This window comes from Cottoperca gobio, chromosome 2 (assembly GCF_900634415.1).
Source record: "Cottoperca gobio chromosome 2, fCotGob3.1, whole genome shotgun sequence".
In the NCBI taxonomy this organism is placed as follows: domain Eukaryota; kingdom Metazoa; phylum Chordata; class Actinopteri; order Perciformes; family Bovichtidae; genus Cottoperca; species Cottoperca gobio.
Genome location: NC_041356.1, coordinates 4070796 through 4122933, shown reverse-complemented (window position 1 = coordinate 4122933; position 52138 = coordinate 4070796). Strand labels below are relative to the sequence as shown.

Below are 52138 nucleotides of genomic sequence, written 5' to 3'. Positions count from 1 at the left end.
GTTCCTTGACAAAAAATAATAAAATAAAAAATCTTACATTTTTATTTTATTTGGTAAATTTACTTATTTAATCCCGGAGAATACATTTTATGATTTAAATATCGGAATATTATCCCATTATTATCATTTTACCTACAATGCCCCGAATACACCCTCGTACATTTCGCTGTTAATTTGAGAAAGATTTTACAACATAAGCAGACTTGTTCTTCTCTGAACGATACGATAAAGATTGTTTGTAAACATCCCTCCTGCGCAGGCGTTCCTGGAGAGCTACCTGAGCGCAGGTCCCACCCTGCAGTACAGCCGGGACCACTGGCTGGCCCGTCAGTGGACGCTGATCAGCGAGGTGTCTGTCACCAGTGGCCTGAAAGACGGCTCCATCTTCCAGCTCAAGTGTGCGGACTTCAGCCTGGTGGTGACCACAAAGAAGATCCCGTACATCCAGATGTCGGAAGAATACATCGACCCCAAGTCGCACAAGTTTGTCCTGCGGCTACAGTCCGAAACCTCCGTGTAGGGCTTCAAACTTTCTTTCTTTTTTATTCCTCACCCTGTCTCAAATGTTTTCATTTTGGGTTTGCCGTTTTTATTTGTACTTTTTTTGGAATTTTTATATATTATATATGAATCTATATATTACACTCATGTTTGAATATATTGATCTTTTTATGTTTTGATTTGGATGAAATCAAAAGAAAGAATCCGGGCGGGATTACGCTCATGGTGGATTGACTCGGGACGCCTCAGACATGGTTGTGTGTGTGCGTGTGTACGTGTGTGTGCACGTGTGTGTACGTGTGTCATTTTTTGTCAACACAATCACTCGGAGGAACAACAGAGACTCTGTTGTCTCGGCCACCGACAGACAAACCACTAAGGACTCTAATGGAGTGACTTTAGATATTTGAAGCCTCATGGAAACTCATGACAAATATCGAGCCTGTGTTGCAGTCTCGTCTGCAACATGTGAAAGTATTCGGATGCGGCAGATTGAGAATTAAATGCATTTCTTTCTCTCGAAGAAACAAGTTAAATGCATTTGACAAAGAAATGTCAGACTTACTGAAGTCTGATGTGTAAAAGCACATTTCTGTTTGTTTATACATTAAAAGATAAAAGGATGGAACGTGTGACCTCAGCCTGCTCAGACAGGATGTCAGACTGTTTTCCTCGTCACTACTTCTACATCTGCAGAGCTCCACACAAACCAAAGTGTGAAGCTTTGAAGCCGCTTTGGTGCACGATTCCTCTCCAAGTGCAATGGAGCAAAATCAAAAAAATGTTTCCACTCCCGTTGGGAACAACACACACATGCCATGTTGAACACGGGGGTGAAGTCACGATGATCCGGATCATTAGACACGCTGGACGCATGCCCAACATTTGCCCGACATCATCGGTTCACTAACCTTCTCAGGGCTTCATGTCTGACATGATGGAAAGGGAAGGCAGCGAGGAGGAGGGACACGATGTCACAAATAAAAAGTACTACTGAAGACTCCCTCTGTGGGTTACACGGCACCAAATCTGATCTAATGCTGTAAATTCTCCAATAAAAGCCGGTAAATAAGTTAGCTTAGCCTGCTCGCTAATCTTACAGCAGCGCACATGGTAGATGTAGTATAATGTTAATTTCCACTGCCCTAATTCTATCCATACATGTTAACAGAAATAATGGTTTCGTACCCTAACTCTCAGAGTTTCGTCTTTGTACGACTGGATGTTAAGCTGCCAGCGACAATACTGCAAGACTTCTATTTGCCTTCAGTCAACAGTATAGAGACGGGAAACATGGAGAGAGATATGACAGCGAAGCTCCTCTGTAATGTAACTAAGTACTTTTTTCATGCCACTACTTCTACTTCCCTTCCACAGCTTTACAAATCATGTCTTTTTTTTACACGCAATATGATTCAATGCACAATAGAAAACAATTAGAATCAATATAACGGTTTATTATATAAGAGTATAACAGTCACAGGGAAACATTTGTCTGCATTGATTACTTTTAATTGTCATACTTGATGCCTGATTACACTTTACACTTTTACTGAAGCCACATGTTCAATGCAGGACTTTTTACGTGTACCGATACGTGCACCGATAGAATTATTGCTGTGGAAATGGACATTATACAGAATTCCTCAACACAACAGGGCTAAGTAAAGGCCACTATTTGAGAACTGTATTTATGATCTCATCTTTCAGGGTTTGCTTGTATCACTAGAATACATGCAGTACTAGATGACAAAGCGTGTGTATCGTAGTGTGATCTGCAGCAGCAGGGCGGAACCTCCCTCCCAACTGGACCGTCAGGTTTTCCTTCACTACTCCGTCTCACCTCTGTTGTCTGACAAACGTGCTCACAGTGAGTCCCTCGAGGTCAGAGGGGATCTCTTTCTTTCACCTGGTGAATCAGAATCTTGTGAAGCCAGAAACATGCAGTTAAATGAAGCTAATGACACTACAATGATTTCAATCCGTCATAACTGATCTGGCAAATTCACGTAAGTGTTAAAAGAGTCACAATGTGTCTCAAGACGCAGAAATCTGTCGTACTGATAATATCCTCTGTGTGCAGGTTGTCCCCTACTGCCCTCTGGCTGGTAAACATAATACTGTCGGTGTGTGTGCCGGAGAGCAACGTACTGGTCGTTTTAGCAAAAACTTTGTTCCACTGTAAACTTGTAACTTAAACCACCTGGGGAGAACTTAAAAAATAACACTTTTGCGGTTTCCTCTTTTTGAAACGCCTGCCACTGGTCCCCTTTTGTACTTTGTATGATCCCAATGTGACTGTGCCTCCTGTTTTTACACTGTATCTATTTATGTAAACAAGCATGTCTGTATGTATGTACGTCATTCCAGTTCACACGACCATCCCCCCCCCCCTCCCCTCCTCTACATCTCCATCTGTCACGCTGTTGCCAGGTTACAGTCCTCTGTCAGGGTTTGGTTTTTGTTGGACAGCTCTGTGACGACGATGTAAGACGTGTTTCAGTTTCACAGCATTAGCATTTGTAAAAAAAAAAACAATAAACATTTTTTATGAACATTTGTAAAACTTGGATATTCCTCCTCGTGAGTTGTGAGATTCACTGCTCTTCTCCTTTTACCTGCTTTTGTCATTTCCCAGAATGCCTCAGGGTGTTTTCACTTTGTTACAGGTGGCTGCTTAGCGTATGAATATTTTTAGCTACCAACCAAAAACGATCCAAACAAGCATTGCATTCTGGTCTATGGTCTCAGGTGTTTGTAACATCATTTTAAAGGTATATTTAATTCATCAGTTAATGGATTATAATATATTATGGTATTTATAATGGATTATATTTTCAATTTTTGTTATTTTAATCGATAAAGGAGATTAACAAAAGCCATGAACCATTTTATGGAGTTCTTATTTGTCTTTCGACCCCTTTAAACCCCTTAAACCATGCATATAATCCATAAAAGATATCTTCACATGTTACAATTTCTATTAATTGATCCATTAATCCTTCATGTTTGGGACGCACCCCTCAATTTGCACCTGAATTGAAAGCTCACACTCATTTTGAGTACAAATTAAAGGGTACATCACATTATTTTGTAAATTTAAGGTTGTTTGAACCCTTTTTAAAACATCTTAAAATGACGCTTTTATAACTAGATAACAAATTAATCCGATTTTTGTGACCATTCTGTGCAAAACAACAATTACTGCTGATTATTTAGATTTGTCCCATTCTCCCTGCAATCAAACTGCACAGCAATGTTTGTGCTACTGCAGTTTCAGATGTACAGTGTCTTTCATTACCTCTCCCAGACTCGCTCCTCAGCTTCTCCATATGCAGCAGTTTCATTGCCCCGGCTGCAGGTTTGCCAACACTCTGCTCTGTCGCTGCCCATTAAGCGTCTGGCCCTGCTGTGTGACATGCCGGAGCAACATTTCAGCTTTTTTGGCCTTGATTTGGTGGCTTTTTGTTGTCATGAAGCTCAATGGTAATTGGCTTGCCATCAGCCTGTCAGAGCTGCGCAGCCGGGCCTTGTGGGTAAATGAATGTCAGTGTCTGTGTCCGGTGCTGAAAACAAACAACCTCATACCTCTGTGAGCCTGAGGCGCGAGGCCGCCTGTCGGAACTCATCTGTCCCCGTCTTAATCCTCCCGTACCCGCCTGCTCTGTGCAGGACCGGGGCAAGGAGGAGATGGAGAGAGAGGAAAATGAGCAGCATTTGCATCTAAATGGAATGTTTTTCTTCCCCTCATTCCTCCCCCTCTATTTCTTTGGTAATGACTTATGTGCAGATCGAGGCGTGAGAGAAAATCCTCCCAGCGGCTTCAGTCTTGAACAGAAATCTACAACATAACACATCGTCCGCCTATATGTTGCTGTCATTGTTCCTCTCTTGGGAGTGAGGAGGTGTGTGTGTGTGTGTGATGTGAATTTAATCCTCCTGCCTTCCTTTTTGTCAACGTTCATGTAAAACACCATCACACTTGACATTCACAGGATTATGTAACCTGCAGAACATCATGACACTGTCTGCTTCCTTTCCCTCAGGAGAGCGTGTCACGTCTTCTCGCCTCGGGTCACGTTTAAATGCACACAGACACACACACTTTAATGTTCTCATCTCAGCTATGGCTGCAAGGATTATGTGTAAATCCCACACTATGATACAAACATCCTGTGTACCCACTGTATCACATCCTCCAGGGGAATAATGATTGTTGCATGGCACTGTATTATTAATTCATGTCCAGCAGGAGTGTGTCCGCTCCTCGTGCAGTTTGTTGGGCCCCGGTGGGCAGACTTTTAGCTTGTCCCACCCCAACTGCCCCAGCCTCACTGGCCTGGTCCCTTCTCCCATTAAGGGGCATAATGATGCTGAATTATTCACTGATGTTTGAATAATTCAAAGTGAAAACACTCATTGGCTGAGGGAGAAAATGTGCCAATCTGCTGTCTTGAGCATCAGTCTGGACCTTCCTAATGAGGGAGGGAACTGTGTGTTATCACATACACACCTTTAAAACAGCACGTCGTGGTATACTTTTATTATGTCCTGAATTAATCACAAGAAAACAATTCAAGCACAATTGTACTTGGAAGAACAATAAACGCACACACAAAATCATTTATGTCATCCTAAAAGCTGCTATAATCAATTTTCATATTAGCACGTGTGTAATGTGACTCACAGAGAATTATCAGTTACTCTCAGCTTTACGAAGCGTTTTAGCGTCTTTTATCTCATTGTTTTGGTTTCATGTCACCTTTTTAATGTTTAGATTCACTCACACGGCTCTCATCAGCATCGTTTCACCGCACGCTACCTGCTCAGCACCAGCAGTCAGCTAGCTGCTGAACACAGTGGAGCATTTAGCAGCTAAAGAGCCAGATGTTTCAGTTAGTGACGGGAGTGCAACAGTATGGAACATGGCCGAATCCGTCCTTATCCAAATCAGTATTTTCTTCTGAATTGACCCAATTCAGGGTAATATCTCTTCAAAGTCTGACTACTTATGATGATATGTATCGGCTAAAATCACAAGTATTTCCTTATTGCTAAATCTGATTGTGAAGTGTCATTTGATTAGGTCATTCACTGAAGGAATAGCGGCGGCATCTGTGGTGTGATGAGGTTGATCCAACCGTGCAAAGTGAAGTCATGTGACTTTAATTTAAGTTTAAGTTTTTATTCAAATTCATATTATTATTTATTTTCTAACCTACAATGGCCGTTATACGCTGTCTGCTGGATGCATGAATGGAAAACTGTTTGCTAACAAGTTAGCCGTAGCAACTCAAAGGTGATAATATTTCAGTTTATAGTTTGTTGCCCCCAAATGGCCAAAATCTAACAATGGAGCTTGAACGTACATATATGTGTATGCGACGCAGAAGCTTCAACATGCTGATATCTTAATCCTTGGTGAGTACAGGACAGTTACTGCTTCAGGCACTGTGCTAACTTTGTTATAAACTGGGCCACACATTTCACATGATGACCTTTAATCAGGTCCGTTTTATCTGCCTAACTATTTAAACCACAGTCTAGAGTCTCTTTCTTGGGAGACCTTACATTTCCTTACAAGAGAGAATTTATGAGTGATGTGATTCTAATGTCCCAAGCGAGTTCAGTATTGTGACCCAGGTCTGAACTGCCAGGACACCAACCCTCGACAGTCGTGTTAGTCATCGCTGTCGTCTTCCTCATCCGGGTCGTGACTTTCGTAGCTGTCCTCCGGGACGTAGCTGTCGGGGCTGTCCTGGTCGTCGGCAGACTCGTCGTCATCCTCCGTGTTCACCCTCCCTGACAGGACGTCCTCTATCCAGTCCTCCAGCTCCTCGGGGGTGGGCAGGTCCTCGTCGTTGGACATGTCCAGCCACACGCTGTCCGCCTGGAACACAGAGCAACAAGAACATCACGGTAAGGGTTAATTCACTATGCAACGGCCCGAGAGATTAACCAATATTTACATCTGTGACGTTGACGACACCAATCTGAGGTCGAAATAGGTCCAACTTGAAGGTTTTTTCCCAGTATGTGGTCAACTGGAGGGGCGAGACAGAGTGAACTATCAGTGACACATTCTTTGATACTCTTGTTATAAATACAAAGCTAATGATGAGGCCGAACCAGAGGGAAGTCATCAGGGGTCGATCCAGACGATGCTGAGCTCTGGGTTGTTGGTGTTGTCTCTGGCCACGTCTTTCAGGATCTCCAGGAACTCGTAGCCGTCTGGGGACGACAGAAAAGAGGAACGTGAGTTCACCTTTAGGGGCTGAAGAAAATAAAAACGGAAAAATGAAACGACAAAAGGCTCAGACCAGGATCTTCCTCCTCTGCAAACGCAACAATATGTATTCCATCCATGTCGTCCTCCTAGAAATTTAAAAGAAGTTCAGTATTCAAAAGTTCAGTAAGACAATTCTATGAAAATGTATGCGTACGAAATATTTTGGGGAGCCAACTGTCCTTTGGTAAGACGGACCTACTCACCCATGTTTCAAACATATTCTCTGCCCGGAGTTTCCTCAAAGTAGCCCTGTAAAAAGCATATTTTCATTAAACGCTCAACCAGGTTTGAAATACCCCTGAAGAAAGATAGAAATCTAATCAACCTCCTGTGTTGGTTGACAAACTCGACAATGTCCATCTCTGAAAGAGGTCTGCCAGGCAGGATGGCCGGCTCCTCCATGAACGGCTCATAAAAATTCACCTCGTTCATCTTGAGGGACAGATGTTTGGCTACCTAAAACACACAATGTGCCAGGACTTCATTATGATGAGCAGGTGGAGGACATCATTATGGGGTTTTGTTTAATGACTGGAGGAAGTTCATTAGACAAACAGAAAAGCTGAAGGGTTTCATTAAAACAAATCATTTTTTGATCAATGCATTTTACATTTAAAGGTTGAACTTGAAAATAACGAGGGTTGTCCTATTATTTCACTGTGTTGCTATTCATTTAAAAACAAATAGTATGGGCGAGGAATTAAAAGTGGGTTCAATAGTGGTCCTTAGATTTGGACACTATAAATGCAGATTATTTACACACTTACAGATTTATCAAATGTAGCGAAGAATTTGATGTAAGGTTGAAATCGCTCTGAGGCCTCCTGGAAAGCTTTGTAGTCTGAGAAAAAGGGAGAGGGAGAGGGAGAGAGGGAGAGGGAGAGAGGGAGAGGGAGAGGGAGAGAGAGGGAGAGGGAGAGGAGAGAGAGAGAGAGAGAGAGAGAGAGAGAGAGAGAGAGAGAGAGAGAGAGAGAGAGAGAGAGAGAGAGAGAGAGAGAGAAAACGGGTTTAAGTGTAGAACATCATTCACATGCTGCTCACCTCCCTCACCCAAACCTACAGTATGTGATTAGAAAGGTGAGCAGTGAAACACACTCGCTTCATTCAATTTCCCATCATGATTCTACTGTCTTCACCACCAAGTAACAAAGTCTCCTTAATACAGTTTTATACGCTCGCAACTCACTCCTGGCTCTGTTCCCAACAAGGTCACAACCAAGGACCAACCTATCTCTGGAAGGAAATAGGCTCCATAATGAAACTTCATGCTACTGTCATATCGCACCAGATAGCATCTTCCCTGTCTCATATTTCTACCTTTTTTTTAAGGGAACAATAATTGCAGTTTGACCTATTAGAAAGAGAACTAGAAGCTATTTAAAGGCTCTCGTGGGACTGAGTGAGTGCCACAGTCTGGAATCAGGTTTCCCTTTAGCATGGTGATGTAGCTCCATTAGCCACTAGATCCCATTAGCGTCTGGGGAAGGCAACTTTAGGGAACAGAGAAACTGTGTAGATGTATTTTTAACCCACCACACACTTGTTAATGCAAACACTAATGCATTCATAGACACTTCACTTTGGTTGTAAACTAACATGAATCTTCTCCCTTGAAGTAGCCAATGAGGCGGATGTCTTCCTCCATCCTCTCGAAGGCTCGCAGCTCCATGGCGTTATTGAGCATTTCCACTGGGTCCTCCAGCACCTAGGGGGCAGTATAATACAGGTAAGTGGTTTTTCAAGAAAAGTAAATCTTGCCGAGAATTAGATGAGAAGACTGATACCGCTTTGTCTGTTAAACATGATGCTACAGCTAGCAGCCGTTTAGCTTAGCTTAGCCTGGACTGGAGAGAGCTAGCCTAGCTCTGTCCAACTGTAACAACATCTGTCTGCCAACACCTCTGAAGCTCATTTTGTTCAAAAACCAAATGGTAAAAACAACACGTTGTGGTTTACCAGGAGCAGAGCATGAAAGCATTCTTCACTTTGAAGAGTCTGAACTAAACAGTGCAGCACAATACTGTTGAGAGTAGACTATATTAGAACTTTGTTGTTCTGGTAGAGCCAGGCTGGAGGTTTCTCCATGATTTCACTCTTTATGCTAAGCTAAGCTAATTGGAAGTGAAACTCTCATTAATTTGTACTAATCATCTGTACAAAACAACTGCATAAAAAAATATCTTCTATAAAGAGTCAAAGGTACTATCCTGTGTAGGCCTACATAACTGCGTTGAGGTGGAAGGTAACTGCGACTCCAAAGGTGCGTTTTGTTAAGAAACATCCAAACACAGAGCTAATGATGCAACAGAAAACAGAAATCACAATCTGCAGCTTAAATCAATTCAATTTTAAAAACTGTGCCAATTTTTGATGAATGTAGATGCTGTGGCAGAGGCTCATGGGTATTGTAGTTTGTGTGAGTCGTCCGCCAAAATGAAGTTAAAATATTCCAAAATTGTGTCCAAAACATGAATTTATAAGATCATTACATTATCCTAGAGAGTTCTAATATTTCTATTAAAATGGGAATGGGGGGAAAACATCATCCCCTCCCACTATTTCCCAAAATGTCAAACCTCTAAATATATTCATATGAAAATGTCACAGATTATGAATTTAATAAGAAATACCTTCAGGGGAAAGTGACATGAAAGCTACTCCTGGTGAATGTTCTTTCGCTATGAAATACATCATTTACACATATTCTAATGAGACTTGAGGATGTCTTCTCCCATGGCTGCCATGATTACACCTTTAAAATATATCAGAGACAGATTTTCCACTCACATCCAACAGAAACTCCACCAGTGTGTCTGCTGAGAGCTCCCCATCAAACTCAATGACACGGTCGTCCTTGAAGACGTACAAGCTGCCCACCTCCTCCAGACCTAATTAAACAGCCGGTGTATACGCTTAAAGAAAGCTCATTTTCGTGCTTCACGTTAAAAACAAAAGACAGCATTGCCATAATAGTTCAGGTGTATTACAGGAATGTACGGGGAAAGCAAAGTCGTGCAAAGAAACGTTATCTGATCTAGGATACAATACTGTGGTGTGCAAATGTGGAATGATTAAGACAAAAGAGTCTTACCCAGTTTTCTGGCTACTTTGGCGTCCTTCTGGGAGTCCACCATGCCAAAGCCGATGTCTTTGTTCTCCAGGACCTGAGCTGTGAGCTGGGTGTTCACACAGACAAAGGTCAGTCAGAATAAGGCCTTTTTTTGACAGTGCATTGAACACATCATTAACTGGATGTGTCAGGATTCTTTTATTAGCCAAATACAGACAGAAAATCATGGAACACCTAAACCTAACCCTAACCTTAACTCCATATCTGGAAAGAACCAGGCCAGAATTGACTTTAGACTCAGATCTCATTTTAGAAGCATATTCAATAAGTTTATCATCTAAAATAAGAGAACTTATGTTTAAACAGGGTCTCGAAACTCTGGTCCACACATTTAAACCTTCAAGAGAACTTCTTAGGCTTCTAGGATCAACGATGCATTTAGTCTGTATGCTACACATCCTCTGAACAACCTTTGTAATGGTCTTAAACTGTCCAAATTATACCACATTTAAATCTAAACTGTGTTTATGATCATTATCAAGCTAAAATGATTTCTGGAAATATAATGCTTTGGGTTAAAATAAGTATGTTTGTTACGTAACTTAAGTTGCGTACGAAAGTTAAGTACGTTACGTACAATAACGTGTGTGTGTGTGTGTGTGTGTGTGTGTGTGTGTGTGTGTGTGTGTGTGTGTGTGTGTGTGTGTGTGTGTGTGTGTGTGTGTGGGGCATCATAATTACTACGGCCACTAGAGGTCGCCGCCTAACAATTTGGAACCTCCATGTGGAGATCCAGCTTGCTAATAGATCAGTGTTTCTCAAACTTTTTCAGACCAAGGACGACTTAACCAATAAAAAAAAAAAACACTCACGGACCACCTAACTCCCCAAATATCCAAAAACAATAGGGGGGAGGGGTGTGCGTGCGTGCGTGCTGAGAGTCCCCAGTGGAGATTTCTCGTTAGAAGGAAGCTGTGAGTCAGGATTGCTTGCCTTTCAGCTCGAGGAAGGAAAACGATTAGAAAAACCACTGAAGAGACTTTGGTTCTGTTTAGGTGAATGTGTTTTTGCTTTCAGTGCATGAAACATGACAGGAATGCAAAAGCGATTACTGAAAAGATAAAAAAAACCATGGGTCCCATTTTAGCTCATAAATAAGAAAAAAAGGGACCGGAGAGTAAATCTACTTATTTCTAGTTCACAGCCAGATAGTAAAGAGTTTTGGGAACAAGCTATAATTAACAGACTGACCTAGAAACAATCCCTGGATACATGTGACCCACAGAGGAAGGCACATAATGGGATTAAAATCACTGCCTGCCAGTTAAGAGAGTGGAGGTGAAACATGTGACAGCTGAGAATCTTCCTTCACTTTATGGTTAAGCTGAGACATCAAGCAGAGAGGAAGAATGAAGGCATTCAGTGTCTGGTTCTTTCCAACCAGGAGGATCACTGACTATATAATGACTTGTTATGACAGGTTAGAGTCAAATAAGCCTGGTGGTGAGGCTGCAAGTCTACCCCGCGGGGGAAACAAACTCTGGCTGAGCCGTCAGATATATCATATATATACAGTATGTCACAACACACACATCTTTGATCAGTAATGATGTCTTCTTGGTAGGAGTCGGGCGCACACCTGCAGAAGTCCGTGGCAGTGGAACATTACACATCTGCGGGATGTAGACTGTTGAAACAGTTAGTGTTTTTTGGATTATATTAATTGTTTAATTCATGAGCTGAGTGACGGAGAATGAATTGCCATTTACCAAGGAAGAAGACTGAATGCTAACATTAGCATGCTAATATGCTTATTTGCTACTAAACGCACAGTACAGTTGAGGCTGAAGGTATTTCATAAATCAAAGTCAACCTGAATCGACTGAACATAAATCAGAAACTATTTTGATCATTGATTAATAAAAATGCCAACATTATTCTGGTTTCACTTCAATATGAGTTGTTCTGCTTTTCTCCATTTTATATCATTTTAATCTTGTAAATTGTTGTTTTTCTATCATGTTACTGAATTTAATATCGTTGGATTTTTAGACGGTTAATGAAAAAAAGCAAGACATTTGAATACATCCGAGAACATGTTAATAAAAACTGTGCCCGTCCATGTTGAGATGTTTTACTGGATAAGTAAAAACCTGGATCTGGATCTAAATTCAAATTTCATGGCAGTCGATCAAATACTTTTTGAGATCATTTCTAATGAGACTAATGGGTCTCCAGGTTGTGAGAAATCCCTTTGACAGGTTGGATTGTTTGAACACTTCACCTGGACCAAAGCCATTTCTTAATACTAACATTGACAGCTGCAGACTTGATCGCATTTGAAGAATTGAGCAACAGTTGAGTATTTATTTATGGATTACTTCCATTTATAACTGTATTATTACTAAATAGAAGGACTTGTCACAGCCTGGCAACCCAAAAGCATTAACACATGATTAACCAACCATTAATAAAGATATAAGAGGTATCTCTGAAATGTAGAAAGCTGCCCAGTCCTTAGCAGCATTGAAGCACATTACACTTATTTCAGAATGCAATTAACTCAAATTCCATAATAAAGAAAGAATGTCAGCACTAATGTCCATGTCCTCTACTTTAACTCCACTTTTGTGATTTTCTGCCTCTTCACTAACTCCTCTTCCTCACCTCCAGCACCAGCTCTGTCATCTGGAACCGCTTCTGCAGACCTTTGTTGGCCGGCAGTGGCTCGTGGTAGAACAGGCACAGCAGGTCGTATCTCTTCAGTGCCTTCTTGTAGTTGCGCTCGTTGACATCCAGCACTCTGTCCTTCCCGTCAAAATTGGGGAACTCAAGACCTTCTTCAGCACAACAAAAGAAAAACAAGCGAAGGCAAAGGCCAGATAGCAGAGAAAGCCAGATTTGGTGCATTGTTGTTCAGTTGTGGGAGTGTTTGCCGGCCAGAATGAAGTTAGCAGAGAAATCAAATAACTGTTCAAGGCCAAACTTGAAGAGTACAATACCATACAAAAGAAAATTCACTGAAATTTAACAACATATTTCATCTCAATTAGCTTGCAAATGTGAAAGATTATCACAAATATGTCATCCCTATTTTCTCTCTCTCTGCTTCTCTCTATATTGCTCTGTCTCCACCTGTTTTCTGTCTCCTCCTCTCTCTGTCACTCAGTCTTACTCGTCTCTTTCTTTCCTCCTTTTATCTTTAGACAATCATCCATGTGATAGTCATCCATGCCCTTGACATCAATTCTGAAATTAGATCAGAGGAACTGTAGGGATTTCATCAGCCATCTAATCAGCAATGATTATAACAATATATGCATTGGAAAAATAGATCTCATGCTATGAAATGAATAAATCATTCATTTACCAATTGTTTTATTTGGACAGGCAGAATGTGTATATGAAAAGACAGATTTTGTGAGGAGTATCCCTTTAATGACAATTTGGGCTCGTCTTTCAAACGTTACGGTAGAGAATGAATTTCGTTGTGCGCATTACCGTAATAACGGCCCTCAGGCCGAAGTAACAGATCCCAGATCCCCGCTTTGTCCCTCGTCTTCAGACGTAGCTGGAGGATAGAGAGAAAAATGGAGCGCTTTTGGCTGTGGAGGATTTTAATACTGTTGCAAGTTTGTGTTTTGTGTTTGGTTCCCTGCGTCAGGTAATTCACATTGAAACAAATACGAGTCCTGAAAACATATTTAATAAGTGGTAGTCAGACTTCGCTGCCTTTAGTTTTGGCTGTACCTACTTGAGGTAACTTTTGATGTTGGGAGTCATTCATCACTTCACGAGCTAGCTAACTAGCCTACGAGCTAACTCGACTAAGCTAACTGTGCTAACTTTAAGGTTTGCATTAATTGTGGTTAAAAGTTTCGCTTATACTAACATTGTAAAATGAGATCTTATTACTAAAGATGGATATATTCATTGAGACTGGTGTGGTTTTGGCAACCGGTCAGCTAAGGCTACTTAGCACTGACAAATGTTCTGGCTGGCTGCCCTGGCAGATAAAAGCAGAGTAAAGTGTTTGCTGTCATGATATACTGTGTGCAACATTGATTAAAAACAGGATAATTTAGGTAATTTTTAGGTAAATTAAACTCCTTGCTGTCTGTTTTTTATTTCTTTGTAAAAATCAACACTTATAACATGTGACATTCAACAGACAAAACAGAAAACATTTAGGCATCATAATACAATGAGGATAGCAGACATAACTGTGTGGTAGCAGGACATAGGATAACTGTTATATAGTTTAAAAATATAAAAAGAGAGTGAAGAAAATAATATAAAATACAGAAAAGGTAGGCAAATAAAATCACATTTCTTTCAAAACAACCTGTAGCATAATAACTATATGAGCACATTTATTATTGTTTATCATTTTGTTGGTTACATTCAGTCCTAAAAGGTTCAACAATGAGCCAAACTTCGAGAACTTGGCTTTGTGAATTTCCCCCATGAAGTAATTCCTCATATGTTTATTAGCACATTTGTGACTTAGTATTTATTTTGTTAGCAAAGAGGGTAGGTTCCAGTTCCTGTACCTCTTGCTTTAGAGTAGGATTCCTCTAGGAAAAGCATTTATTACCGTGATCTATCGAAGAATTCTAGGATTTTATCTCCAATATGAAAATCCATGCTCACACCATTTGCCATTATTTGTAGGCCAACAGTGGAAAACAATCAGAGAGAAGATTACTGATGCTGTGAAAGGCCACACGCCGTGCGACCCTATCAACTGCAGCTGCCATCTAAGGTGGGTGAAGGACGACGTGTCTTTGCTTTTCCTCCGCTTTCTCTCATCTAACAGGAGTTACAGCACGTGGTTAGATTAGTGAAGGGGATCATGCTGCAATACACTTTGAGTCTTGTTTATGTATCTCATATGCAGATATTCTTTCTAAAGATATAGACGAGTAGTTGCTGCAGGTTTTCATTTTTGAATTACTACAAGTGGACTTGATCATTTTTCATCTTGCTTCCCATCTCAGTGTCCTGCAAGATGACTTGCGGCCCTTTGAAAGGAGAATATCTGAGGATGTCATGGCTGCGACCGTTCAGAGAGGGGTGGGCACCCACTACCAGATCATCGGACACAAGCTGTACAGAGAACACAACTGCATGTTTCCTGCCAGGTAAGGAGAAGACATTTTTAATGTTTGATCACTTCACAAGTCGTTAAGGTTTAAATTAAACGCATTTACTTATTTACTCCCAATCAGGCAAAGCAGACTAAAAGAGAGTATGTATACAGTATATACATCTGTCTTCTGTCTCCAGGTGCAGTGGGGTGGAGCATTTCATCCTGGAGGTGATTGACAGGTTACCTGATTTAGAGATGGTGGTGAATGTCCGGGATTACCCTCAAGTCCCCACGTGGGTGCAGCCAACCCTGCCTGTCTTCTCTTTCAGTAAGGTCAGACTCTAGGCATTAGATTTATGCAAACTTAAAAACACACGCATGTTTAATAAATGCAATGGCTGGTTTTGACATATGTGTGTTTGATTCGAGTAGACTGCAGATTACCAGGACATCATGTACCCTGCATGGACGTTTTGGGAGGGAGGGCCGGCTGTGTGGCCCATATACCCCACTGGACTGGGACGATGGGATCTGATGATGGACGACCTTAAAAAGTAAAGCTTAGCACCTTTTTCTTCTCTTCACTTCAACATTTCTAAACATATAAAACCCACAGAGACGGACAAACAAATCTAACACCAAAATAATACATCACTACATTTTTAGTGGTCCTTTCTCACAGTTTGATCCACTAAATCAGTTCTTTCTGTCGCTGTTTTGGGTCCTGAATCATCTCAGACAATGTGTCAAAGTATACAGTATAATTCAGCGTGCATTAACCACGTGATGTGTTGTAGGTCTGCAGCTCAGTGGCCGTGGAAGAACAAAGAATCCAAAGGATTCTTCAGAGGCTCCAGGTCAGTCGTGGTACTTTACTAGTTTGTGTTTATTATGTAACATTATACAACAATCTAAATGTGTTCATGTCACTTATCAAACTGTCTTTGGTAGTAATTCTTTATCCAGCTAGAAAGTCATTCTCTTCTTGTTTTCTGTTGTTGTCGACAGAACCAGTCCAGAGCGCGACCCTCTGATTCTTCTGTCCAGAGAAGCTCCAGAGCTGGTGGATGCAGAGTACACAAAGAACCAGGCCTGGAAGTCTGAGAGGGTCAGTCATCCTGCGAGCTCGCTGCATTATGCTTACACAATGCAGGGTTTCTACGCGGGCGGGACATTTTGAATTCAAAAGTGCCTCGTTTTTGAGTGAAGTGATTGAAACCGCTTGAAATTCAGGTTATAGACTTATCTGAGAATACTTAGACAGGTGACACCTTTTGAAAAAAGAAACTTTGTTGTGTTTTTCTTTCACTTGTCACCCTTCTTATTGTCACAAGCACAATAAGATCTCATTTAATGTAATTAAGAAGTGAAATAATCAGTATAATGTATATAATTATGTAATTTTCCACAGCTGTAAGGTGCTGGAAAAGCTTGGAAATGCACCTTGAAATGTTCCAAAGTGCTTGAATTTGCTGTCGTAAGCCTTGATAGTGATTCTAACTGCATCAGATATTATAGTATTATTATCTGTGCCTTTTATTTGACCCAGTCTTGAGTAATGATTGGTTGAGATTTAGGGCATCAGGGCAGTTCAACAGAGAAACTCACCAGATTGACTTTTAATTACACCCTCGGGATATTTTTTCTATTGACTGATTCAATCTGTGCTAATTATTTACCAACCCGTGTTTTCCTCTCTGCTTTAGGACACACTGGGGAGACCCCCGGCCAAAGAAATCCCACTGGTCGATCACTGCAAATACAAGTAAGCTGGATTTTGGACAAAGGACAAAATGTGACTTTAAAGATGGCGGCTTGTTAGACGGCAACAGCTTTACTGACGGTCCATAAAACGACACGCACATCATCTGAGGCCAGTTTTAACTGTCGCTCACTATCCTTGTTTTGACCTTTCAGATATTTATTCAACTTCCGCGGTGTGGCCGCCAGCTTCCGCTTCAAACATCTCTTCCTCTGTGGTTCCCTGGTGTTTCATGTGGGGGATGAATGGCAGGAGTTTTTCTACCCTCAGCTCCAGCCCTGGGTCCACTACATCCCCGTCCTGCAGGATCTGTCTGATGTCAGGTACCACAGCTCGCGTCCGACGTCTCACGACAACAAACCTTTCAGTGCTGCCAGCCCTTAACTGTTTCAGAGCCTTGTAGAATACGAGTGTTAATTGCTTAATCAATGCTACAAACTACTTTCATTGAATATTTACAAAAAACATACTTTTATAGTCTTGTGATCGTATGTCAGCGCCCTACACATGTGAAGGTGTTAGAGTGGTACCTGAGAGCTCTCATGTTCTTGATTTGAGTGAAGTTCACAAATGTGCAGGTCAGTACTTGAATGAATGGAGTCGTTACTGAAGGCACTTTTCACTCAGGTGTGATTTATATTTTAATATACCTCGGTGTGAATGTCCCTCTGTATGAATGATAATGTTGATGCGTCTTCACATGTTCTGTCTCCTCAGGGAGCTGCTACAGTTTGTCAAAGAGAACGATGACATTGCACAGGAGATAGCCACAAGGTAACAGGGTCATATTTTATGATTTGAATTTTAAGCTTTGTAATTAAAAAAGACGAGTGTTGGAAGTTACACTATGTTCATTTCTTGTCGCAACAGCACACTGACTGTATATGTGCAGACGTTCTGACTTTGTGTTTCTCTCCCTCCCCACAGGGGTAAGGAATTCATCCTCGACCACCTGCGGATGCAAGATGTCTCCTGCTACTGGGAGAGACTCCTCACTGAGTTTAGCCGTCTTCTCGCCTACGAACCCCAAAGAAAGAGCAACTACAACCAGATTGTCCACAGACCCGGCAGGACGGAGCTATAAGAGTGAGCCTCTGCAGGACCAGGGCAGCTGCAGTGAAGGGAAACTCTAGATAAGGAATGTAATCTCCGCACCACAACTTAATGATTTCCTCACAAGCAACGTTACATGATGATGATGTTGGCGTTACATTTTTGTCAAAATCGCACCTAAATGTAGCTAGTCGAAGGCTTTGTCCTGATACTTTTAACATGAGTTCTATTGAATGCAGTATTTAGTTAAATGTGGAGCACAGTTGGACCATGAGTGACTGATACAGGGCACAAAGCTTAGTATTTAGTTTAGAGTGTTGACTGTGGATGCTGCCATACCTTCAGCTGCCACTAGGGGCATGCATGCCAATTCTGAGTAATTGATCACTTCTATCACCTCTAAAAAGAACTCCTTTGTTTGGCTGCTGTCTGTAGTCTCCACCAGCAAAGTAACATTATGTGATGTGTTATTAGACTTTTTTTATTCATTAAAGGGACACTACTAAATTGCAGAAGTGACCCTTTAACATGCAGTTTACTTTGTAACATTTATCACATCTGGGCTTCAGACAGATTTCCATGAAAATCCGACCACTTGCTGAAAGATGCTGAAAAATGTCACTTTGATTTAATTTGAATTACTTTTATAAGCTGAGCGTCCACTCGGTTATCTTGATTCCACTGAGTGGAACAAGATCAGTGTCTTGCTCAAGTTGAATCAGAATCGAACCCGTGGACTTTCTGACCTTTGTGCTCCTGCAGATCACTCGCCAAAATCTAATGAAAATATTGCACATCCAGCTGTGGAGCACCTAAAACTCTTAACTTTAAATACTTGAATGTGTGACTTTCCACTGCTGCTCAAATATCCACGAAGGATGTACCAATAATAATACTAGTTACGGATGCCATGCTGTTACATAGTTAATGCAGTCAATTATTTGAAGGTTTTCCTCCAAAGTAAAACGTTGTAACATGCACCACATGGAACGATTATTTGTTTTTACCTAATGTGGCCTTTTTGTACGTCGAAAGTTCGATTTAATATAAAATGAAAATATGGCAATAAGTGACTTGGCTTCCATGTTAAGTGCATGTGTTGTTGATGGGGAGTCTCACACAGGTGCTTTGCATCACTCCCCTCTACTGGACAACTGAGGGAACTGCAGCAGTCCTTTACCAAGTGTCATTGCAACATATCCATGTACTGTTTGATTTACTTGATTAACAAGGATGTAAATGGGTTCTGCCATACGTTATAACTAAGAATTATTCACAGTCAACATTTATTTCCACACTAAGTGCCAACTGTAAGCAATAATAACATCAGTCGATGGTTGTATTTTGATGTGTGGAGTTTCCAAGCAACACTTGTTAAGAGATGATAGACGATGTATAGTTGATACGGGATAATGTTGAATATGTTGTAGTATTCACATTGTACTGTGAACAAGCAGATTCTCACCGACGTATGGTTATTTTTTACACTATTGTTAATAACTGTGGTAAAGATGGTCCATCAGTATGTAGATATGCCCAAAAAAACTGAAGAGGCGTCTGATAAAAGTGTGACGTGCAGGTTGTGCCAATAAACAGTTTGGTTCTCAACCCATTTGTGCCTGCAACTGAAGTATATTTATTTTTGGTGGAAGTGTACTCTGGGCTTGCCTCGGCATAATCTGAAGTCATTTTCCAAATCGGTCAAACCGGCTGAAAAGTTAAGTCTGGTCACATGATGGGACTACAGTTGTTTTTCTATATATTTCATTATATTTTAGGAAAAACAGAAGTCTCATTTGCCCAAACCTTGCAGCATGCTCTTCAGTCCTCCACCGCGGGGCGGCGCTGTCGTTACATTTGGTTTGTGTCGCTGTAAACTCTGTCCGAGGTCAAAGATAGGAACACCGGCAGGTTATCGGAAAGTCACCGTTGAGAAACAAACAGGAGGACTAATTCTGAAAAACAAACGTGGTCACTAACTAGAATTAATATGCCATAACTAGGGTTGCGGTACTTCATAAAACAAACCGTTAATTGTTGACAAATTCTTCACCGCTTGCTGGTAAGATGCTTTTTTATAAATCATAGACATGACAAAAGCTAATAGCATGCTAACTGTAAACGTAAGGCTCCCATTATCGGACAGACATTTTGGATCACCAAGGCATGTAAACACGACTGAAATGTAAACCTTTACGTTTCATAATGAATTATAATGTTACGTATTTCTGTGACATAAATATCAGTTGTGGGATTGTATCCTGACTAACAGCAGTCTGACACAGCTGTACGATGTCAAGCTAATTAACAGTCAGCAAGTGAACTGATGCTGTGCAGGACTCCTTTCAACACATTAGCCGGTGACTTTATTTCCATTGTGTAATATGTAATCGGTATGTCAAATATGTAATCGGTATGTCAAATATGTAATCGGTATGTCAAATATGTAATCGGTTATGAATGTTGTGTATATGATGACACAGGTGTTGACAAATGTCCATTTCAAATAAACAACCCAAACACTGTCAGAAAAATGACTAGCTTGTTAACTTGGCTTTGACCAACAGGGATAAACCCTCAATGTATTATGTTTAAAAAATATATGAAACAAAAGAAAACAATTATTTACATTCGTGCAACTCTGCAATTTAACTGGAGGTACTTTTACTTTACTTGAGTATTTCCATTTCATGCTCTTTTATTGTTCTATAGTTATAGAAGTACTAGTATAATACTTTGTTACAAGTTACTTTGCAGATTTAGATTATTAATACAAATTATGAATCAAAATGATATATTTATTTATGTTAAGATACCCAGCAGTATATAAAGTCATTAAAATTAGCTCCACCTTTAGCAGCTGCAGCATTAAAGTGACACATTAATGCGTCAAAAACTGCAGTCGAATAACTTTTTAATTACTTTTGCTACTTTAAGTATATTTTGGTGCTAATACTTTCGTTGTTTTACTTAAGTAAGATTTTGAATGCTGGACTTTTACTTGTATCAAAGTATTTTACACTTTTCTACTTTAACTTAATCTGAATACTTCTAACAATACTGCCTTTGTGAAGTTGTGAGCAGCAATGTTGGTGTCTGAAGTGGACAAAGGTATAACGTTAAAACAATCGACTCAGAATAAAACAACATTAGTAGAGTTGCTTAATCAACTTTGTTGGTACTGCATTACATTCTCAGGGATCCTTACATTGGGACACAAGAAATGAGAAAAAGAAAAAAGATATGCTTAATTAAAAATAGATGAATTGGAACAAACTGTGGACTATAAAACTAACATTCACCAACTAACACTAACGCCTCTTGCTTAATAACAATTCTTGAACATTGTTGCTTTTAAGTTATTTCAGAGGACAGAGAGTCTTATATGCATTGGGTGGCTTTCTCTGAGTCTTAGAGACAACTTTGTAAAAATACAGTGACCTTTTGCATTTATCGTTGACCCTGCACCAGCCAGCCCACCCTGCTCCGAGGACCTGAGGGTCCCAGCAGTGTATTAATACATCAATGAGGCAGTTTGGAAGTCAATAAAGAAACACTTTCCCAGAAAGTCTGCTTGTGTGCCCAGTGTGTTTTGATAGGACTGCACCATTAAACAGCTGCTGAGTTGGACCGCCTGTGTAGCCCTGACAGGATTTCATTTGCCTTCGGGCTGTTTATTTTGATTTTAAGTTGAGACAGAGAGTGCAACATCCCAACCCACGGCCATGTGTTTCTGCCTCTCTGCTGCAGCCTAATGCCAGCTGAAGCGTGATGCATCCAGAGCAGCGCAGAACGCCTTTCGCCCTGCAGAGACGACGGGCAGATTCAGCCCCTCAGGGCACGCTGAGCACCGGCCTACTGCAGGGCCTCATCCAGAGCGCCAGGCCTCCTTCCTTCTGCTTCCTGGTCCCCAGGGTCCACGCAGCTGATACGGCAGCTGCCCAGCCTGCACAGATGCCCTCTCCTTCCTCCTCCTCCACCAGTCCTGCTCCTGCACCCATCCCCTCTCCCAGCTCTTTGCCAAGCCACATAGGCAAGCCAGAATTCCCAGACACAGGATGGGACCGTATCAAGAACCTCTTTGACATAGAGTTGGTATTTGTGCTCCTTCTTTCACTTAACGCTGTTAAAAAAACTCTTTTATGCATCAATTGTGTTGTTTGGTGTTGTGTTGCTGTTTAACGTAAACAATGTGAAGCAATGAAGTATTTGGCCCCTATTTTTATAATTGAGTCATTTTTCAAACAAAACTGTCAAACATTCCTTTTTTCATACTTCTCACTTGCAAGCGTGCGCCGCTTTGTCTCATGGGATGTCATCGTAAACTCAATATACTTGACCAACGGTCCATAACCCCAGTATGAAGGCAGTTTAGTCCGTATTCTCTACAGTGTGACAGAAAACGTTTATTTATTCAAATTATGCTTCCCTCCGTCACAACTCTCACATGTTCAGGTGTGAAGAACTGTATTTTCATATTTGCTGACATTTTATTGACCAAACAATCATATAATGAATAAAATGATTAGCTGATGATTACATAATGCAAATACTTGTTGGCAGCAAGAGCTTTTTCTTTTCTAGAGCTTCCTTTTTCCCAGTCTTACAAGGAAAAGTTATTGTAGAAGAGGCTGAGATGCTCCAGCACAGCAGAATACAGTAAAGTCTTGCAGACTCATTTATTCTGGACTGGGAAGAATATCAGAACCTTTGCACAGAGTCTTTGTGCACAGTAGTAAATACACTGGGTGAGAGAAAAGTACAAGGCCACATCCTTGAATGCATTGAACACAAACAGTTTCATTGTGTATAATTATTTGCCATTGCCGTTTTAATCGTGGAATAAAAGGCACCGAGTTGGTTCTCAAAAGAAAGCGTGGCTCTTGTCTCCCTGTAGTGCGGCGCAGAAGTACCCAGAGGAGCTGACCAACGTGATAAAGAGCGGTGCAGTTGGTGGACTCGCAGGCTTGCTCTACGGAGGCCTGCCAGCAGCTCGCCACTGCCAGGCAGAGGTATATCCAAGTCAGCCAGGCAGAAATGTATACCTGCCGAGTTGAAGCAGTGGTAAGTGGACTGTGTGTGATCGTGCATGTGCAAAATGTACGACTCCAGGTCACCATACAGGTGTAAAGTTACAGTGACCTCTTCTCTATAATCCGACTGCACGGTGTTGGACACTGATCAGTTAGCATGTGATGTGTGGAAAATAACAATATCAACAGTAACACTTGAGGATTACTGTTCCAGTAGAAAATGACTGCACTCCCGGGAAATATTTTTCTAGATAATGTTATAGCATCACGGTTATAACACAGCAGCAACCTTCTCATTTCGTGTCCTTTCGGTCCAAATCAGCGCTCGGCACATAACGCAGCAATCCGGGGGTTTGCGCGATACGGATGGAGATGGAGCTGGAGAGTCGCTGCTTTTGTCTCCTTATTCAAGTAAGCGATCAAAGTGATTATCCCAGAACACGTCATTACTTATATTTCAGAAGATTAAGGACATTTTAATGTGTGTGTGCAAACATTGACAAAGGAGGCATTAAATAAGATGAAGTAGGTTCAGCTGTTTTACTCTGGGCCAGCTCAACTGAAGTCTAGGCACGCCATGTTTATTTGTTTGGCACATTTCAACAACAAGTTTAACTTAATAAAAGGCAGTGGCAAACGTTTTAAGCCCTGACTTAGATCTCTGTGTACAGCAAACTGCTGTTACAGGCTTAAAGTGTGGTTTACCAACTAATCTGTTGTAATACAGCTGAGCAGAATGTTATTCATATTAAAACAATTGTTTTTCCATTGATCACCCCCCCTTAAATCTCTTTCCCTCCTGTGCCTGTGTGTTCCCTTCCCTCTCTAGTTCTGTCAGCACGGGGCTGTCTGTGTACCGGGACAAGTATGCTCTCAGCCATTACACTGCAGCTGGAGGTGAGTCACATGGGCCTCTATGGGGCCTGATCACACCTATTTTTAAACCTCTATTTATCCAGGGACAGCTGACGGAGCGCACTCTTCACAATCACATCTCCATCTGGGAGTTGTGCTATACAACCTCAGTGTTTGCAATGAGCAGCTCCACAGTTCTCTCCTGTTGTCGCTGTGTCTGTCTGCAGCTTAACGTGCAGCATCGGTGCTGCATTTATGGGATTTTAAATGTCGGCAAAATGTTAACTTCTGTAAATTCTGATATGGGTCCAAGCTTTTAGAATGAATTATTATGAATGGATTCTTTTTAATATTTATCTTGAGCAACATCGTCACATTTTCCTCCCTTGCAAGATTACTTCTGCAATGTCCCCAGTCTACCTGTGGCCGAGGGCCTTTATTTCACGCTCCCCATCTCTCTCCAACCTCATTTCCTGTCATCTCTCTACTGCAGTTTTATAGATGAATGAACAGATTACTCAATAAATCCACTGTCCAGAAAATGGGATTTTGTTTATTTGTGTAATTTCCAGTCAAATTCCTGGTACTGACAGAAATAATGACACTTTTCTAATCCTCATTTAACCTGATGACAAGTAGTTTTAACACAGCACATTGAGTTATGAATGATGATGATAACACTGTGTGTGAGCAGCTGTGACCGGGGGCCTCTTCAGACTGAACCTGGGCCTAAGAGGGCTGGTGGCAGGGACAATCATCGGAGCGGTGATGGGGTAAGCTTGGCTTCTGCTTCCACAAGTGTCCCTTCATATCCATCGATCATCAACGCATCAACTGGTTACAGTAACTAATCTCAAGCATTTCATTATAGAATTGAGTTACATAGTCAGAAAGCTGCTCTGCGTTTATTTTTTAACAGACATGCGTATTGGCTCGTGTGTGTGTGTGTGTGTGTGTGTGCGTGTGCTTGAGAGCAGGGAGCACTCTGGCAGCCAGCTGCGCCCCTCCCAGCAACCCTCTGTCGCCCAGATGAACCCCCGCCCCCGCCCCCAACTCTGTTCACGGTGCCAGAGGGACACATGTGTGCTGCAGAGGGCCATGTTTTGGGTACTAGAGCAAGGAGGCAGGCCAAGGCAGCAGCTGTCCCTCTCCATTTCTGTCATCTCTGTTATTCCAGCCTCTCATCTCCATCTACCATACTCTGATCTGGACTTATGCTTCACTCCCTCTCCTCTCTCTCCTCAACCCTCTCTTCTCTCTCTGTCCCACTTTTCCCTCGCTCCTCTGGCCACTTTCAGCTGAGTGCACAGAGCCAAGAGCAGATTTCAATTTGATTGTGTAATGGAAATTGAGTGTGAGGTGTTTGATGGTGTAACAGACTGGAGGGGCTGGTTTGGATTGTCTCTGATCCTCATCTCCGTGTTGGCTCAGCCTCAGTCTGTTCTCCTGTTGGCTCCTCCTCCTCCTCTCCTCACTGTCTGCCTGAGTGACCAGCCACCTGGAGCGTTTGATGTGTGCAAACAGCCCCGGCCCTGGCTATGTCAGGTGCAGTCGGGGCAGAAGGGGGCGAAATGGAAGCAGGCAGCTAATCGGAAAGCACATCACGCTCCAGATCTCAGCCCAGAATCGTCCTCTTGTCCGGGCACATGACAGAGGTGTGACTGGAAGGTTTGGGTGGGGCCAGAGGGACGGCAGAGCAGGGCCGACTTTTTGAGACACAGATGAGGGGAAATTTGGCACTAAATTATTACAATGGTGCAAATAACTGACAGCTTAGAAGTGTTACGCAAATCCCGCAAAGTAGCTGCTTTGACAGGGCTTACTGTGACGATAGCAGGGAGTGTTTTAGGAATTAGATACCCAGTGTTGGCGTGTCCAGTAAAGTGTCACCCAGAATGGTTTCACACGTTACATTAGCTGGTGTTTGGTTCAGCTCATGTGCAGGTGGTAATAACCCTGCTCAGGCAATGTATTGTGTTCTGAATATATGTCTGATATTTACAATAACATAAGCTAACTTGTGCTCAGGTTTCCCACTGGTGCTCTGATCATCAGCATGCAGTCAATGACGGGAGAAACTGCCAGAGAGAGGAGGAGGAGGGAGCGCAGGGAACTCTATGAGCTCAGACTCGCAGAATGGTGAGATATGTTTAATCATAAGCTGTTTCACTTCTGTAGGCATTAAAAACTCATTTACATCAAATAAATGTGTCTTGTTGCTCACCAATCACTCTCCTCCTTTCAAATCCTAAGGGCGGCCCGTCTGAACTTGACAGATGAATTGATTAAAGATCTGAATGTCAGCTCTCAGGCAGAGGAAACCAATAAGGAAATACAAAGGATCCAGGAACTGCTCAGTTTACCAAAGAATGAGGATGTGACTCAGGACTCACGCAGCCAATGATAACAGCTGCCTTACTGCCTAATGTGTGGGACAATGAAGGTGGGACTTCACACATCTGGGAGGATGAATGGGTCACCTCTTCGCCTGCACTCCACACACCTTCTCTAACTGAATGGAAAGTGCTTCACATCACATCACCAACTACTGTCCTGTGTACTCGTACATCTATCTTTGTGAGGACCAATTTGACTTTGAGATGAAGCTTTAATTGGACTTCATGTGAGGCTCATAGCAATGGTGGCTTAACTTTTTAAAGAATCGTATTTGCCCTTTCTACTTGATCTAACCTACAGTATCGAGTGACACAAGCAATGAGATTCGAAATCTCAAAGTTGCAAGGGATACAACCTAATAAAGCGTCCTCCACTAACATAAACACTTGTTGCGTCTCCCTAACAGACATTTCTAGCTTTCAAAATCAGCTCAGCTTGTGTGCTTCAGTGTTGGCTTCTTGTGAATAAATGACATTTTAATCATTGAATTAAAAACATGCTTTTCCACGAAACCCTCAAAATAGGTCGCCTGCCTGCCTGCCAAGACCTGACCTGTCCTTTCCTATACATCTTTCTTGTACTTTCATACAGCCAACATTTTGACACCAAACAACAGATGTCAATTCATGTCTATCACAAAGTGGCTTCTTTCTTGTCCCGCGTGTTTATGTGTAGTGTGCTTTCCAACTTTGCCTCTTGGGCTTTTCAGAAACTAGGTCAAACACATCCTTGGCCCCTGGTGTAAACAAGATGTGACACAGCAACAGCTGGGGCCCGGGATGCAGCAGCGACTGCTCACATGCAGATGGCCAGCCAATATAAACAGATCGAGGAACCTCTGCACTCCAGAGCAGCTTGGTCAGTGATGGTATCGAGCTTTGAGCTCTCGCACGCAGACACTGGAGCTCGGGTTTAGAACTGTATTTCAATTGTCTGTTGGCTGTCCCAGCATCGTTGAGTTTGTCAAGTATTGCACTAGGAAAATTGTTGTGTACTCTTTAAAACAATGTAAGCGTAAATGTTAAAATGTTTTATTTCACTTCGCTTCACTGGCATCTTTCCCAAAGTTTGGGATCATGTAGCCTGAAAAGTGTAGTCATTCTCTCCAAACGAGTTGGCACAGGATGGCGTTTATAAATAGGCTCTCAGTCCCCTCTATTGGTGACTTAGTGGAACTGCAAATGTACCGCAAATAAAAAGGAGAACAAATACATTTATAACATACTATCTGACATAATACATTAATCATAGCTATTTCCCCCTCTCTCGTTTATTAAGTCCAGTCTCCTTTAAAAAAACATCTTCATAATGTTTTAACAGGACAAATTAATACACATTTGAAAACTTGTGAAGTGGTTTTGCGTGAAAGTTGTAAATGAAGTCATACTTGATGCTTACTGGTCTCACAGCTAGTATGGTAGTCAAGCAAACTATATATAAATGTATAAAATAAGTGTCAGGAATGCTGTGATGTTATAACAACGGCATTAACTACAGGTGTTGGCACACATTCCACAAATTCCTGCAGTACTAAACTATTCCACATGATTACCACTGTAGACTACAGGCGCAGAAAACACACGATACGCAAATGCCACTTTCAAATGCTGCTCGTAAAAATGAATGTATGGAATGTGTCACGTCCCTGCTTGTCCTTGAGCCGGTAATGTTACATTTACACTGGCGGCAAAAAAACAACACGTTTCACACACAACAAGTATGTGGTCGATGTGTACACAGAATGTATAGGGAAAAGCAAATAGGCTATGCTCAGACATGCGGCACAACATCAGATACCAAGTAAAACATCAAGTGTGTTGATGTAGCAAGACGTCCGGACAACTAAAGCTCCACGATTAAACAAGTTGTTTCCACGTCACATCCCACAGTGTGAGAGAAAACCCACGGTTATTCGGCACTGCTCGTGGGGTCAGAGGGTTTATTCGATGTATCTTAACCGCACGTGAAGACGCCCCCCGAGTAGCGGCAGCAGCATTGGCTGAGTCTCAGCCTTACAAGATGTAAGTAAATGATCCATGAGTAAGCGTGTATGGTGATGAATGCTGGATGGTGCGGTGCGCCAGTTGTGTCTGTCGAGGTGAAGTCTCAGCCGCAGCCGTCCGAACTGGTGCCAAATAATCATGGAGATCAGTCAAAAAGACTTCAGACACAATCCGCTGACCACTGCCAGGTGTCTATCAAAGGTGTTTTTGTGGTAAGTGATTACATTATTATGAAAGTAATTCCAACCTTTGTTTTAGTTGTAGCTGTTGAAATGTGAAGTTTGAAACAGATGTCACATATCATTTAGATTCTTACGACTTTAAAGACACAAAACACCGGCACTGGGAGATAAAGTCTTCTTGTGTGGGCCGTTTGTTTTAGTTTTTTTTTACCAGAGACACTATTCAAGATTTGCACTTACCATTATATTCTTGCAACTTTAGCCACCTGTTGCAACTCCAATTCAAAGTATTTTTTCACGCACACTTCTATGAATGATGAGTCATCAAGATGAATTCTACTAGTTACACATTTATGTTCTAACCAGAAGTTAGTTAAACATTAATTTATAATTAATGCAACAGCAAAAGGTTGTTTTCCTACCCAATCCAAAATCATCTTCAAATAATCTGTATTTTGCTGTGAGCAACGGGTGTTTTAATCGAAAAGTTCAGCCCGAAATAGAGAAAAACGAGGGATTCAATAATGCCTAAAAGACATAGAGATAAAATACAAAAATGAAATCATTGTTGGTACAAATAGTTGCAGGTGGAGTTTATATTTGTATGTGCAGCAAACGTAGATATGACCTTTGATATGTCATTTATCGTCTTATTTCAAGATAAGATATCTCAACACGCTTGAGTCTTCTCACATGTATTTCATTGGCCTCGGCTCTTACAGTATTTTAGTTCTGATACTTAAACGTGTGTGTTCCAGCGTGTCCTGATCAGGCATGTGGTCGGCTATTGGCTGAGAGGGCAAACAACAGAAGGGGCTCTTGTTTGGACACGGATTCTACACACTTTGTTCTATGTAGAAAAGGCTCAGCAAACTGCCATTCCCAGTATTTATGTGCCCTTATTAGTACAACATGTTCTCACAATATGTTCTCGACCAACCGAACAAACCCTAGAGGGATCCCTGTAGCACAGGTGCTGTTAAACCTTACATGTTTCAGGTTAATTTAATGTATTTTATTAATGATAATAATAATAATAAGCTTTATTTGTATAGCACCTTTCATACAAGAATTGCAGCCCAAAGTGCTTCACAGCAAAAACAAACATTTGTACAAGATTAGACAGAATAAGAGCATTTACAGTACAATAATCACAGTGTAGATGTAAATGAGTCTGAAGTAGCATTATAAATAGTATGAATGGTTTACTCCCTTTGCTACCTGTTCTTGGTCATCTTCCCGCTTCATAAACAAACCCCTGTTTGTTAAGTTTTATGAAATCTATGGGTTAAAGACAGTTTTTCTCCAATAATATTCTTTAATCTTTCACTTTTCCACTAATTGTGTAAAGAACATGCAAACACATTTACCAGAGAAACGTTCTCTTGTTACCGTGGTAACACAGTCTATTTGATCTCAGGACTTTTCAAAAATACACACTCTGAAATTTATCGAAGTTACCTTTAAACATGTGCGGCACAAACATTAATAGTGTTACCTCTCCATTAGTCATGTTAGCAGTAATAAAAAAAGTACAATCATATTCTGTTTGTGACATAAATCCTCCCTAACTGTCTGTTCCAGCTGGCTGACCCCGTTGCTGCACCTTGGCCGCAAACGGAGGTTGGAGGAAAGTGACATGTACGGCGTTCTTCTCGAGGATCAGTCTGAAGTACTGGGAGAGGAACTGCAGAGGTACTCCATCACTGTGGTGCAGCCTTAGATCACATATTGCTGCCACGCCACAAAAACAGCAATGGATCAATATCACGTTATAGCGTCAAGTTTATTGTTATAACAAGATGTTTTTAGCCCAGGGCTGGGCGATTATGGATAAAAGGACTGTATTGCAGCCTTTAAAACCAGGAAAAGACAACACTTGTGCCATTTACGATATCCAAAATCTAAGACGACACCTGTGGCCAAAAGTTTTGAGAATGACACAAGTATTGCTTTTCACAAAGTTTGCTGCTTCAGTGTTTTTAGATGTTTTTGTCAGATGTTACTTTGGTATACTGAAGTATAATTACAAGCATTTCACAAGTGTCAAATGCTTTTATTGACAATTACATTAAGTTTATGCGAAGAGTCAACTGTTCTTGGATGATTGGGAGAAGTTGCTCTTTATTCATGGCTGTGTTCTTAGTTCTGAGTGAGCCCTCTGTCTTGGCTGAGATCCCCACACATGGTCTCAGGATGCTTTACTGTTGGCACAGGACTGATGGCAGCGCTCACCTTTTCTTCTCCGGACAACCTTTTTCACGGATTCCCCAAATAATCGGAAAGGGGATTCATCAGAGAAAATGACTTTACCTCGGTCCTCAGCAGTCCAATCCCTGAACCTTTTGCAGAATATCAGTCATTAATCAGGGATCAAGTTCATTTTCATGGCCAAGAGGGACTTTACAATTAATTGCAATTCATCTGATCAGTCAGCAGACTTTGTGAAAATAAATATTTGTGTGATTCTCAAAACCTTTGGGTGTCATCTCCATTCATGATATCAGTATATTACTCAGCCCTAACTTGACCTATATTGTTATAATATGAAACTCATTCACCCTACAACATGATGCTAATCCGTTTTTATTGCACTAAGAGATTTAAAGGGGAATTTCACTCTAAACTTTGAACTCATTATGTTTCTGTGCAGAATAATTATGCTGCTGCATTTTGTTTGTTGCAGATTTTGGGACCATGATGTTAGAAAGGCTATGAAGGAACTTCGGAAGCCAAAACTCAGCAGAGTTCTTATTCAGTGCTATGGGAAGTCCTACGCAATGACTGGGCTGTTTACATTTTCTCTGGTATGTTTTGGCTATGTGAAGTGTCCTTTACATTTTCCCGTTGGGAAATGATAAGAAGTAGGTTTGTATAGGTATTCATCCTAAAGTCATTGTGTGATGAAAATAGTTTGTAACGTTAACCTTTCTCCTTTAAAGGTCAATGGTATGTGTGGTTTCTATGTGAAGTGAAGAGATGTTTCTATGAATAAGGAACATAGTAACTAAAAGAAGTTTTCATGTTTTAGGCATAGATGTCTCATATTTTACAAGCATGTCAGCCACATATCGAGGGGCCATGCAATTTAGTGATGTAGTAAGATTTTGTGTTGTATAATTTGACAAACCAGAAGGCAGAGGTTAGACAAACTGGTCAGAATTCATTTTGCTTGAGTGCGTTTTGCTTGAGTGCATCCAGTGTCAGTAATGTATTTCTGTCACTCTTTGCCATAAAGGAGGCAATTAAAGTGATCCAGCCACTTCTTCTGGGGAAAGTCATCCTGTACTTTGAAAATTATGACCCAGACGACCAGAGGAGTCTCTGCATTGTGTGTGGTTACGCTGCTGCAATGTGCCTCTCCTCCTTCGCACTGACCGTCCTCCAACACCTCTACTTACTACTGCGTCCAAAGAACTGGCATGAAGATCAGAGTGGCCATGTGTCACATGATATACAGGAAGGTCAGTGAAGCTTCAGCAGCAATCACTCCTACAGATATGCTGTGAATGATTTCAGTAATACTCACCAGACAGGTGACATATCTGTCGTCAGGCTCTCGGTCTCAGCAGTGAATCCATGGGGCAAACAACCACCGGGCAAATCGTGAACCTCCTTTCAAATGATGTCAATCGTTTTGATGAGGTAAGGTAACACAAGCCTACAATGAAGCACTGCACCATCAGTGTTTCTGATTTACTAAACAACAACCTCTTAACCGAAAAACACTCTAATGCAAATGTTTATAATCCACTAGATTCATGGCAAACCGATCATTTCAGCCACAAATCCATTTTCTGTCGTTCTGTATGGAAACTCACTTCCCGGTCACACTGAACAAATCCAACTGAGCGTGATTGCATTTGTTGATCGTTCGAACCGTGCTCATGATTCACAATGTTCTCGATAGATTACACTCAACCTGCACTACCTGTGGGTGGGGCCTCTTGAAGCGATGGTGATCATCGTTTTCCTCTGGTACCAGATCGGACCCTCATGTCTGGCAGGTATGGTAATCCTTTCCCTCATGATGCCTGTACAGTCCTTGTTCGGGAAGCTCTTTGGCATCTTCAGGTAGGTTGTCTCTATTGATAGATTAGTTTAATTATGCCCATTTACAAATTCCTCTTCATTTGTCTTATCTGGACAGTTTTTGTAACTACTGTAGTTTCTCCAAAACTATGAAACATAAGGTATTTTTAAAACTTTTCTGCAGGAGCAAAACAGCAGTCCTTACTGACAATAGAATCCGCATCATGAACGAAGTGGTGTCTGGCATCAGGATTATCAAGATGTATGCCTGGGAGAAACCCTTCTCAGCTCTGGTTACGGAAGTCAGAAGGTAAGAATAAAAATCATATTTTTTGTCAGTGTTTTTGCAGGGATAAAATGGGGCATTATAGGGCATTCATTCCTACTGGGACATGGGCCCATATTTTCCTTTAGACTTTAGTTTGGGTGTTTCAATTTCTGGGGCCGGGATGATAGTGGAGCGTTTGAAGCGGGAGGGAACTTCACTCGGCTCCAGTGCTCTGGCCAGCTGATAAGCACAGACTTCTATGAAAGAGCTGATCTTCTTCCCTGATCCCGGGTTCGGGTGGGGGTCAGGGGGGATGGGGGGCAGTTTGATGTCTGAAGGTGAAGGCTTATCAAACCTGCAGTAAGATGCATTCAGGTCGTCGGCCAGTTGATGCTTCTCCACAGTGTGGGCTGGTGGTCTCCTGTTGCTGGTGATGTCCTGCAGGGTCGTGTCAAGATGGTGAATCCTATCTGGAAAAAACTCTGACGAGACTCGAGGGGTTACCATTTAGACACAACCTTCCTGCAGGCCTTTCCACACTGGTGCAGCGTAGTTCGCAAAACCTGCTTTTCAGATCTCATTTGTTGGTGTGTTTCTGGCCTGTTGACAGAACCTTAGGGAGGTGCTGCGTTTTAGTGTAGACTAGGGTTTGCTGTTTTTGGCTCAGGTCATGTTCCTATTCATATAAGCTTTAGAGAGGACATGACCTGAGCCAACTGTATAATAATAATGAGATATTATGATAATAGTAGAAAAAAGTCCAAAAGTTCCAGTTTGTATTTTGGCAATACACCACACACACTGCCAAGACAATATACATGAGACACGTTATTCTTTTAAGAATGATCCATTCAATCCCAGCTCAGTAGCAACTGCATCCGCTATATAGTAAACATGAAAAGTCAGATTGACTGTAATGCAGGAAGAAGAAGGTTTAGGTTGAATTTATTTTTCCGAGCATCTCTTTGTCAACAACAACAAAGGGCTTTTTGAAGAGGCAAAGATAAATGGCTCCCAGATTATGTTTTGGGGCATTTTATGCCTTTGTTTGAGAGAGACGGGAACGTGGGGAGAGTAGGGGAATGACATTTAGCAAACGGTCCATTGGTTACAGGGGTTGAGCGTTGGATAATGAACGACACACTTCTTAAGACATCCTCATTACTCATTTACTCCTTTCTAAGAAAACATTTGGAAATCCTGGACCTCTTATTACGAGTGTATATTTGATTACTAATTAATGACTGGCCTTTAAAAAAAAACTTGAGCAGAATGTTACAACTGTTTCTCAGTTTTGTACAGTAGGCAAAGGTTTTCATCTTTATCTATAAAACAAATCAAAGCTTGCTGAAGCTTCCTGCTGTCCGCTGCTCGCCCACTTCTGTTAACTGTGTGGACTTTGTTAATATTAAGTATCAGCAGGCCCTCAAAAACAAAGACACATTCACATGACTGATCATGTAATAGAACACACACACACACACACACACACACACACACACACACACACACACACACACACACACACACACAGAGTCTCTCTCTCTCTCACTCACTCACTCACACACATAGTCTCTCTCTCTCTCTCTCTCTCTCTCTCTCTCTCTCTCTCTCTCTCTCTCTCTCACTCACACACACACACACACACACAGTATGATACAGGGGCTATCAATACCTTTATATCAGAACTCGTACGGTCACAGCGAGCACTTTCTGAGCCCGTCTACACACTCTAGTGGCACCTTTGTTCCCAACAGACTGTGATGAAGTTGCAATGCAATCACTTGAGTTAAAACTAGCCAAACTTGTTTAGGTGTGATTTCTGTGGCACAACCGTAGTTTCACCACAAACTATGTTTTATGTAGTGATTTATTTGTTTTAAACTATGAGGTGTGACTGTTGCGTAGCTAGCTGCGCCAACCGACACAACTGACGTTAGCGTTAGCTTGACTTATTTACTAAAACAGTTTGGCAGTTACTTGAAGCTTGTTTAGTGGCTTCCTGTTTACATAGTTGACTACTTTTGGACAGAACTACAGAAGTTTTCTTTGCACATTATTAAAGTTTACCGGCATTTCCTAAGTTTTAATGCTGTTACACAATGTAAAATCACCAGGTCAAAACTCTAGTAATTACTGAGAATTTAGTACCGACTTATCACACAAACTTAGGAATGGATTTAAGAATAGCTCAAACAACCCAATTATCATTAATATTCTGCATGCTGCAAAGGCTGAACCTGATTCAAAACCCTGGTGGGTATGTGTCACCTAACAGCCATAATTTGTCCTCACGGTGCACTATTAAGTCACCAGGCTCAACTTCCTCATGTGTTGTCTTCTATTGCCAGGAAAGAAATCAATCAGATATTGAAGAGCTCCTACCTCCGAGGACTCAACATGGCCTCCTTCTTTGCCAGCAGCAAAATCATCGTCTTTGTTACCTTCACTGTCTACGTTCTCCTGGGCAACACCATCACTGCCAGCATTGTGTTTGTCACAGTTTCTCTTTATGGTACAATCAAGCTCACGGTCACCCTGTTCTTCCCACTGGCCATCGAGAAGTTGTCGGAGACGGAGGTCAGCGTTCGCAGGATTGAGGTGATTCTTTTTTTTGTTCTGAATTACAGCAGCTGTCTTATATTTGCTGAACAATGCTTGCAAACATTCAAACAGTTTTAGGATAGTTCATGAGCTCAACATATCCACACAATTACTAAAGTGTTTCCCAAGTGTTTCTGCTCAAGCTTCAAGATCCAACAGGATTTATAATTATCGAGCACACAATCGACCTGTTGTATCAATAATGATGTGTCAGCAGTATCCCTTGAAAATAGACACATACACACAGAGATACATAAAGTCCTGAGTGGCATAGAAAGGTACATGGATAAAGATACCAATGAATCATTTGCAGATCACATGGGGTGTAACATTGTATTTGTTTTACATTGTAAATCTTTTTCATGTCTCACCTCAGGGTTAGAGCCGCGCTGAGTGAATGTTCAGTTAATCATTACATTTCATACACATCAGTCATTTCAAGAGTTCATAGCACTGTAAACTGCACACTGTCTATGTTTTAATAAAAGGGTTCACAGTGTAAAGTCATGCTTATTGATTAACCACCTTCCAGGAATTTCTCCTGCTGGATGAGATTGAGAGAAAAAACTTGCGGTTTCCTCTGGAGGAAAAGAAGGACGACTGCATTGAGATTGAGAAGCTGACCTGCTACTGGGATAAGGTGAATATTCTAACCTTGAAGCAGTGGTTCCCAAAGTGGGGGGCGCGCCCCCTAGGGGGGGTTAGGGTAGGTTAGGGGGGGGGGGCACAGCAAGGCAAATGAATGAGGCATGCTTGAGCCCTGTTAGCATAACATGGACAAGTTTGTGACAGGGCTCCCAGCTAAACTCAAAGCAGAGGATGAATCTTCACCAAATGTGTCAGCTTCCCAAGCTAAAGTCAAGACAAGAAAATATGATGAGGTATATTATATCGCCTTCGGCTTCATCAGTACAGCGGTGGTAACGAGGAGAGACCACAGTGTGTTGTGTGTCTGAAAATACTAGCTTGGGTTGCGAAAATATCTACAAAAGGGGGGGCCTGCAGAAAAAGTTTGGGAACCACTGCCTTAAAGTGATATTTCACAGTGGTGTAATGTCATTTTACAGGACTTGTATGTGCTTAAATGCTGAGTATATAATGTATTGTAAGTTTTAAACCTAGCGTAAGAGCCAGAAAAGCCTGTTTGGGGTTTCACACGGTGTGATCAAATGTCCGATCTGTTATGAAATAGAAGCAGTTGGTAGCTTGTGTTTCTCTAAATGAGCGGGTTTCCTCTATCCTGTCAGAGTTTGGACGCTCCCTCACTGCAGAACGTCTCTATCACAGTGAAGTCCAACCAACTCCTGACTGTAATTGGCCCAGTGGGGGCTGGAAAGGTCAGTACACCGGTGTGAACTAGTTCAGCTTCTGGCTTATGATGTCCTACAACCTGCTTTAATAAACGGTCCCAATATGAGCACCGTCAAAGGAGAAAGTGTTGACTATATTCGCCGTTTGATTCCTTGTTCGCACCAGTCATCTCTGCTGAGCGCCATCCTGGGAGAGCTGCCTCGCGACACGGGAAAACTAAAGGTCAAAGGTCAGCTGACATATGCCGCCCAGCAGCCCTGGGTGTTCCCTGGAACCGTACGAAGTAACATCCTGTTTGGGAGAGAACTCAACCCCCAGCAGTATGAGAGAGTCCTCAGCGCCTGCGCTTTAAAGAGGGTGAGATATAACACAGTACCTTTAATGATGTATTATTTCACCCACCTGCGTCCCAGCAGTTATCACTGCCCGTCACTAATGCTTAAAGTTTGCGGGTCGAGATCGGGCGGTTGATTGTTTTTCCATGTTGGCCGCTGCAGATCTCTCATAAGCCGAGTGGGTGCGACTGAGCTGCTCATCACTAATGAGCACAGTCAGGAGGACTCGGAGTAACGAAGCTACATTAATCATTCAACCTGAAGATGATGTGACAAAAATATTGACTGAAATGTTCAATCTGATGACTAAAAAGACAGCTTTCATTGACCAAAATCGTTATGGTTTTCTTTGACTAAGTAAGATGAGACTTAAGTCTTTTAGTCTCGACTTGACTAAATAAAAACATGACGAGGTCGACTATATATGATAAAAACCTAACAAGGACATTTGACACAAACGCTCCATTATCTTTGAGTGCAGGACCTGGAGCTGCTCCCAGACGGAGACCTGACTCTGGTCGGGGACAGAGGAGCCACACTCAGCGGGGGACAGAAAGCTCGAGTCAACCTGGCGAGGTGAGAGGACAGTGACAAGGATCACCTCTGTGTAACGCAGACAGCATACTCCCTAGAAATGAATAAGCGTATTTTTGTCTCGCCTCAAAACTTTAACTTTAACAAGTTAGTTTTGTCTTTCCACAGATAAGTTTAGGTTCAGGTGACATTAACTGTTGTTACAGTTGTTCTCCCCTCCTCACATTGTTATACTTCACTGAAGTGGGTCGGTGTGTGTGTGTGTGTGTGCAGGGCTGTGTATCAGGATGCAGACATCTACCTCCTGGACGATCCTTTGAGTGCTGTGGATGCCGAGGTCGGCAGACACCTCTTTGAACAGTGAGACCATTTCTGCCCAGAAATTCCCCGTGCTAATACTGTACCATATGTGCTACATACCGATCAATTATTATAGTATTCTGTTTTAGCTGCAAGTATACAATAACATTTAAATTCCTTTACTATTTTATACTAACAAGAAATCCTACAATATGTGCGACACCAGACGTCAAACACACGACATACTCAGAGACCTGCTTACAAAGATTGTGTAATATGGATTCTCTAATAACGACGACTTGGTAATGGAGAAATGTGCAGTGTTTACAGTTACATTTAGACTTTGATAACTCATGACAGAAGCTCATCTTCCTGCATAAAGTTACACAAAGACACTTCATTTACACAACTAGTTTATTCTGTCTCTGTCTCCGTGTATCAGGTGCATCTGTGGCCTGCTGAAGAACAAGTGTCGTATCCTGGTCACCCACCAGCTGCAGTACCTGCATGCAGCTGACCACATTGTTGTCCTCAAGGAGGTTAGTGTGTAAATATATATATATCATAAGGCCACACTTCTATTTATCTGCATGACTTTTGTCTTGTGCCATAAATCAATCCCACAGATCTGACCTAGTGGCTCATCGCTGGCTAGTGTTCTAAGTCATTTGTTGCTGTGTTAAATCCATCGACAGGGATTCATCCCCTTCATGGCAGCGTTTTCTCCTCTTCCCAGGGTCGTGTCATGGTTGAGGGTTCCTATAATGAGCTTCAGCGCTCTGGCCTCGACATCCAGTCCCTGCAGAGAAGCGACGAGGAGCAGGAGCGCTGGTCTCGATCACCTGAGCCAGACAAACTGTCGCTATGCAGCCAGAGGACGGCTCACTCGCACAGTTCACACAGCAGCCTCCTGTCTCCAGGGAGCGACCACGCTGAGCAGCTTCCGGTAGGTGCATTTAAATATTGAAGTCCTTTGACCTAAGAGATATTTGATAGAGGTATTTCATACGAGTCGCAGCAGAGAAGACTAGTAGTCAGATATTGCCTTAGACTGAAAAGGTTAAACCAGCGTGTTTAATAACGGTTTTATCTGGATTTTACCATAAACCAAATCAGTGACGATTGTGTTTCAACTTACTTTGTACAACGGGGACAAAGGGAAGTAAAGTATCGACCAGAGAAGTCTAAAAGTTTAACACAATTCTAACAATTGGGGAAACCATAACGCGTTATCTGCTATTTTAATTCAGCTATTATTATACAATTGTAATTCTGCTATTTCTATAATGGTACTTCAGACTCATTTACATCAACACTGTGATTATTGTACTGTAAATGCTCTTATTCTGTCTAATCTTGTACTAATTGTTGGGTTTTTGCTGTGAACAAATATACAAACAAAGCTTATTATTATTATTTTCAAAATAAAATATTCCAGAAAGTGATTACAGGTTTATTTTACCATCGTTTCAATTACACAGCATGTGTTTGGATAATTAGTTTTTTATAGACATCCTGTGAATCCTATTCATTTTCCATTTTGTTTCCACAATAAGTGTAAATATTATTTTGCCTGATGACACATTTTAGGATGCGTTTTTGTGCATTTTCCCCAAATCCCTGAATGTATACTTCCAACCTGGTTTCATTTAAAATAAGCCTGTATTACGTCAGTGCAGAGTTGATACTTGAAGTGTATAACGTGTAAAGTTGTAGCCCGTAGTATGACTTTATGGATCAGTAATGACTTGTTTTGCAGGTTGAAACAGGTCATACCATGGCAGAGGAGACTCGAGCTGAAGGAAATGTTGGCGGCCGCATTTATCTGAAGTACTTCACTTCAGGCCGTAACCCTCTGGTGTTATTGGTTGTAGTGCTGCTCACTGTCACAGCTGAGGTAAGCCTATGGCTCTAATATTCATCAACATGGACTTTATTTAAACAGATCTGCCCACTCCCACCTGAAAAGTGATGTTGTGTGTTCATTTGTAGCTAGTAGTCGCTAAATACATTGTTATTAGCATTTGAACATATAGACTGAGAACTAGACAATGCTTTGTACCACAATAAATGTAGACATATTAAAGATTGACATCAAAATAACTCAAACATGACAGAAAGATATTCAAATAAAAATCTAATAATCACCATAACAAGAAAAACATCAGAAAATGTAATTGATATATTTGTGAAAGTGGATTACATTCTGATATGAAGTACTTTGGACTACGACTTCAACACTTAATATGAACTTTGTTTCCATTAATAGGTTGCATATGTTATGCAGGACTGGTGGCTGGTCTACTGGTGAGTGTAAACACACGGGAGCTGCTTCCTCTGTATATGCTGTTTGCTTCCCTAACTTTACTTCTTGCTGCGTGCTGGGTCTGATTTGTTAATCTCCTCAACTGACAGGGCGAGAGAGGAGTTTTTTAACCGCACAGCTGCTGATGTTCGCATTGAAACTGGCATGAACGCTACTTACTCAGATCAAGAGTTGAATCTCCCATTTTACCTTGGCATTTACTCAGGTAAGCCTTCCACATGGTGTTGACTGTGATGGTTATGAAGTTCATTAAAACATGTATTAAAATGTGAATCCTGTTGTTTTTGCTCTCAGGTTTGACAGCAGCCGCTGTCGTCTTTGGCTTTGTCAGGAGCTTATTGATCTTTCATGGGTTAGTGAGATCATCTCAGGCTCTGCATGACAGCATGTTCAGAGCTGTCCTCCGCACGCCTGTTCGCTTCTTTGACGTCAACCCCATAGGTGAGCCCCGCATAGAATATATAACCAGTTTAAATTGAGTCAAGCTGAGGTTCTGCTTTGGTTGATTTGATACATGGAGCCAAATCAGGCTTCACCATTGTACATAACCTTCTAATTAATAAAGTAGCAATTGTTTTTTTGAACCAAGTTTGCTTTCACCTACTTTGTAGGAAGGATTCTCAACAGGTTTTCCAAAGACATCAGCCAGATGGACTCCATGTTACCCATCACCTTTATGGACTTCTATCAAGTGAGAAATGATTACACGCATCCGAGTTGACTGACTTTTGACAAAATCTTAATTTCTCCTAACTTATTTAATATTGCTCACAATGTGATGTTTGTAGTTTTGCAGTTATTTTTACAGAATGTTGGCGTGGTCGCCGTGGCAGCCTCAGTCATCCCTCTCATCCTCATCCCCGTCATTCCTCTGATTTTTGTCTTCCTGTACTTGAGACATTTCTACCTCCGTACATCACGAGACATCAAACGCCTCGAGTCTACAAGTATGTTCATGGATTCTAGCCATAATTATACCAGGTCATGAGATAGATTGAATGAGTTGGCATTTTAAATATAATATATAATGATATTGTGTGTATATATATATATACATATACACACACACACACACACGTCCTGTACAAGCAGTTGGATTGTGTCGTCTCTCCCACAGCTCGGAGTCCAGTGTTCTCCCACCTGTCTTCGTCTCTTCAGGGCCTGTGGACGATCCGAGCCCTCAGAGCCGAGGAGAGGTTAACGAAAGCCTTTGATGCACATCAGGACCTGCACTCAGGTTCTCCTTTATTAATATTGCTATTTTCCAAGCGTGTTTATAGTTGGAATGACAAAGGCCGCTGTATGGCTGCAGTGTTTCTGTTCTGACATACATTTTGTTTGTCTCTGGTGCAGAGGCATGGTTTTTGTTCCTGATGACCTCCCGCTGGTTTGCCCTTCACCTCGACAGCATTTGCTCAATATTTGTCACCTTTGTAACATTTGGCTGCATCCTACTCAGAGATGGTAAGGAACTGTGTGCACACAGACTCAGTTAGCTAAAGTCAAACTATAGTTTTATAGCACATTTAAAAACAACAACAGTTGACCAAAGTGCAACAGGCACTTAATACAAATCAATATAACTCAATACAAAGCCAATAAGACCAGAAGAAGTGGAGGTTTATATATTGTGTATTGTGTATGTGTTCATTAGGGCTCAAGGCTGGAGAGGTGGGCCTGGTGCTGACCTATGCTGTGACCCTGGTAGGAAACTTCCAGTGGACGGTGAGGCAAAGTGCTGAGGTGGAGAACATGGTAAGAACTGAGTGATTACTTTTGCTATTATAGATTGTCTTTTCTTTTTATGCCTTCGAGCAAGAGCCGCAGCCGGAGGCTTTATGTTTACAGTCTGTCTCGTTCTCGTGAAGGAGCCAGGAAGGAACTTCTTCAAATTTGGCACAAACGACTCAAAGATGAACTGATTAGGTTTTGGTGATGAAAGGTCACTGTGACTTCACAAAACATGTTTTGAACTCAATCATTTGTAAGGTAATTATGACAATTTCACACAAATATCTACTCAAATGAAACGATGGCGGTTACTGTCGTTTCATTAGATGTTGAGTTTCCCAGTTGTGACCTGCTGATTGGTGATCAGGCTTTAACATCAGTCAGATCAGGTCTGACCTCTTGGTGTTTATGGTGGAGAGAGCATGAAGCTCTTGGAAGCAGCAGAATATATTAAACAGTTGACTCGAATGACAGAAACAGGCTGGAGGTGTGAGGACACAAGGAATCATCTGCAATAATCTCTCTCTGCAGATGACGTCAGTGGAGAGGGTGGTGGAGTACACCGAGCTGGAGAGCGAAGCCCCCTGGGAAACGGAGAAGCGTCCTCCTCCCGATTGGCCGAGCAAAGGCCTGGTGACCTTTGACCAGGTGAACTTTTCCTACAGTAGCGATGGACCGCCGGTACTCAAAGACATAAGCGTCACCTTCCAACCCAACGAGAAGGTGAGACATCTTGGTTTGCCTACAGCCACAGTCCCCTTTTTAAACGCACACAATAGACGATGATCAGTCTTGTTTCCCGTGCGTCAGGTGGGCATCGTGGGCAGGAACCGGTGCCGGGAAAAGCTCTCTGGTGTCGGCTCTCTTCCGCCTGGCAGAGCCTCAGGGGAAGATCTACATCGATGGCGTTCTGACCTCTGAGATCGGCCTCCACGACCTGCGCCAGAAGATGTCCATCATTCCTCAGGTGATCCTCGGACCGACTTCCTCTAGAAAATCTGCTCTTTTAATGTCATTTTTAAGTTTCTGAAATTTGCTAATACACATTTCTGGTGCCACTTAATTGTTCCATTTGGAATAGCTCAGTCATTCCTGCTTATTTAGCTCAAGTTGTTAAACAGCCCGAAATAAACAATATCGAGCCACCAAAAATGAATCGTTGCTTTTTTTTTTTATATTCTGACCCTGTAAACTTTGTTTGAAGATTCAATGTGATGTTTGGAATGGAAAGAAGTCCAGCTTGTGTTTGTGCTGAATTACACCATGTTTCTTTCTGACCTGTTCCCCAGGACCCGGTGCTGTTTACTGACACAGTGAGGAAGAACCTGGACCCTTTCAGCCAGCACTCTGACGAGGAACTGTGGAATGCTCTGGAGGAGGTCAGTATCTGATCTGCCCTCTACGGCCTCGAGTGCGTAGCTCGCACCGTGGGGGGCATCAGGCAAACGCTCCCCCCTTGCTCCCGCAGGTGCAGCTCATGTCGGCGGTGGAGGAGCTGCCCGGGAAGCTGGAGACGGTCCTGGCAGAGTCGGGCTCCAACTTCAGCGTGGGCCAGAGGCAGCTGGTGTGCCTGGCCAGAGCCATCCTGAGGAATAACCGCATCCTCGTCATCGACGAGGCCACGGCCAACGTGGACCCCAGGTACCGCCGACACGCCTGTGTCTCTGTTCGGTAGCTTTTCGAGCATAGACGTAGACGCTTTTCTCGTTTGATTCGATTCTTCCGTTTGTCTCCGCAGTACGGACAAACGGATCCAGAAAACCATCCGAGACAAGTTCAGAGAATGCACCGTGCTCACCATCGCTCATCGTCTCAACACCATCGTGGACAGCGACAGGATACTGGTGAGTCCTCTCTTCTTCTCAGTGTAATATATCACTAATGTAGTAATGTAGTAATCCACATTTTGTTACGTTACAGCCTTATTATATATATATATATATATATATATATATATATATATATATATATATATATATATATTATATATTTTTAATCATCAATCTACACAAAATACCCCATAATGACAAAGCGAAAAAAAGTGTTTAGAATTTTTGGCAAAGTAATAAAAAAGTGAAATATCACATTTACATAAGTATTCAGACTCTTTCCTATTACATTCAAATTTGAGCTCAGGTGCATCCTTGAGATGTTTCTACAACTTGATTGCAGTCCACCTGTGGTAAATTAAATGAATTGGACATGATTTGGACAGGACACACCTGTCTATATAAGGTCCCACAGTTGACAGTGCATGTCAGAGCACAGTGACCAGAAACCCGATGGTCACTCTGGCAGAGCTCCAGAGATCCTCTGTGAAGATGGAAGAACCTTCCAGAAGGACAACCATCACCGCATCACTCCACCAATCAGGCCTTTATGGTAGAGTCAGTAAAAGGCACATGCACACACCTGAAGGACTCTCAGACCGTGAGAAACGAGATTCTCTGGTCTGATGAAACCAAGATTGAACTCTTTGGCCTGAATGCCAAGCGTCATGTCTGGAGGAAACCAGGCGCTGCCCGGCCGATACCATCCCTTACAGTGAAGCACGGTGGTGGCAGCATCGTGCTGCGGGGGTGTTTTTCAGCGGCAGAAACTGAGAAAAGTACAGAGAGATCCTTGATGAAAACCTGCTCCAGAGCGTTCAGGACCTCAGACTGGAGCGACGGTTCACCTTCCAACAGGACAACGACCCTAAGCACACGGCCAAGACAACACAGGAGTGGCTTCGTGACAACTCTGCGAATGTCCTTGAGCGGCCCAGCCAGAGCCCGGACTTGAACCCGATTGAACATCTCTGGAGGAACCTGAAAATAGCCGTGCATGGACGCTCCCCATCCAACCTGATGGAGCTTGAGAGGATCTGCAGAGAAGAATGGAAGAAATTACCCAAACACAGATGTGCCAAGCTTGTGGCGTCGTACCCAAGAAGACTTGAAGCTGTAATCGCTGCCAAAGGGGCCTCAACAAAGTATTGAGTAAAGGGTCTGAATACTTGTGTAAATGTGATATTTCAGTTTTTGTTTTTTTAGTACTTTGCCAACAATTCTAAACACCTGTTTTTTCGCTTTGTCATTATCGGGTGTTGTGTGTAGATTGATGATAAAAAAGATAATCTTTGAATTTAATCCATTTTATAATAAGGCTGTAACGTAAATGTGAAAAAGTGAAGGGCTCTGAATAGTTTCTGAATGGTCTGTAAATATAATTGTGGGCATTTTATGCCTTTATTGATCCAGCCAGCTGGGAAACAAACCGGGTGCTTGCTGCTCAGGGGACATTGGGTCGCCACCGCTTAACTCTGTGTCGTGTTGTAGCTCAACTCTATCTCATCAAAATATAATTTGTTAAATGCACTTTGCTTGTCAGCTCACTACAGTAAGATGGTGAGGATTAGATTTTCCATATTTATAAATCAAAACAGAGATTTTCCAAAATGAAACATTCTCCTGTTCCTGTAACTAACAGGGTAATAATTCCCTGTTTACAACGTGATTACTTCATGTGATCCCCAGAGGTCACGGAAACTATTTATTTTTCTTTAATATATTTAAAATCCATTATTTAAGTCTAGTTGTTTGTGTTCTGTGCATTTATCAATTGGGATTTGTACTGCATTTGGTTTTAATTAATTATTTAATAAATGTTTTTGCAAAGCTGTACACTAATGTTGTACTGCGCCTGCGGTTGAGTACGTCAGCTGTCGAGGTACTGCACATTTACCGAATCTAACAGCCTTGTCCTGCTTTAAGGTTATGGGTGGTGGTACCATCCAGGAGTTAGACCGTCCCTTCGCCCTGCTGCAAAACAAAGAGGGTGCCCTCTACAAGATGGTGCAACAGACGGGCCTGGCCGAGGCAGCTGCCCTGCTGAAGTCAGCTGGACTGGTGAGGTGAAACATGTCTTTAAATTATGGACATGTAGTATTATTATTATTATTATTATTATTATTATTATTATTATTATTATTTGGAACTTGGACTTGTTTTTACTGAAGGGATGATTTTTCACACTTTCAGAGGCAACAGAGAAGTGTTGACAGCCCAGCAGACCAAGATTCGTAGAGACTACCATAGTCTCTGAGAACACGCAACCTTTCATTTATTTTGAAAGGTGCAGAATGAACCTGCTTATGTTAAAGGAAGTCTTTTTCTGCTAACGGGTAATAGAATGGAGAAACTGACATTTTATTTTCAGTTCTGACACTCTGCAGAAAAGTTGGACGTTGTATTGTTTCTTTAAAATCATACTTTTATAATCATACATTGCTACACGTGAATAAGACAATCGTCTCACGCAGGTGTCCAGTGAATGTGGACGTGTGATATTTACTGTCCAAAGTAAGTGCAACTGTGAAATCTTTGAATTGTAATGCAAACTGTCTCGTGTGCATCTTTTATACATTGTTTTGTTGAAACGGTTGCTCAGTCCTTGACTTGATGAGGTGAACATTTGTTTTCCCTTTCTGTATACATATGAGTTTTGATCCAAAGGACATCACCAAAGTAACTGTCTTTACCAAAGCGAATTTACCCGAAAATACCTACAAACAACATACCCAAAGTAAATTGAAAGCTGCTCTTCAACCATTTGCACCAGCTGCATGATGTTGGTCTCATTCAAAAGATAACTCTCTTATTGTTCTTGTAAAACAGTGAAGAATCACTCCAAGTGGCACTGAGTAATAGTGGTCTGAATATACTGCATTTGAAGAAAATACACTCCGTCAGAATTTCTTTGTTGAAAAAGATGTCTGAAGATGGGTATAGCTGGTAGTCCCGAGCTGAAATACACAATAGAAACATAGAACCAAGTGTTATCAAGTTCACCACCAAATTTCAGATAAAAAGGATAAAAACTTAATATATTAGACAGGTTCTTCTAAGAGTAACACCAGGCGTACACCAACTGTGCAATATGTACATGTACTGTACATATTCTAATATTTATTAATAAATATTTTTATTTATTAATAAATAACTATTATATACCCATATTCACACAGAGTAAGTGAAGTATAAAGACATTTTTTTCCTAATATTTTTATGTTTTTTTTGTATTTTGTTCTGTACAATAAATAATAAATATTATTTTGGAAATATACTTTATTTTGAAAAAACAAACCATGGGAAGTGACGCATCTAACAAAAGAGGCGCTCGTTTTCTATACGATGCGCGCGCCACCAGGACGCTGAGCTGGTCCAGGGTCAGTCTGTAACAAAAGAAGTGGGTGGGCACTTTCTTATCAAGTTGACACTCATTGGCTCATGAAGGCTGTAAAAAACCCATCGAAGCTCCGATGAAATCTCAAAGCTCAAATGAAGTGTCAATCTAATGCTGAGAGCCTGCGCTAAAACCAGGACGTGTCTGAACCGTGATGAGCGCACGAGATATTAAGTTATGACTGTTTATGACACAATGTAAAAATCGATCAGCTGATTTCACAGATTGCAACACCTGTTCATGGACTTTTATCGATGTGACGATGTTCACAGTGGATATCACGTGTGGACCTCTGGCAATGGCTTATCATCGTCTTTTTCAAAATATTGCTGAAAAGAGGATATTTATGAGGCTTTAAAGGTAAGTGGGCTCAAAGTTATGATTTTGAGTGTACTTGTTAGTTTGAGGAGCTGATTGTACCGCTGTTGTGATTTTCATCTCCATATTAAAAAAAACGAGATTCTAAGCTTTCCAAAAATATTATGACCATCCATCCATCCATCCATCGTCTACCGCTTATCCGGGATCGGGTCGCGGAGGCAACAGCTCCAGTAAGGAACCCCAATCTTCCCTTCTCCGGGCCACATCCTCCAGCTCCGACTGGGGGATCCTGAGGCGTTCCCAGGCCAGTGAGGAGATATAATCTCTCCACCGAGTCCTGGGTCTTCCCCGGGGTCTCCTCCCAGCTGGATGTGCCTGGAACACCTCCCTAGGGAGGCGCCCAGGTGGCATCCTTACTAGATGCCTGAAACACCTCAACTGGCTCCTTTCAACGTAAAGGAGCAGCGGCTCTACTCCGAGTCTCTCACGGATGGCTGAGCTTCTCACCCTATCTCTAAGGGAGACGCCAGCCACCCGCCTGAGAAAACCCATTTCGGGCCACGGGGGCCAGATCGCGAGACAGTAGAAAGAGATAGAGAGAGAGGGACAGAGATATGATACCAGAGAGAAGCCAGTGAGGAGGAGAGAGAGAGAGCGAGAGAGAAGAGGAGAGATAGAGATACAGAGAGAGACAGAGAGAGACAGAGAGAGACAGAGAGAAGACAGAAGAGAGAGAAAGAGAGAGAGAGACAAGAGACAGAGAGACAAGAGAGAGAGAGGAGAGAGAGAGAGAGAGAGAGAGAGATACAGAGAGAGGAGAAGAGACAGAGAGAGAGAAGCAGAGACAGAGAGAAGAATAGAGAGAGAGAGAGAGACATGAGAGAGGAGAGAGAGACAGAGAGAGAGAGAGAGAGAGCTAAGAGAGTATAGAGACATAGACAAGAGAGGAGAGAGAGAGGTGACAGAGACAGTAGAGAGAGAGATAGGGAGAGAGAGACATATGAAGAGAAGAGAGAGGGAGAGAGAGAACAGAGAGAGAGAGAGAGAGAGAGACAGAATACAGATAGATAGAGGAGAAGAGACATAGACAGAGAGAAGAGCGAGAGACAGATACAGAGAGGAGAGAGAGAATAGAGAAAGAGACAGAGAGAGAGAGACAGAGACATAGAGAGAGAGAGAGAGAGACCTAGACAGAGAGAGAGAGGACAGAGAGAGAGAGACAGAGAGAGAGAGAGAACATACAGAGAGAGAGAGAGAGAGAGGTAGAGAAGATAGATATAGAGAGATACAGATAGCTAGATATAGACATGAGACAGATAGAAATACATAGTAGAATAGGATAGATATATAATAGCATACGATAGAATTATATAGCGACATATATACATATATATATACATTAATATGTATGTATACATATATACATATATTATACATACTATGTATGTATACATATATACAATATATATATACATACATATGTATGTATACATATATATATATACATACATATGTATGTATACATATATATATATATATACATATGTATGTATACATATATATATACATACATATGTATGTATGTATATATATATACATACAATGTAACATATATAAGACAGACATATGTAGGTAGGTACATACAGAGGGATACATAGAGAAGAGACAGTACAGAGGGAGGAGGGTACAAAGAGGGAGACAGAGGAGAGGACGAACGAGTGGAGGGAGGGAGGTAGAGGAGGGAGGGATGAGAGATAGGAAGGAGATGGGGTAGGGAGGGAGGTATAGAGAAAGAGCGAGAGAGAGCGATAGAGCGATTAAAGAGATGAGAGAGGACCAGACAGACAGGAGAGGGAGAGAGAAACGAGAGAGAGAGAGACAGACAGACATAAGAGAGACAGACAGAGTATACAGACTAGCGAGATAGAGAGCGACAGAGATACATTACAGACAACGACAGATGGAGAGACAGACGTACAGACAGACAGACACTAGAAGACAGATCAGACAGACAGAGAGAGATGAGACAGAGAAGACAGAAGAAGAGAGATAGACAAGATAACAGAATAGAGAGATAATACATATAGAGGCGCGAACATAGAGATATATAGATATAGACAATAGAGGAGAGATATATACATACAGACAGAGAGATGCATAGGCGATACAGGTAGACAGAGGAAGAGAGAGAGACAGAGAGCAGAGAGCGAGAGTAGACAGAAAGAGAATAGAACAGACGAGAGAGAGAGAGAGAGATAGAGATCAGACAGAAGAGAGGAGAGACAGACAGTAGAACAGACATAGAGGAGACAGACCAGAGGGACAGACGAGAGACAGACAGAGAGAGAGACAGGACAGATAGCGAGACATACAGACACAACAGAGAGGAGAGATGAAGAAATCAGAGATAGAGAGCGCGAGACATACAGAGACAACAGACAGAGACAGATGAGAGACACACCCACCAGAGAGAGATACATAACACACACACACACAACACAGGAGAGTAGATGAGAGATAGAGAGATACATATATAGATAGATAGATATGATAGATATATTATATAGCGAGGGGGGGGGGGGAGAGAGAGAGAGACAGTGAGCCGTAGCTGAGAGAGACAGAGGAGATAGAGATACATGAACAGATAGAGAGATACAGAGACAGAGAGAGAAAGGAGACCCGAGAGGGAGACAGATAGAGAGCGAAAGAAGAGGAGATGAGAGGAAAGATCAGAGGAGAGAGAGAGAGAGGACAGAACAGACAGATGAGACATACAGAAGAGAGAGAGGAGAGAGAGAGAGAGATGATGAGAGTAGAGAACAGACCAGAGAGGAGAGATTATATCTAGGGAGATGAGAGAGAGAGACAGGACACAGAGAGAGAGAGAGAGAGAGAGAGAGAAACACACAGAGAGAGAGAGAGAGAAGCGAGACAGACACAAGAGACACACAGGCGAGAGATAGACAAACAGAGAGAGAGAGATAGATATAGAGAGTAGGACAGGGAGAGCGAGAATAGAGAGAGAGAGAACAGAAGAGACAGAGAGAACAGCGACATATACAGAGACAGATAGAGGACATTACCATGATAGAGAGAGAGCGACATACATCTATATAGAGAGATGACATACATACAGAAGACAGGACAGACATACATATCGATATAAGATGAAGAGTATAGATAAATACACAACATAGAGAGAGCCGAAGAGACAGACAAGAGAGATAGAGACATACAGAGAGACAGAAGACACAGAGAAAGAAGAGCGAGAGAGAGAGAGGAGAGAGAGAGCGATAAAGAGAGAGACAGACACAGATGCGAGATAGAGATAGACTAAAAGATATAGAGAGCGAGAGAGAGACACAACTAGACCTACAGAGAGAGAGCACCACACGAGAGAGAGAAGTAGAGACACACACACATACAGAGAGAGAGATAGATTGAGAGAGATAGACATACATAGGAGATCGATATAGGATGAGAGACATATACAGAGAGAGACATATACAAGATATAGATATATACATAGAGATAAGACAAGTATATAGAGAGACATAGAGAGAGACATGAGAGCTACAAGAGATACAAGAGAGACATAGCCGACTATACATAGATAGACAGATAGTAACAGATAATATTAGATAGAGAGAGACATAGAGATATACAGAGAGAGACATAGATATACAGACATAGACAGAGACAGAAGAGACATTGAGGAGAGATATAGACATACAGAGACAGAGAGAGAGAGGCGATACAGACATAGACACCAGGAGATAGAGAGATACAGATCCGCAGGACACACATACATACGATACACACAGAGAGATATTGAACAGATATAAATGAGACCTGAGAGATATATAGACATCTAGGATATAGTAGATAGATAGAACATATATCTACAGATAGAATATATATAGAGTATATACGAGAGAGACATATAGATATATATGTATATAGATGTATATAGAGTATAGATATATGTAGATTAGGTATATATATATGTATATATATAAAGATATATATGTATATATATGTATATAGATATGTATAGATATATATATATATATATATGTTATTATATATATAGGGATATGTAGATAAGTACAGATATATATGAGGTGGTGGAGAGGGAGGTAGTGGGTAGGGTAGGGCGATAATATATAGGTGGGATAGGGGGGAGATAGAGATATAGGGTAGATGTAGGGAAGAGAGAGAGAGCGGGTCTGTATAGACAGACACATGAGATAGAGAGATAGAGACAGACAGAGAGGAGAGAGCAGAGAGGAGAGTAGAGAGAGAGAGACGGAGAGAGAGAGAGACATGATAGAGAGGACCAGAACATAGAGAGATAGAGAGAGAGAGAGAGAGACACACAGAGAGAGGACAGACACACAGAGAGATGAGGACAGACACAGGGATAGAGAGAGAGAGAGATTGAGAGAAGAGAGAGAACACAAGAGAGAGAGAGAGAGTAGATAGATAGAGAGAAGAGAGAGAACACAGAGAGAGATTAGAGAGAGAGAGAGATTAGAGAGAGAGAGAGAGAGAGACACACACAGGAGAGGAGAGCGAGGGGAGAGAGGATCGAGAGTTAGAGAGAGCGAGAGAGACAGACACAGAGAGAGAGGAGTAGAGAGCGAGAGAGAGAGGAGATAGACCGACACAGAGAGAGAGAGGAGAGATAGAGAGAGAACAGACAGATCGAGAGACAGGAGAGAGAGAACAAGAGGGACAGGAAGACAGAGAGAGAGAGAGAGACAGAGATGAGGAGAGAGAAGACAGACAGAGAGGAGAGAGGTAGATAGAGCAGAGAGAGACAGGAGAGAGAGAGATAGAGAGAGAAGAGAGAGAGAGAGAGAGAGAGAGATATAGACGAGAGAGTAGAGAGAAAGAGGAGACGGAGCGAG

The 52138-nt window shown here is 41.8% G+C and overlaps 5 protein-coding genes across 8 annotated transcripts in view; 4 read left to right on the top strand and 1 right to left on the bottom strand.

Annotated features, from left to right (window-relative positions):
- Positions 1–3071, top strand: part of LOC115020941 (vang-like protein 1) — a 56010-nt gene extending 52939 nt beyond the window's left edge. For all 3 annotated transcript variants that reach the window (XM_029451056.1, XM_029451039.1, XM_029451048.1), the window contains exon 9: positions 260–3071. In XM_029451056.1, the coding sequence (XP_029306916.1) occupies positions 260–520 (261 nt within the window). In that variant the 3' untranslated portion in view covers positions 521–3071. The remainder of the gene's footprint in view (positions 1–259) is intronic.
- Positions 3072–5987: 2916 nt separating this feature from the next.
- LOC115019730 (calsequestrin-2-like) lies at positions 5988–12770 on the bottom strand. The gene is given in 12 exon segments (XM_029449279.1): positions 5988–6391; positions 6471–6545; positions 6631–6648; positions 6650–6732; positions 6822–6876; positions 6994–7039; positions 7116–7246; positions 7558–7631; positions 8387–8495; positions 9578–9678; positions 9882–9966; positions 12528–12770. Coding segments are annotated over 12 exon segments (1230 nt in total). The 3' UTR covers positions 5988–6181.
- A 611-nt stretch (positions 12771–13381) lies between these two features.
- poglut1 (protein O-glucosyltransferase 1) lies at positions 13382–18966 on the top strand. 2 transcript variants are annotated; one of them, XM_029448333.1, is made up of 11 exons: positions 13382–13524; positions 14535–14625; positions 14861–15004; positions 15150–15280; positions 15385–15506; positions 15750–15809; positions 15961–16060; positions 16659–16717; positions 16870–17037; positions 17432–17488; positions 17642–18966. In XM_029448333.1, exons 4-11 carry the CDS (start codon positions 15218–15220, stop codon positions 17796–17798), a joined length of 786 nt encoding a protein of 261 aa, XP_029304193.1. In that variant the 5' UTR covers positions 13382–13524; positions 14535–14625; positions 14861–15004; positions 15150–15217; the 3' UTR covers positions 17799–18966. The 2 variants fall into 2 exon arrangements, with proteins under 2 accessions (XP_029304193.1, XP_029304184.1); XM_029448324.1 differs by having other exon boundaries at positions 15150–15285.
- Positions 18967–19312: 346 nt separating this feature from the next.
- timmdc1 (translocase of inner mitochondrial membrane domain containing 1) lies at positions 19313–26435 on the top strand. Its single transcript, XM_029448312.1, is given in 9 exon segments — positions 19313–19829; positions 21518–21858; positions 22665–22767; positions 22769–22831; positions 23123–23211; positions 23630–23697; positions 24350–24428; positions 25684–25794; positions 25909–26435. Coding segments are annotated over 8 exon segments (984 nt in total). The 5' UTR covers positions 19313–19829; positions 21518–21538; the 3' UTR covers positions 26060–26435.
- A 1727-nt stretch (positions 26436–28162) lies between these two features.
- On the top strand, positions 28163–46317 carry LOC115018446 (multidrug resistance-associated protein 4-like). Its single transcript, XM_029447370.1, is given in 33 exon segments — positions 28163–28267; positions 29822–29932; positions 30924–31044; positions 31476–31634; positions 31636–31701; positions 31793–31882; positions 32148–32311; positions 32454–32579; positions 34889–35138; positions 35674–35781; positions 36389–36478; positions 36618–36809; positions 37269–37363; positions 37595–37681; positions 38064–38160; positions 38358–38567; positions 39381–39518; positions 39891–39928; positions 40037–40152; positions 40242–40388; positions 40559–40638; positions 40744–40894; positions 41065–41184; positions 41301–41411; positions 41602–41702; positions 42210–42401; positions 42489–42506; positions 42508–42645; positions 42968–43057; positions 43147–43319; positions 43417–43522; positions 45434–45568; positions 45701–46317. Coding segments are annotated over 33 exon segments (3939 nt in total). The 5' UTR covers positions 28163–28193; the 3' UTR covers positions 45746–46317.
- The last annotated feature ends 5821 nt before the right edge of the window (positions 46318–52138 follow it).

Coding starts and splice junctions, on each gene's coding strand:
- poglut1 (XM_029448324.1), top strand. CDS start 14,913: ATGGCTGCGACCGTTCAGAGAGGGGTGGGCACCCACTACCAGATCATC. Junction 15,507..15,749: donor ATGATGGACGACCTTAAAAA/GTAAAGCTTAGC, acceptor GATGTGTTGTAG/GTCTGCAGCTCAGTGGCCGT. Junction 15,810..15,960: donor GGATTCTTCAGAGGCTCCAG/GTCAGTCGTGGT, acceptor TGTTGTCGACAG/AACCAGTCCAGAGCGCGACC.